Raw genomic sequence first — 72,089 nt, 5'->3', positions numbered from 1 at the left:
GAGGTTGTAAATACTCCTCTAATATCCATGACTTCACCAGCCCCAGGCAGTTGATTGTCTAGGTTTCTAGCACCAGGAATGATGTTTCCCCTCTTGTTGAGTAGGCCTTAAGTCCAATTAAAGAGCTGTTGGTTACTGCCAAGGTATCTGTACCACTATTGTATCCTTGGGGTTATCATACTTTGCTGGTTGATGTTGTGGTTCATAGGCATCATAACTAGGTAGGACTATTGGTTGCTTTCCTATTTTGGAAGTTTGTATGGCACCCTCTCTCAGCTCTTGCTTCCAGCCTCAGGATTTGGGGAGTATTTGCTAGTCTTCCCTGCATACCCTATAGCTTGTATTCTAATTTATCGTAACTAAAAAAAACCCATCCCCAGAGCATAGGTAAAAGTTAAACTGTCATATGTTTATGTATTTCCACCTACACTAGTTCTATCAGATCATGGGTTCTTCCATGTCATGTGCCTCTATAATTCAGGGTTTCCCTCAAGACATCAACACTCAGTTTCCTGAATAGTGGCATCCTTTTGCTATGGTTACACATTTGCCCTTAAAGAATACATCCTCCCAGTACCAAATAGCCCAGATTAGAATTTCTAGTTTTAGGAGGAAATATCTCCTTGAGTGTTTTCATAGGAGAGAACCTTGAACTTGACATTACAGAGGGATATGTTGTATTTGGGTGAGCGAAAAGAGAAAGGAGAGCATTTTGCACATATGAACAGCATGATAAAGTTATACAGTGTGCAGAGAGAGAAGCCTGGCATTTGAAGGACAGAGAAGCTCTGGGAAGAGGTGTTTCTCCATGGAGAAGCAATGATCAGTTTCATCTCTGACTTTACATAACCACTGGGTTCCAAAAATTCTTGCTTATCTGCTTTGCTCCAGTTCTTCAATCTAGATCATGTTTTGAGTATCCAGATTTTTTTTCATGAGTTGAAACCATAAGAATTATATGGATTATTTATTAATCTATGTTGGCAACGTGCCATAAAGGCACCCCATTTTGATCCATAGTAGGTGTACTGCAGTGAAATTCCAATTCATCACTAGGTGGATTAATTTGACATATGAAATAAGATCTACAAACTGTAAAGCCACAGGCTTAGGCTTCTTAAGCTTTCAGAAGCCCTGGGAATAAAGTTGAGCACTATGACTAAAAGCTGTTCACACTTCCTTAGATTTGAGGTTCATGTAATCCTAGGTATTGTGATGATAATGATTCTGACCTCACCAGAACTGGTTGAGGAATACTGAGACTAGAAAGTGTATTTATATTAACTGGGAAAAGCTGAGTTGCCTGGTTGTTATGGCAACAAATACTGTGCAACTTCTTTTGGAGGTTTTCCATGACATGAAACAACATGAATCTAGGAATGGTTAGTTTGGCAACGAAGTCAGACTTTTAGTTTGGGCATGGCTTTGCCTCAGAGGCGTCACCCTATGGGGACAGGACATTGTTCAGCTTAGGGACAGATGGGGAACTGTGGAAGCCCGGTGTCCAGTTCCTGAGTCAGGGAAATGGGAGGCTACATAATCAGTCAGGAGAGTCTGTGCAAATGATACACAAGTGACTCCAGAGCTCATCAGCTTAAAGCCATGGAGAGGATGTGCAGCTCTGGCTAGGGTTCGAGTCAGGGGTCATTCAAAGGGCTGTGTTCTGATTTATCCTCAAATGAGGACACAGCCAGATAGGAGGAGTCCAGCTCTTGGGAATCTTTCCAAGATTCCCAAAAGGACCAAAGAAGAAAGCAGGAAATGCAGTGGCATACACTGGCTTTTAGCCTTTGTCTAGAAGTGACACATGCCACTGCCAAAGACATCACCCTGGCCAAAGAGAGATGTGTAAAATAACCAAAGGGAGATATATAACAATAACTACTTTAAGACTTGAGAAACTGAGCAGGAACATCAGCAACTAGCAGTCACTGTGTTCTAGAGTGTGCTTGCTCATCCTTAGAACAATGACCCTGGGGCTATAAATTTCTTTTCATGGAGCGTCATCGTAGATGTTGTAGAATATTTTGCAGCATCTTTTAGATGCTTTTGACTAGATCTACCCACTGTGTCAATAGCTGGCTTCCCAAATACGTTTCCAAGCTGTGACAACAAAAACTACTTCCAGGTGTTCCCAAAGGTCCCCTGGAGGAGAGAAGACAAATAGCCCCCAGGGGAAGACCATTGGCATAGGGTGATTCGTAGACGATTTGGTGCCTTCCTAGGTGCCTGCCTTTGGTGAGGTTTCTACCACCAACTGTGGGACCTTTCTGGGCCTGTTGCTTCATAGGTGAAAATGAGGGGCACATACTCCTCTCCTAGCACTGTTATAAGAGATTGGCTGAGGCAATACAGTATTTTCAAAGTACTTAATAAAGTACCTGACACTTAATACATATGTAAACATAAACTTTAGACAAGTCATACCTCTCTTAGCGTGGCCTGAGATTTACTACCTTATCTCTAGTTTCAGATGGGTTTGTTTTATGCTACACTGAATATGTTATTTAAACAAGCAAATCACTAATAGTTTGTTAATTACACATACTAGTTCTTTAGTACTATATGAGTTACTATGGCTAAGGATGTCCTGGTTCCATCTCATAGCGTTAGAAATAAAACAGAACCAGGTAACTGTGAGGGCGACTCAAGGGGTCTATCTTGAATGGATTTTGCCTCTGGTGGTTTTTTGTTTGTGTATTGAAAGATGTTTTTAGAAAGCAAGAATTCAAAGTTGATTCCTTTTCCTTTTGATGTTTGCTGAGAACAGAGGACTCACTCGGATTGGGTCAAATGTATCTGCTTGTTCTAAGCCCAGAACATACCAATCATAGCCACTGAAAGGTTAAGAGGAAGGGATTGCCCCAGAGGCTGGGGGCCTGGGCTGTCAGCTCACGGGTCCTTTAGAATTCAGTGTAGCTGCTTGGTTAGTAGTTTTTAAATATATAGAGAACATAATACATGGGTAGGGAGGTAGGGGGGATATGTGGTCAAAATATATTGTATGCAGTTTTTTAATTCTATAAAAAAGAAAAGAGAACACTTTTATGTTACCTGCAATGGTTGATACATGGTACGATTCAGCTTACATGCATTATAAGTGGGAAGAGTGGAGGTGAAGGAAGACAATTAAGAGATGATAAGAATGAGCCACATAAGATTATGCTGCTGTCATTAACTAGACTGTGTGTATAATACAGGCTCTGTATTGAATTCATATAGAAAGTATATGTTATATATATGCATATAATATATGCAACAATATGTATTTATATATATATAAAATATCCATTAATATTCCTGAATTTGTTTCTTTATGTAAAAGTACTATTAGTAATTTTCATCTTCTTGGGATTTGTGTCCATGTGATACAAATTCAGATATAAGAAATCACTATCCGCCGGGCAGTGGTGGCACACGCCTTTAATCCCAGCACTCGGGAGGCAGAGGCAGGTGGATCTCTGTGAGTTCAAGGCCAGCCTGGTCTACAGAGCGAGATCCAGGAAAGGCGCAAAGCTACACAGAGAAACCCTGTCTTGAAAAAAACAAACAAACAAACAAAAAAAGAAATCACTATCTATATGTTAAAACATTATACATATAGAAAAGAAGAAATAAAAATTTAGTATAGACAATAAAGAATACATAGTAAAAAAAATGCTAGATATTCATTCTAAAGTGTAATGATAATATCCCAAGTGTGGATAGTAAATTTAATGCTTTTGTTTTAGATAAAAATAATGTAATGCATATGTGAAATGATAAATATTTTTGTTATGCCAATAAAATTATTTATCGTTATAAAAAAAAGAATACAGTGTAGCTGCTCCTGGAGCTTCAGTGCCGTTCTGCACATTTTTATTCCACATCCATTCATCTAGTCTCATGTTAGTGACAGAAACAGGCTAAGCCACACCAAATGTCTAATAAGTGTTAGGACAACTAAGGGCCATGTACACTGGAATCAACCACTTTTGAAGGAGGAGAGAAGAAAGGAAGCTATTTTACCATCTGACATTAAAAAAGGGATGAGGAACCTTTGAGAGTTCAAGGCCAGCCTTGGTCTATAAATCATGTTCCAGGGCTGTTACACAGAGAAACTCTGTCTCAAAAAACCAAAATTGCACCTACTCTTCTTCTTCTGCTTCTTCTGCTTCTTCTTCTTCTTCTTCTTCTTCTTCTTCTTCTTCTTCTTCTTCTTCTTTTTATTTTTATTTATTTTTTTATTTTATTTTATTTTATTTTATTTTATTTTTTTTGAGACAGGGTTTCTCTGTGTAGCTTTGCGCCTTTCCTGGAACTCACTTTGTAGACCAGGCTGACCTCGAACTCACAGAGATCCACCTGCCTCTGCCTCCCGAATGCTGGGATTAAAGGCATGCGCCACCACCGCCCAGTGCACCTACTCTTCTTGCTTCTCAAAGACCTCACAAAAAGGACAGTAAAAGAATTTTTTAAGACATAAACCCATAGGAACAGGGACTAGAGGAAAGGAGCCAGTAGCAAGCATATTTAGTGAATTAGAGAAATAGTTAAAGGAGTTAGCAGAGCCATAAAGGCTGAATTCTAAGGGGAATGAGGGAATAGAGACCTAGTCTGATATATAACATGGGACCAAGGTCTCAAAGACTCAAAGCTAATGACTCTAGGTAGCTGGAAACTTGGGTGACCAAAAGGCACTGTTAACCAGGGGAGACTCGCTTGGAATCCAGTTTGAAGGAAGGTCTATAGATCTTCTTTCATGATTCCTTCCCTTGAGCTGAAGATTCACGGCTTTTTCTCGACATTAGTCTCTGCATTAAGTGTGCGAGCACTGGAGTTGGAAGAGGAGGCGTACTGAATGACCTCGTCTCGACGAGATGCCAATCCCTTTGTTCCTGCCTTCTGTGACACAGCCATGGGGCAGCAGTCAGGCCACTAAGTAAAGAGGCAATACCTTGAAACACAGGTAAGATCAGTGTTCCCCATTAAATGATTCAGCCAGGCCATTTCATGGTAAGGTGGATTGTTGACAGACTCCAGGCATCTGGCCAAAGCTTTTGAAGAACATTTTATGCTCTGGATCTTACATGTGAATTGACAGCCATGGGTGATCGGCTGCCAAGAGAAGCCTCCAACAAGACAGAGAAGAGAGCAAAGAAATAGGAAAGCATGATTTGTAGGCAACAGGAACGACGGAACTGAAAGAAAATGTAAAACCAAGGACAAACCTCTAGAGAAATATTCTCAGAGATAAAGAAGTCACACCATAAATGAGAACCAACTGTGATGAAAAGAGAAACACCTGTTAGAAATTAAAAATATGAGATCATAAATTAAAAATTCAATAGAGCTGAAAAAATTCCCGAAAAAGCTGGCGTAAAAAGAAATAGACGAAAAGGGGAGAAAAGTACAGGAAAACCAGAAGTGCAAGATGCCATTGTCTGAGTAATAAAAGTTCTCAGGGGTTAAAAAAAAAAATAGAAGACAAAGGGAAGAGATTATTGAGTTGAAGCTATTACTCAATGGTAAATGCTTGCTTGGCATGCAGAAAGCCAGGGGTTCATCCCCAGCAAGACAGATAAACAGGAAGAAAGGCAACCAAGAAATCATGAATGAAAGAAATCAAGAAAATTTCACGGAACTATGGGCTATGAATTTCCTGCTCAAAAGGGCTCATCAAGTGTCTAAAAGAAGGCAGTGAATGAAAACAAACCCAGCACAAAGGCACAGAGTCAGGGAATAGGAAAGCGCTTTGGGTTAAAACAGTGGTTCTCAACCTGTGGGTTGTGACCCTTTTAGGAGATTCCAATGCCCCTTTCACAGGGGTCGCATATCAGATATCCTACCCATCAGATATTACATTGCAATTCATAACAGTAACAAAATTACAGTTATGAAGTAGCAACAAAGTAATTTTATGGCTGGGAATCACCACAACATGAGGAACTGTATTCAAGGGTTGCAGCCTAAGAAAGGTTGAGAATCACTGGGTTAAAAGGACAAAAAGCTGATCATTGTGACAAGGCTCCGTGTTCTAAGGTCACCATAGTTCTTGAAAGCAGCCCTGGAAGTCAAGGTGATGGGCGCCAGTAATAGACAATTTTTAGGTTAAAAATTTTTTTTTTAGCTCAGAATTATGTTCTTATCCAAATCATCAACTAAACATGAGAACAAATAAAGATTTTTTGAAGTGGAAGCGGTGAAAGATCATACAGCCCTTGAACCATTTCTCTGGAAACTATTAGTGCTGCTTTGTATAATATTGTAGCCACTTGCCACAGTAGTTATTTAAATTTACGTTCACTATAACTGGCTTATCTGTTGTGACTGTTTTTTTTTTTTTTGTTGTTGTTGTTTTGCTTTTGTTTTCAAGACAGGGTTTCTTTGTACAGCCTTGGCTGTCCTAGAACTAGTTCTGCAGACCAGGCTGGCCTCGAACTCACAGAGATCCACCTGCCTCTGCCTCCCGAGTGCTGGGATTAAAGGAGTGCACTGCCATTGCCTGGCTTGTTTGTTTGTTTGTTTGTTTTAAGGACAGGTCTTGCTATGTAGGGTGTAGGCAGAGCTGCTTGGCACAAAATTCACTATCTAGAACAGGTGGGGCTTGAACTTGCAGCTGTGTAAGTTCTGGGATGATAATCATGTACCACTATCTCTGACACAATTATATGAACATTTAAATTTCAATCCTTAGTCATCCAACCCACATTTTGGACACCCCCAAACCACATGTTGCTAATGAGAATCACATTGTATTATACAAATTAAATAAACCAACACTACCATCACTGCAGAATGTCTATTGGACACCACGGGGTTGTGTTCCACCAAAATAGGAGAAGCTGTAGATATCGCTGACTACCAGGCAATGACGCAGTAACGTATTACATATTTTCATCATGGTGCCTTTCATGTTTTTCAATCTGAAGGTCTGTGAATTCTGAAGCAGGCTTACTCTAAGAGTTTCAGATAAAGGATTATGGACTGGACACACGTTGATAGAAATAAACTCCAAAAACTAAGAGCAAGGGGCTGGAGAGATGGCACAGCGGTTAAGAGCACTCACTGCTCTTCCAGAGGACCTGGGTTCAATTCCCAGCACCCACATGGCAGCTCACAACTGTCTGTAACTCCAGTTCTAGGGCATCTGACACTCTCACACCAATGCACATGAAATAAAGTTAAATAAATTATTAAAAAAAAACAAAAACCAAGAGCAAGATAGTGATGCCAATGATGGGGTATTGTCATGGTGTCACTTTCCCACTAACCAAATGACAGATTTCCACTCATTAATTAATTTTTAATTCCAACAGAAATTTTTCTCCTCTCTCTAGAACTTAACAGATTAATTATAAATTTTATTTGGAAGATCAAGTTTCTTTTTAAAGGTAAATTTAGAAAAACCAATTAGAGGCATTTGCCCTACCAGACAATCAAGACCAATTAAAATAGCACAGCAAAAAGAGAGTGATACCAGGTGCAGGCAGGCAAATGGACTAGAGCAATAGTCTCAGACTCAGGCTCACCGTGGCCATGTGATCAACGGTGGTAATCAAAGTAATGCGAAACTTTTAAAAAATGGTGCAGGAGCCTTCAACTCCTCCCTCACCCCCGTCTTAGAGTTTCTGTTGCTAGGATACAGCGCCATGACTGAGAGCAGCTTGGGGAGGAAAAGGTTTATTTCAGGTGACCGGTCCATTTCACAGTCCATCGTCAAACAAAGCCGGGGCAGGAACTTGAGGCAGGAACTCAAAGCAGAAACGAGGACAGAAGCCGTGAAGGAATGCTGCTTACTGACGTGTCCCTTATGGCTTGCAGCCTGCCTGCTTATACGGTTCAAGACTACCTGCCCAGGAATAGCGCTGCTCACAGTGGGTGGGGCCCTTCCACATCAATATTAATGAAGAAAATACCCCACAGACTTGCCTACTGGCCAATCTTATGAAAGCATTTTCTCCATTTAAGATTTCCTCTTCCTAGATACAGCTAGGTTTATATCAGGTTGGCAAAGAGCCTTCACACACCTTCCCTTCCCAGCTTCACTTGTTCCATTTAAAATCTCATTGAGTCCACTTGGTGCTGCCAGTATGTTCATGGGAGTCAGAAGGGGGCTAGTCCCTCAGGGTCTCCATCCCTGAAGAAAATCAGCTAGCTCTCTACCAGATGCCATCAGTTGCCAATAGCTTCTCAACCAGAGGTAGGACCTCATGCGCCTCTCCACTATTTATGCTGTGAGTTTGGATGGTTTGCTCTTGCACAGGTCTCATGCATGTAATCTCAGACACAGTGAGTTGCAGGTCTCTGTATTAAATGCCATCGACCACAAAAAGAAGCTTCTATGTTGAGGGTTGGGAGACACACTAAACTATGAGGATAAAGATAAGCACTTAGGGAGCAGTTTAATAGTATGTCCATTTATCAAAATAACAGCAGTAGGTTCTCCTGTAGGGCCGATGACATACCCAGCCATGTTATGTCTTAGCCTAGCTAAAGGTACTAGGCATGGGTTCACTCCTGGTTAGTGTTTTCTGTCAACTTGACACAAGCTAGAGTTACTTGGGAAGAGAAATTCAATTGTGAACATTTCTATATCAGATTTCTGGTAGGCAGATCTGTGGGGGCATTTTCTGGATTAGTGATTTATGTAGGTTGGTGGTGCCACCCCTGGGCATAGTCTTGGGTTGTATAAGGAAGCAGATTGAACAAGCCAGGAAGAGCAAGTCAGTAAGCAGGGTTCATCCATGCTTTCTGCTTCAGTTTCTGCTTCCAGTTTCCTGCCTTACTAAGTTCCTGCCCTGACTTCCCTTGGCGATGAAATGGGACTTGAGAGTTTTAATTGGAAATAAACTCTTTCCTCTACAGGTTGCTTTTGATCATGGTGTTTTGTCACAGCAAGAGAAAATCTAAGACAGGTTCCGTCCTGTGGAGCAGGTGTTAAATCCAATCAAAAAGTGGTTGGTTACTCCACAGTGTTCATGCCACTACTGTACCAGTCTTGCCAGGCCAGTTATTACAGCTTGCAGAGCTCACAGCTGCATAAGACTGTTGATCACACCTCAGGGGGACCGTCTATGTGTAATGTAAACTAAACACACACACATCTAAAGATTGAAAGCTAGCATCCGCTTCAGAAAGAACATGTGATATTTGTCTTTTGGGGCCTGGATTACCTGACCCCAAAAGATCCATTTATATGCAAATTTTAGAATTTCACTTTTCTTTACAGATGAAAAATATTCCATTATGTAAATACACCACCATTTCCTGACAATTGTGGATAGAACAGCAATGGACATGGATGAGCCAGTGTCTATGGAGTAGGCTATAGAATCCTTTGGGTATACATCCAGAGGCTATATAGCTGGATCACATGGTAGATCTATTTCCTAGCATTGCTGAGGCACCTTCACACTGATTTCCATAGTGGTTGTATCAGTTTGCATTCCCCTCAGCAGTGGCTAAGTCTTCCCTTTCCCCACATCCCTGTCAGACCAGCATTTGTATTTTGGACCTTAGCTATTTTGACTGAGGTAAATGAAATTTCAAAGTAGTTTTAATTTACATCTCCCTGGTGTCTAAGGATATTGGATATTTAAATATCCAATATATATATTCTCAGTCACTTGCATTTTTTTTTTTTTAAGAATTCTGTTTAGTTCCATGCCCCATTTTCAGCTGGGGTGTTGTTTTCTTGGTGTATAGTTTTGTTTTGTTTTTTTAATTCTTTGTATATTCTAGACACTAACTCTCTGTCAATGTACTGCTGGTAACGCTTTTCCCCACCCCCATTCTGTAGGCTGCCTTTTCACTCAAATGATGGTGTCCTTTGCTGTACAGAAGTCTTCTAGTTTCACGAGGTTCCCTTGGTCACAGTTGTTGATCTTAATTCTTGCAGTACTGGAGTCTGATTCAGAAAGTCTTTTCCTGTTCCTGTAAGGTGAAGCCTATCAGGAAAGCAGTTTTAAATAGTAAGTGGGGTTGATGACATTGGAGAAATGTATGGGAAATAATAAAATTGGAACCCTAAGCATATAGAGTACACAAAACCAATTCTAAAGAAATTAGGATCTAAATGAAAAAATTCTTTAAAAAAATCATAATTTTTTAAAAGACATTATGTTAAGAAAGGCTTTCTTTAGCTTTGAAAAATCATGCACACAGGATAAACATGGTTAAAATTCCAATTACATTAAAGAGATAAAACTTCTGTGACTAGGCATGGTGCTGTGTGCCTATGATCCTAGCAAACTGGAAGTCTAATGCAGAAGGGTAGTGACTTTGAGACTATCCTGGATTATATGGTGAGATCTTAATGTAAAAACAACAAGAAAACAAACAAATGAATAAAATCTTGGTGAAACAATACAGTTAGAAGAATAGTCTTGAAGTGGGACAAAATAATTGAAATGAATATACTAATACAGGGTTGATATCTAGAATATATAAAGAGCTTCAACAAAACAACAAAAGGAAGAAAACCCAATAGGAAAGCAATGGCCAAAGGACAGGAATAAGCAATTCACAGAAGAAAACATATAGATAGTCAATAAATTATGCAAAGATGTTTAGTCTCACTACTAGCACATACTTGTTAAAACTCCAAAGAATTTGCATTTCTATAGTTTCTAGATAAATGTAGCTCTCACCCCTTATTAAAGAAGCTTCCTTTTGTAGCAGACAAAGGCTGTTCTAGAGACCCACAATTGGTCAAAGTGGGGAAAACAATTGCCCATCCCCAAATGAGACATATATAACAAAACTCCTATACTCGAGGTTCAAGGAACATTGTGGAACAGGGACCAGAAAGACTGTAGAGCCGGAAAAATAGGAGGATTGATTCGAAACAGTATCTTCTAGACACAACTGGGATATTTTATCCAGGAACTCCCAATAGACCTGCCTAGGTGACAGCTGACATACTGACCTGGATGGGGGTCAAATTCTACAAGGCCCCACCCCTATCCAAAGAGCCCTAGATAGTCAGTGGCTGCTGAGAGAAGGGGAGTCAGTTTTCTTCAGGAAGAAGGTCCTGATAGGTTGTCCATGCAAGCGGTCAGTCCTGTATTCATGTACATATGGGTAACACTAATTGAAGGAAAGGGTGATGTGGAGGGTGGGATGAGAGGAGTTGAGGGGAGAAGAAGGGTAGATGTGATTTAATCTAGTGTGCTCATGTACAAAATTCTCCAAAAATAAAATGAAAAACTTAAAGGAACCATCAGGACATAGAGACACATGCTTGTAATCTCAGCCCTCAGGAGGCAAAGGTAGTGGGATTGACAGGGTCAGTCCAGACTAGGCAACAGAGTGAGTCCTGCATAACCAAGCAGGCAGACAACCAACCTCACAGAGATATCTTCAAGGAACTACCATTCGACTATTGGTTTTTTTTTTTTTTTTTTGAGCAGGTGTAGTCGGAAGGTTTCTCTGATTCCACCCAGCCCGCGGTCCCACAGCCACTTATAAAAATAATTACTCAGAGGCTTATATTAATTACTAATTGCATGGCATATGGCATGCTAGCTAGCTCTTATAACTTAAATTAACCCATTTCTATTTATAATGATTTGCCACGTGTTCTGTGGCATACTGGTCTGCTGGCATGTTGTTCCTTGGGCAGCAGGCTGGCATCTCTTCTCTGCTTCTCCTTTCTCCTTTCCCTATCTCTCTTGGATCTTCCCACCTGGCTCCATCCTGCCCTGCCATAGGCCAATGCAGCTTTATTTGTCAACCAATCAGACAACACATATTCACAGCATTCAGAAAGACATCCCACAGCATGCCAGGATCTCATTGTGTAGCTCAGGCTGTTCTCAAAGTCAACATCCTCTTGGGCCCAGCTTCCAGGATTGGGATTAAAGATGTGTAGTATAGCTTGCCATGCTATTTTTAACAGACTGGTGAAGATTAAAATGATTGCCAATATCAAGTGTTGGTGACTCAGTAGCACAGTAGTGAGTGTTGTATATTGGTATTGCAAATTGTCAGATTCACACTGGAAGGGAATTTTTCAACTCCTTTAATGTTGAAGATGTGCACTTCCTACCACCCTGGGTGTTCACTTCCAGATATCTATGTGACAGAAACCAGAATGCACTGGCACAAAGAGCAATGTACCACTGAGGTGGGGGTGAGATGGCACAGAGGGTAAAGACACTTGCTGCTAAGCCTGAGGTATTCAATTCTATTCCAGGGACTCTTAAGATGGAAGGTGAGAGCCAACTCTATAAGTTGTCTTCTGATTTCCATAAGTGCACTGAGGAACTCACATGCAATAAATAAATAAAATGTAGGGGGGAAATTTATCATGGCACTCTTTGAAACGTTCTTGGCTGGGGCACAAAAACAGGAAACCATCTAGGTTCCTTTAGCAGGGAAATGGATATACACACGTACACATGTGTACACACACACACACACACACACACACACACACGTTGTGATTGTTTTTCATATAATGAAACAGTTACTATTAAAGGAAATGAATTAGAGCCTTATGGATCAATTTGGGTAATTTAAATTCTTAAATAGTGAAGTTTCAGGAGAATACATAGAATATATCACTAGAACAAAATTAGAAAATATGCCACACTGTATATATTATTAATTCTTTACAGACACTTACTCATGAGATAAGATTATAAAGACATATATGGGAATAATGAGCTTTAAATTCAAAACTGCAATTAGATATGGCATCACAAAAGCCATATAGGACTTCACTTCAGTGATCATATGTGTAGATGTAATTTTATTAAGTAAACTGTCTTAAAGTAATTTTAGGTTCATAGCAAAATGAAGTAGACGTCACAGAAGTTCCTGTGTACCTCTGAGCTATATCTGCACAGCCTCCCCTCTGATATGTATCTGATTATACCTGATTACACTCATGGTCCTTGTCATCAGATTCAGGTCCACAGTTTGTTTGGGGTGTGTGTGGCCATCACATGAGTTTTGACAAATAAGCTGTGGTGTGCATCCATCCACCATTACAGCATCACACAGAGTGACTTCACTACTCCGAACACCTTCAGTTGTGCTTTGCTTATCACAAAGAAGAGCAATCTGGTCTTCCAAGGTAAGATGATGGATTATGGGTTCTCAGCCTGTGAGTGGTGACCCCCACAGAGCTTGCATATCAGATATCCTGCATATCAGATATTTACATTATGATTCATAACATTAGAAAAATTACAGTTATGAAATAGCAACAAAAGTAATTTTATGGTTGAGGGTCACCACACATGAGAAGCTGTATTAAAAGGTTGCAGCATTGAGAAAGTTGAGAACCACTGAATCAGAAGCTACTTCCATGCAAATGGATAAAAGTATAGGTGGTGGTATTGTGTTCCCCAAAATATTGTGCACCCTAATAAACTTATCTGGGGTCAGAGAACAGAACAGCCACTAGATACAAAGGCTAGAAAATGGTGGCACTCACACGTTTAATCCTAGCATTCCAGAGGTAGAAATCCTTCTGGATCTCTGTGAGTTCAAGGCCACATTGGAAACAGCCAGGCATGGTGACACAAGCCTTTAATCCCAAGAAGTGAGCCTTTAATCCCAGGGAGTGATGGCAAAAACAGAAAGATATAAAAGGAACAGAAATTATATATATATATATATATATATATATATATATATATATATATATATATATATATATATATATACATATATATATATGGCATGAAGACCAGAAACTAGAAGCATTTGGCTGGTTAAGCTTTCAGGCTTTCGAGCAGCAGTTCAACTGAGATTCATTATGGATGAGGACTGAGAAGCTTCCAGTCTGAGGAAACAGGATTAGCTGAAGAACTGGCAAGGTGAGGAAGCTGTGGCTTGTTCTGCTTCTTTGATCTTCCAGTATTTACCCCAATACCTCAGGTTTGATTTTATTAATAAGTACCTTTAAGATTCATGCTACAAGTATAGGTAGACTTTTCTTTCCTGCCTACCAATTCCCAAATAACTGACACAGAGATTTAATAAAAATTATAAATGCTCGGCCAATAGCTCAGGTTTATTACTGACTAGCTCTTAAAACTTAAATTAACCCATTTCTATTAATCTATGTATTGCCATGTGGCTCATGGCTTTACCTGTCCTCCAGCATGTCTTGTTCCTTCTGCATCTCCTGGTGACCTCTCAGACTCCACCCTCCTTCTTCCCAGCACTCTCTCTGACCCCAAAATCCTGCCTCACTATTGGCCAATTAGCTTTTTTATAAACAATGAGAGCAACACATGTTTACAGTGTGTGAAGATTGTTCCACAGCATAAAAGGGAAGCATTGGGATTTAAAAAACAAAAACCAAAGAACTACCTTACTCCTTGGATAGAATGAGCTGAAGAACAAGGGAATAAACCTGTGTGATTTTTTTTTTCCTCCACAAAGGAGCAATCAAGGCTGGTCCCAGTGGTGCTATCTTGCTCAGGAAGGGCTGGGGTCAGTGGGAACTGCCAGAAAAGTGCTCTCACATCAGGGACATAGATGCCTCTAAGAGCAGAGATTGTCCAGGCTGCAGAGATGCAACTGGAGGCTGGACACTACATGCTTAGTGAGGTGGTTGGAGCCCAGCCCAGCAGACTGTGGTAAAGGAAGCAGCAGTGTCCCACGGGAGCCCAAAGCTGGGGTTCTCTGTGCAACCCCTGGAGGTAACTGCTGATGGAGAAGGCAACATGTCTATCACTGTCTGGGTGAATCACAGTAGGAGCACTGCAGAATTTGTCTCCTGACAGACACAACCAGGAAAGCAAGCGCCTCCCAGGGACAAACAGGTGGGAGAGCCTTCACACCCCATCCCACTTCCCACAAGCCTTGATCACAGAAAGCCCTCACTGTGGAGAGTCCCTTCCTATATATTCCCTAATAACAACTGATTGAGGAGATAGATTTGAGATTTCTATTTCCTCTTTGGTGATTGCCCCTCAGTGAAAACCTTTTTCTTTTTGCAAAAATTTGGTGCCATAATATTGCCAGCATCACTGAGTGGTGATTAATCTTGACTGTCAACTTAATGTAATTTAGTCATCTAAGAGGTGTACCACTGGCTGTGTGTGAAGGTGTTTCTAGAGAACTTGAACTGAGGAGGGAAGACACACCTCGGATGTCAGTAGAACCACTTTGTGGGGCTGGTGTCCTGTCCTGAAGACAAAGGGGAAAGTAGAAGGGTGACAAGATTCTCCGTGGTAAAGGAGCCTGCTGCCAAGCCTGGAGATGTGAGTTTGAGTCCCAAGATCTACACAGCGGAAGGAGAGAACCAACTTCCACAAGTTGTTCTATGATCTCCACATGCCCTGGTGCATAGCCCCTGATCCTGTTAAGTAAATGTCAAAGAAAAAAAAAAGCTTCTTTAATAAAAGGAGAAACTGAAGGGCCACCAGCATTATTTTCCTCTGTTTCCTGACGTGGATGCAAAGTGAGTTGCTGCCTCACACCCCTATAACTCCACCTTTCCCATCATGGTAGACTACATCCCACCAAACTGCAAGCCACAGTAATCTTTCTCACCTGTAAGTTGCTTCTTAACAGACATTTTTGTTACAACACCAAGAAAATTAACTAATTCGATTGGAACCGTTGCCTCTATACTTTAAATGTGGTCTCACTGGCTGCCACATACCAAAGGTCATCTTCAAGGTCAGTCCTCAAGATATTAGCCCAGGGCATACATTCTTCTCTCTCAGCTGTCTGATTGTGGATGTGATGGGACCAGCTGCTTCAAGCTCCTGCTGCTTTGGCCTCCTCAACATGGTGGACTGCGCCTTTGAACTATGAGCCAGAGTGGTCTCCTTTCCCCCTTAAGTTCTTTTGTTGTTGTATTTTTATCACAGCTACAGAAGAGCAACTAAGATAGTAAGTCTTAATATAATCATGTGTCACGGGTGGGGCAGGGGGAGATTTAACCACAGAATGGGAACGTTAGGCTAGGCCTGGTAGCACATGCCTGTAATCTCAGCACTGTGGGGGATGAGGCAGGAGAATCTAGAGTTCTAGGGTAGCCTAGGAATCGTGAGACCTTGTCTCAGATCAACAACAGCAGCAATTATAGAAGTGGTAGAGAGACGCAGAATGAGAAAAACTTGACCCATTGCTGGGGATTCTAAATGTGGAGGAAGGCCCCATACCTAAGGAATGCCAGGAGATCTTCAGAAGCTGTGAGAAAAGGAACCCTTTGCTAGAGTCCAGAGAAGGAATTCAGCATAGTGACATCCTTTCTGTACTTCTGACTTATAGAAGAGTTAGGCTCCTTCTCTGTGGACTTTTGTTATAATATTGTGTGCTAAACTATGCCTCATTCAAATCTGTACATTGACGTAACATACAGTGCCTCAGTATGCAACCAGATTTGGGCATATGACTTTTCCAGAGGTAATTAGGGTAAAATGAGGTCAGATGGTCCTAATAACATCTCTTTTCATAGTTCTGAGGGTGGAAGGTGAGATCAGGACACCAGCATGGTAGAACTCTGGGCAAAGGTCCCTCCTTTTGTTCAAAGATAATTGTCTTCGTATTGTAGCACCAGAGAGCAGAGGGCAGAGAAAAGTACGCTTTCTCATGCTTCTTCCTATGAGAGAATTAGTCCCATCACCTGGGCTCCACTCTCATCACTTAATTGCTTCCCAAAGGCCCCATGTCTAAATCCTGCCACTTAAAGAACAAGATTTTGACATGTGAGCCTTGGGAGACATATTCGGTCCACAGTGTATATCCTTATGTAACCCTAGAGCAATAAGGAAAAAGAGCTAAACCCTAAGGGCTTCCAGAAGGAAAAAAACAGAACATTATTAAGCCAGGCATGTTGGTACATGCCTGCAATTCTAGATCCCACTTGGGATGCTGGGATAGGAGGCTCAGAAATTCCATGGCAGCCTGGGCTCTGCTAAGTTACAGGCCAGACTGGTCTATAGAGCAAAACCCTGTCTTAACAAAATGAACCAACTGACCTAACAAACAAAACAAATAAATTGCTTATTAAAAAAAAAAACAACAACACCCCAAATCTAAGAATCAGATTGGTAACAGATCATTTGATCCATAACAGTGGGTTGCAGATGTGAGGAGAGAAAGGCTTTCCAAGTCTCCAAGCTCAGGTTAAAATTGAATATACAGGTTAGACTGTCAAAATCTGACAGGAAATGGAAGAAATGATATTTTTCAGACACTCAAGACCAAGAACTTGGCACATATCATTTTGAAAAAAATGTATGCATAATAAGATACAATTTTGCTGGGTGGTGTGGTGCAGGCCTTTAATCCCAGTACTCAGGAGGCATAGACAGGCAGATCTCTGAGTTTGAGGCCAGCCTTGTCTACAGAGTGAGTTTCTGGACAGCCAGGGCTAGACAGAAAAACCCTGCATCATCCCACCCCCTCCAAGATTTAATTTTATATGGTTGCTTAAAATATTGTAGTTCTATCAGAGAATATAGTTCAATGGTAGAGTGCTAGCCTGGCATGCCTAAAGGCCTGGGTTCAGTTCCCAGTTCTGGAAATATTACATTTCTAGAGGTGGAAACTTATAAGGACGTGGAACCACTGCTTCCCTGCTCCTTCTCAGTAAACAGAATCTCATTTATATTGTTCAAGTACTGAATAAAACTGATATTATTTAAGTTCATTATTTATCTTGTGTAATGATAACATTACACATATTGTTTATTGGGTGGACCTTTCAAAACTGACCTAGAGACATGTTATAGGATCTTTCTGCAAAGGGGTAGTTACACATAAACCTTTGTGTCATAAAAGTCACAATGCAGCCAAAAGCAGCTGGGTAGGAGAGAAGGGAGGCTGAGAAGTGTTGGCAGGGGTATTACAGAATGGGGAGGGGCGTTGTTTACAGTGGGAAGGTGAAGGGATAGGAGTTTAATTCTAGAATGTGAAGAAATAAGTCAGGGCTTGGAGAGACAGCTCAATGGGTAAAGAGTCTGCCTCACAAGAAAGAGGGCTTGAGTTTAAGTCCCAGAACCCACTTTAAACACACACACACACACACACACACACACACACACACACACACACGCAGACACACACACACACAGACACACACACACAGAAACACAGACAGACAGACAGACAGACAGACACACACACAGACACACACACAGAAACACACAGACAGACAGACAACAGACAGACAGACAGACATAGACAGACAGACAGACACACATGCATGCACGCACGCACACACGCATGGTGATGCCTGTTTGCAATTCCAATGCTAGACAGGTGGAGATGGGCAGATCCTTGGAGCTAGCTGGCCTACTTGGTGAGCTCCAGGCCAGTGCCTTTAAAAGAAAAAAAAAAAAAGAAAAGAAATAAGGAAGGAAGGAAGGGAGGGAGGGAAGAAGGAAGAGAAAGGTAGATAGCACCTGAAGATAAATGCTGAAGATCAACTTGTCCTTAGATCTCCACACCTATGCACATGTACATGCACACACACCTCCCAAAAAGTGACTAGGTTGTGAGAGAACTAATATGCAAAGATAATGGCCATACTATATACCTGAAGAGAACTTGAGTCCACAAACTACAGCATCTTGCTGTGAAAACCCTCCCATTCCTCTATGATTAACAATCAGAAGCATCACTGGAAGTCAGGTTGTAGACAGGCTAGATTGGTATCTCTAGTAAAAATCCAGGAAGCTAAACAATGACCTCTGAAACAGTCTACCCCAATAACCACAACTTGGTTAGTAAATCTGGTGATATAGAAATATAGGATACAGATATGACAGGATAAAAGGTTAGATTAATGAACCTATTTTTAAAGAGCAACAACTTGCTTGTAATGTTTTATAATGCTATGGATTTTAATTTATTGATACAAATTTAAAGTTAATTTTGTTATACTGTATATATATTTCTAATCTCATTTAAGGTATTATGTTTGTGCAGCTCATTTAAATTGTAATGGATAATTAGGAAATACAGATTAATAATTACTCTTCTATGAGAGTCAAACTTATAGTCATGTTAAGTTTTCTAGGTATACATAGATACACTTCAATTAGGTAGTAATCTTCAAACATTTCAATGACCTATAGAATATGGTATTTAAAATGTTTTAAAAACTTGGAATTTCTGGACAGTGAGACACATCTGCTCCTGGCAGGACCAATTTACTTCAGAGAGGATGGGCATTGAGAATACTCTACATGAAGTTTATCTTCTTGGCTAAAATAGCCATTTGGGCAAGAAACTGTTCTTTCCTGGACTACTTGACAAAATGTTGTATCAATTGGACATGCAGGACCCATAGGAAGGTAGCCACTGAACTTAGCAAGGCAAAATGGTCCTTCAGATTCCTGCTTTGCAAAAGAAACTGCCAGACTTTCTATAGGACACAGAGAGAAGCAACTGAGAGATTAGGCCTGTGGGCTAAAGATGGATGCCCCAACATTACAGAGGAAGTTTGGGTAACTGTCCAGGCAAGCAGCTATCTGTGTCATTCTTGATTTTTGGAAGTTGCTTACAATTTATTTCCTGTTTACTTAGATAATATTGTATCCTTCTGGGGTCTTTGATGTAGTTAAAGACTAGCTAGTTATAAATTTTCCTTGGTTATGATGAAAGATAAATTTGATATACAACTTTAGACTCACAAATATAGGATAGATAGAATATTTTCTTTAATTTTGCCAAATAAAATTAGACTAGATATTGTAACTGTAGTTCTTGCTTGATAACTGTATTGTTATATATAATTTTACTATGTTAAAGTTAAAACTTTCCTTTTTAATTAAATAGAAAAGGGGAATGCTGTGGGATAATGCTTTTGTACACTGGTTTAATAAAATGCTGATTGGCCAGTAGCCAGGCAGGAAGTATAGGTGGGATAATCAGACAAGGAGAATTCTGGGAAGAGGAAGGCTGAGTCAGGAGATGCCAGCTCACTGTCCAGGGAGCAGCATGTAATGGCATACAGGTAAAGCCACATAACATGTGGCAAAATATAGATGAACAGAAATGGGCTGAGTTTAAGTGTAAGAGCTAGTCAGTAGTAAGCCTGAGCTAATGGCTGAGCAGTTTTAATTTATATAAGCCTCTGTGTGTTTACTTGGGTCTGAGTGGCTGCCGCAGGATCTGGGAGAGACCAGGAAAACCTCAGCTACAATCTGGTACCTTCCTTAGTTTTTGTCCTCACTTACAACTTAACACCCAACCAGAGGAGGCCAGCTGTCTACTGTAACCAGTCCCATAGGAGACCCTCTTCTGGCTAGCCTACTTGCAGCTCTGGGTACCACCATCATCCTTCAGCAAGACCAAGCAGGAAGCCTTTCCAGTTTCCTCTCTAGAGAGTTCTCACTCCTCTGCTCACCCTTGAGTCTCAGCCAAAATGCAGTGACAGTGGGTTGTGGACTCCTTAGCTATAGCATGCTTCAAATACAGAGACTTTGAAGGGTAGAAGAGATGGCTCAGTGGTTAAGAGCACTCTCGGCTCTTGCAGAGGACCCAGGTTCAGTTTCTAGTACTGCCATGGTATCTCAAAATCATCTGTAACCCTAGTCAGGGAGATCCGATATCCTGTCCTGGTCTCTGCAGGCACTGAGCATGCAGTATGTATACATGCAGTGTATGTATGTGGTACATATATACACACAGGCAAACACTCATACACATTTAAACAAAAATCTTTTAAAAATGATTTTTAAAAAGAGTCTTCACCTGTCTCATCTAGCTGGATCTTCATTTGTTTCACATTTGACTCATAGAATAACCCCAAGTTAAAAATATAATAAGCAAAACTTCAGAGGAGAGAGATAAACCAACTCTTTCAATTTTGTGGCCAAAGTCAATAGAAACTGTTTAAAGAGACAAATCAAGAAATAGAAAGTATTAGAGGTATGTGTATGGAGGAGGGTACTTTTCTCTGATTTACAAAGAGAAAATGGCCAAAAGTCCCCCTTTGATGCCCACCCAGGAGTGGAACTTTAAAGCAAGCATTTCTCTTTAATGTGAGATCTTTCTGCTTTCCTTGAACTCTGGTTTTCGTATCAACTCATCACTTTTATAGTTGGATATATTTCGGAATAGTTGCCTTTTAGTCTCTTGGGTCAAAATTTTGTTTTAAAAAATGTGGATGGACCTAAGGAAGGAAAGCCTCTGGTACCGACCTTAGAGCAAAGGGCCAGGCCGTGGTGAAGTCAGGAACAGGGAATGAGCAAGCACTGGGTACTAGGAACATCACACACAGAGCAAGTGCTTCCCAGGAGGGACATCAGGATAGTCATGCTTTTCAGTTGTGGAATCTAGGAGCAGACAAGGAAAGTTGGCCCCACAGTCACGACAGGAGGAGAAAAGACAGGATGACAATACAGATATCAGATTCAAGAACAAGCCAGCTTCCACACCAGGCCCCAGGGCAGCAACTCACTGCAAAGTCTTGGCTCCATACATTTGAAGGAAGACACTACTGTGTCTTCCCTAGAGGTCTGAAATAAAACCCGTCTGTTCTGGTTTATGGTTTTAAGACTTGTGATTATTTAAATGTCTGATTCTTTTTTCCTTTTATATCGAGTGTGGGGGTGGGATGCATGATGATGCCTGCAGTAAAGTCTCAACTGTTCTGTGCAGCTTTGAGCTAATCACTGAGCTGGTACGGAGGGTTGCTGAGAAGCAGGAGGTCACAAAGGGTTGCTGTCTTATTTAAGAAGCCATGCAGCTCGCACTTGTCCATGAGCACAAAGAACGAACTGAGTGGAGCCATTGTTAGTTTTGAACACCCACTAAGTGGCTGCCTGATTCCATACTGCCACTACCCTAACTATTCAAGTTGAAGCAAGGTCCCCCGCTGTCCTTGTGGAGGAAGCACCCCGTTGTTACTACGCCAAGATAGAGACCTTATTCTTAGCAGAGGTATAGAGCTGTCAAGGACCAGTCACTTCCAGCCCATGCGATTCTTTAACTTTTGGAGCTGAGGTTGGGGGCGGAGCTGAGCTTACAGGGCTTCTTGCCCAGCCCAGAGGTAGGTGTGTCTTTATTTTGTGATGAACAAAATAAAGTGATGTACAAAATCTCTTTGAAGCAAACACTCAGGTAAACCCTCTCCAACCTCTTTAATCTCCACAGCAGGACTTCATGAGATTCTACCTCTTGGTTCTTGCCTGTTTCTTACTTCCTCTGCAATTGCAGAAAGTCTCTTGTAAGAAATACAGTCGAGAGAATGCTAGGGTGGCTATTAGGAGACCTCCAGGAGGCTGCAGATTCTTGGCTCTTCAGGCAATCAGCATCTACTCCCCCCCCCTTCCCCCGCCATTCCACCCCCTGTTGAAATTCTACCCGGATTTTCTACTCTCTCTTCATTCCCCTGTCCATCAGTACTTAACTTTTCCAAGTGCGTTTTATGGCTTCCTCAATATTGCTGGAGGCTCCAGAGAGGTAGAGAGAACATGAAACACACAGAAATAAAAACTAGAGCTGTGCTCCGGGGAGGCTTAGGTGCCTGACTCTGGGGTGATTTGTGGATGCGCATTAATTTCTCTGCTTAGTTAATAACCCTTTCTTTTGATTGTGTTCTTTTGCTAATAACTGAAATCCCTGGCAAATTTAAGGGCATTTCTAATGGATCTAAATTCAATGAGAATCCAGGATTCTTTAAAAGGCAAGAAAGCCACAATTAACAGACTGGGTGAAGTACAGCTGGAATTTTGGAGCTTGTTGGAAATCTTTAAATTATTATTTATTCTCTCTCTCTCTCTCTCTCTCTCTCTCTCTCTCTCTCACACACACACACACACACACACACACACACACACACACACACACACACACACACTTAGGGTCTTATGCTAAGAAAGTACGTTAATACTCAATGTGCTACACTGGCAGCCTAGCTACTAATCCTTTCTCCAGTCACACATGTGGATGGGTTTGCATAGGGTATAGTTCTAAGTATTGTTGTAGTACTTTAAGGAAACCAAGATCTGGTCCAGAGAGATGGCTCAGTGGGTAAAGAGGTTTGGTACTAAGCCTGGCAAGAGTTTAATCCCTGGGACTTCCATGGTGGAAGGAGAGAACTGACTCTCAAAAGTTGTCCTCTGACCTCCATTTATTGCCACCATGCACACGTGCGTTCTCTCTCTCCCCTCAGTAAATACATACACAAATGCATATGTAATTTTAAAAGGAAATCAAGTTCCATTCCAGCAGAATGAATTCCTCACCGCTTTCTTCATGCCTCATAGCTCAGTGTTGAATCTGTGCCTTATATGGATGCCTTTCATTGGTAGAATTTGAGTGATACAAGAACACACAGCTTCAACTGCCATTTTTGGCTTCCTGGTCTCTGTTACTGAAAGGTGAGCTGGCCAAGGGATGCATGAGTCTTACGTGGGTAGCCACAGTCTCCACTGTGTGTTCCCCTGCCAGCATGGTTAGTCCTTAGTCTAACCTTAGTCCAGCTCGGGGCTTTTAAACTTTTGTTTCTCCTTTTTACTATTGGATTGCTCTGTGGATGTGTAACCATCCCACGTGAAACAGGCTACTCATCGGCCAAATGGCCTGGGGACAAACATTCTGCATTGGAGAATACAGTTCTATCACCAAGGAGATGGTATCTGAAATCTGAGTCTTGAGAATAAAATGTCACCAAAAAAAAAAATTAATTAATTTAAAAAAACCCCACCTGCTCTGGGATGACAGAGCTGGAGGAGCACCTGGCTGAAGGGGTAGAGGATACCAGGGGTCAAATCCGGGACAGAGAAGCTCCCCACAGGCCCCAGTCCCTGCATACCTGAACTACAGTTCTGGCCAGGGGAAACTGAGTGATGGGCAAGAGCCAAGAGCTTTTGAAGCCAGATTATCCCAGTTTAGAGCACAGCTCTGCTAGTCACCACAATGTGTGCCTTGAATCTTGGACTTTCTCATTTGGGGATGTTGGTGCCTACTTGATAAGATCATGGTAAGGGTTAAAATGGTGCCAATGAGATGCTCTTGGCCTACCGTGGAGCATGCTGTATCAGTCCATCCGTGTTGGCTTTAATGTGGTCGCTCCAAGAGTAGCACTGGTAGACTTTTTCTGTTCCCTTCTGGTACAAAGAGAACACAACTGCATCCTAGCCCCAAGTCTTGTATGGCTGTCTAGCTCACTGATGAGCTGCCCCTGGCTTGCCCATGCAGGATGACAGGCCCATTGCTGATCACTCTCTCCCCACAACTGCTTCCCCTCTCCCTACAGCTGGCCCCTTCCCCACTGCTGACCCCTCCCCACTGCTGACCCAACCCACTGCTGACCCCCTTTCCACAGCTGACCCCCTCCCCACTGGTAACTTCCTTCCCCACAGCTGACCTCCTCCCCATTGGTAACCCACACACATAACTGACCCCCCTCTCCACACCTGACCCCCTCCCCACTGGGAACTCCCCTCCCCACAGCTGACCCCTCTCCCCACAGCTGACCAGCTCACTGCTGACCACCCAGGCTGGCCTGCTCTCGCCCAAGCTTCTCCTTCCAGCCCCTCCCCCCATACCTTTGTGTCTCTGCTGATCCTTCCTCCTTTCCTTACCATCTGTCATCTTGGTCTACTCTTTAAAACTCAACAGACAGCAGCAGCACCAACTCTCCAGTGTCCAACTGCGGATAATTCCAAACAAATGTGGAGTGTCGCAAAATGAGACAGTAGGCATCCATTACCAGTTTCCACACCAATAACTCACCACCACCTTGCTTACTCCACTATGCCCACACCCTTTGTTTTTTGAGGGGATTCTCAGGCATCATATCATTTCTGGAACTTAATATTCTCCTTTGGCAACTGTCATCTTATCTAAAACAAGTAAGGTGTCCACTCCACAGCTAGGCTACATTCCTAATGAGTGGTGTGAAGCTCAAACTCTATAATGTAATTCCATTTAAATATCACCTTGCTTTAGGAACTCTGCACAAGTCTTTGGCAAGTGGAGATCTTTGATAATTAGAACAAAAGCCTTAGTTTCTATGCTTTGATGATCAAAAATAGCAATGCAGAAATGACTTTTTAAAAAAGCTTTATTTATCATGTATGTAGTGTTCTGGCTGCATGTTCTGCCTGCATGCCAGAAGACAGCAACAGATCTCATTATTGAGGGTTGTGAGCCATCATGTGGTTGCTGGGAATTGAACTCAGGACCTCTGGAAGAGTAGCCAGTGCTCTTAACCTCTGAGCCATCTCTCCAGCCGCAGAAATAATTTTTAGTGTTTGGCTCCCAGCATGGTGGCAGAGCAGCACCTTTTACTGCTTCCCAGCACTGGCATCTCTCTACTTTCTTCCTTTTTTATTTTCTTTTTCTTCCAGTATACACTCCTTTTACTATTACGTCTCCCAAAGCCTGGAGGGTGACTTGGTTTATGGGATCTGGGTACATAGTTTTACCTCCTCTTTTTAGTCTACCATTAATCAAAACTCCCACACATTCATCCCAGTTTCTCCTTTGCCTCAGTTCTTCCCACTCCTATGCATGTTACTCTCCTCTGTGTCCTAGTAACAACTAAATATATATCTCTAGTCTCACTGTGATTGCTGACCTCATCTTTTCTATTCTTTTGTATTCATGCTAACTTGTTAGCATGCACAGTACCATTGGGATCCTTTTACTCTTTAACGTATTGGTACTTAACAAGTTGGTTCTCTTAGTTGCCCACTGCTCTAGTGTTGGAGTAGGTCAGCTGCTGGATAGTAACTGTTGCTGCACACAGTACTCAAGCCACAGATGCAGAATAGACAAAAACTTCACCTCAACTGAGCTACAGCCTCGTCTCTCTTGAACAGTGCAAACATGGTCACTAAAAGAGGAGAGTCCACCTGTATTTAAAGAATAAAAACAATAATCATAATGATATAACCCCAGATAGGCAAATCCCAGTGCAAAAACACAAGTAATGTGACAAAACAAGACCTTGTCTCTTCCCAAAATTATCAACTCTATACTGATGACCTCTGCTCAAAATTACTTATATGAAATTCCAGATACAGAGTATAGTAAACAACCCAGAGAAGACCCTGGGACCACATTAAAACCCAGCACCTACATAATATTGACATGTAGGTGTGACAATAATTGCATGCAGAGAGCAAAAAAAAAAATACTTTTAATAAGATCACAGAAGAAAAAAATTTCCAAATCTAGAGAAAGGGAAACCCATCCAGGTATAAGGGACGTACACAACACCAAACAGACAGGATGAGAAAAGAAAATTTCCACATCAACGTATTAGATGTACAGAACAAAGAAAGTGTTGAAAGCTGCAAAAGAGAAGAGCCGAGTCACAGAGAAAGCAGAAGAATGGCTGACTTTTCAGCCCGCACCATGAAAGTGAGAAGGGCTTATGTTGATGTCTTTCAAATCCTGAAATGACACAACTTCCAACCCACTCTAATATCTAGGAAAACTATCTGTCAGAACCATAGTCAAAGAACAACTTTGCATGATAAAGTCAGGTTGAATTCTATAATTTAAATAGATCTACAACTAACGAGATGGAAGCAATAATTTTTCAACTAGCCAGGCAGGGTGGCGCACGCCTTCTATCTCAACACTTGGAAGGCATAGCCAGGCAGATCTCTATGAGCTGGAGGGCAGCTTGGTCTACATAGTGAGTTCCAAGACAACTAGCCTACATAGTAAGACTCTGTCTCTAAAACAAACAAACAAACAACACCTCCCAATTCAAAAAAATCCCAGATCCTGATGAATTCAGCCAAGAATTCTATCAGACCTTCCAAGAAAAACACCAATACTACTCAAATTATTGTATACAGCAGAAATGGAGGGAGCATTTCTAAACCCTTTTTATGAAGCCAATATTCCCCTGATACCAAAACCTGATAAAAATACTATAGCAACAAAAAGAGACTAATAGGCCAATATTTCTGATGAATATAGACACCAAAAATTTCAGTGAAATCTTTGAACACTGTATTAAAAAGGCATGGTTCACCATGATTAGCTTGGCTTCATTCCAGGGATACAGGGCTTGTTCGATATACATTAATCAGTAGATGTAACTCACCACACAAATGGACCCAAAGACAGAAGTCATGTGATTGTTTCAACTGGTGTAGCAAAAGCCTTTGACAAATTCCAATATCCCTTCATGATAAAAACCCTGGGGATTCTAGAGATGGAGGGAACATAGCTCAGTATTACAAAGGCTATCTCTGATAAAATACAGCCACCATCATGTTTAAAGGAGAAAAACTTGAAGCAATCCCATTAAGTTCAGGAATTTCACAGGATGTCCACTTTCATCACTCCTATTCAGTGTGGTGCTTGAAGTCTTAGCTAGAGCAATAAGAAAAGAGAAGGAAAAAAGACTGATACTAGTAGACAAGGAAGTCAAAGTACTCATATTTTCAGATATTATGATTCTATACATGAATCTATAGATACCACATTCTCATTATCCATTCATCACTTGATGGGCATCTAGGCTGTTGTCATGTCCTAGCTATTATGAACATGGATGATCATGTGTCTCTGTAGTAGGAAATAGAGTCCTTTGGGTCATATGGTAGACCTAGTTCTGGTTTTCTGAGGAAATGCTACACTGGTACCTATATACAGTGGAATAATATTCATCTGTGAGGAACGATGAAATTATGACAATTTCAGATAAAAAGCATTATACTGATTTAGAAAGACAAACATCATATATTCTTACTCATATGTGGGCGTTATCATTGGATCTAAGATTTGTGTTTCTAATTTGAAGTACCTGTAGAATACAGGAAACTGGAAAGGATTTACTGCTGTGGAGGGAAAAGAAAGGTCTTAAAGGAGAGGGGTAGTAGAACACAGATGACATGAAGGGGGATAGGGAAAGAGTGGGGAGGGAGGTTTAAGTGAAAAGAGGCTAGACAGGAGGGTAGGACAGATGACAGGGGTGGAGGAAGGATAACTAAGGATATTAGAAAAAGTCATATGGAAACCTACTATTTTATAAGCTTCATGTATACACATATATATCTTATATGTCCATGTAAGTGAGCTTAATTGGAGTTATCCTACACAGGGGATTATGCTCATCCTAGAAGCCATATGTTGCCAACTAAAAATCCCAGTGCCAGGTGTAGTATACCTCCCCTTGAGTTGTTGGTCAGAAGTGTCCCAGAGACCTCCAAAACAATATAGACTATTGCCACTGCTCTTGGTTACTCACCAGAACTTGATGGTAAGACCCTATGATGAAGACACACATGGTCACAAGACATAGAGAAATCAAGTTAATGCTGACCAGGAAGTTTCCTCCCTCTAGCTAGCTCTCATAGTACTGGAAGGCATGATGCAGGTCACTGGGGGAGGTGGGGGAAGTCATCAACAGTCTTACCTAGTTGTAATCTGGTCAACTGCAATGCTAATGACTGGTATGACAAGATTTACCTACGGGTGTAATAGTGACATGAATATCATGGGGCAACCAACTACTTTCTAATTAGATATAAGGCCTAATCCAAAGTGGAACACACCATAAGCCTGGCCAAGAACCCATAGTTGGGGAGCTTACAGGCCTCATAGATGAACCTGCTACTATTATTCTGCTAAAAGAACATTCAAACTGCCTTTCTAATTTGTACCTCTATACCCGAAGATTAGTGCAGCTCTTAGACCTCATCACAGACTTTTCACTGTGTGGCAGATGTTCAGGAATACACAAGTCCTGCACAGGATCAAACCAGTCAACATTACAGCATGGAATGGGAAGCAGTTCACAACCCCCCTTCCCTAACTGAGGAGCTGTTGACAGTTGATGGCTTCTGAGGGAGGGGGAGTTAGTTTTCTTTAAGGGTGTGACCCTTCCTGTACAGGTCAACCCCTCTCCAGAGGATGGCTCCACACCTAGGAGATTATGGGCAGCACACACTGGACTTGATGATTATTTTTTAAAGAGTACATAAAGTTGGATCGTAGGTATGGAGGTGGGGATGGATCTGAGAAAAGTTGGAGGAGGAGTAAGAGAGTGAATATAATCAAAATACATTGTAGGAAAGTATCAAAGAATTAATAAAATACTTTAAAAACTCCTTTTACATCCCCCAAACCCTTTATGCTTTGAAATCCTCCTTCCTAGTGCTGGGGATCAAATCCAGGTCCTCAAATATGCCAGGTAAATGCTCGAACACTCAACTATCCCTCTACCCCCTTGAAAGCACTGGAACATGCTGAGAAGTTGCTTCTCTTTAGGACTTAATATGGCTGCCTTCCCCTTCCCCGGTGATATTTCCCAAGGCAGTTTGTTTAGGAAAGCCTGCCTGTAAAACTGCCTAGTGGTGGTCTCAGTGTAGCAAGTCTAGGCATCGTCTAGCATGGCTTTCCCCAGGTAGAGAAAACGGGTGTATGCTTCATCAGTTTCCACTTCTAATGAATTAGACATACAGAGATTGTGAGGACCAGAGAACGACAACTCCTGTTCTCAGGTGGAGCTGAATTTGTTCCTGCCCAGAGTCTACTTAGAGAAAAATTATACCTTCTGCTCTTTCCTAATTGCCTTCTTCAACAGCGATTATAACGTGAGAATCATTACGAAAGCCTGGACTCACAGTTCCTGCAACAGTAGAAATGGCCAAGAGGAGTCAAGCTTCACTCCTTGCAGAAGTTTACTTGGCAGACCAAATCTCAGAGCTTGCTTTTTTTGCTGAAACACGATGTTCCAGGATGACGGGCACATTGACTTTGTAGTTTGTCTGATTCTGTATGTCTCCCTTGCCAGTACAGTAGGCATTTTTTTTTTTTTTTTTAGGGAACAAAATGACTAAGCAAGTGACCTGACTCGAGGGTTAGTTTAGAAATACAAGCCATTCCCGAACAGGCCTGTTGTTCACTGCTATGTGTTGTCCATGTTTTGTCAGATCACCAGCAGTTATCCTGTAGGCATTTGTGGTAGGACATTTGGATCACGAGTCTTGCTTGGCATGAAATGCATCTTTCAGAAGCAGCACCATATAAAATAGATTCATGTATTCATTGAATTTTATTTCAATCACTGAAGAGTTATTTTGGGGGGTGGCGTGGGGACTAGTTTATAAAGGCCAATTTCTAAATCTTAATTCCTATTTGCATTTTGTATTATTTGGAGGTTTGAGGTTCAACTACAGATTTGATTCTTGATTTTTTTTTTTTTTGTCCCCTCAGAACTAAGAGTGTCTGTAAATAGTTAAGCTGACGGCTAGGAGAGAGAGTGAAGATCTCCAGTAGCTCATAGGCTTTGTCTAATGGACAAGGAATCCAAGCCTTCCAGAAATGCTCCTAATGTACCAGTTAAAAATATTTCTGGGCGATTACGGCAGGATTTTGTAACTCTGTAACCCTCTGGTTAATTTAAACTAGGGCTACGTGTTGAATATATTTAACTTGTCTATGTTTCACTTCTGTTTATGGAACTAAAATGTGAAAAATGTCAGGAGTGGGTGGAACTCTGCACAGTGTAAATGCTGGTAGTGGGGCTAAATTCAAACCTCTGTGCTCCATGTGCACTTGACCCTTGCTAGGCAGAAAGACTCTTTCTGGAATTTAATGCTGGTCCTTGTGAAGCAGGGATAGTGTCCATGCCCCTCCTCCATGGTGAAGATGCTGTGAGCCAGGACCGAGCATTTTTGATTCAGACACAGTGACTGCTCAAGTTTGGTTTCACCTGCTATGATAAAACACTGACCCAAACCAAGCTGGGGAGGGAAGGGTTTGCTTGATTTTGCAGCTAGCTTATAGTCCATCAGTGAAGGAAGTTGGGGCAAGAACTTAAGGCAGGAACCTGGAGGCATTAACTGAAGCAGAGACCATGGAGGAGTGCTGCTTGCTGGCTTGCTCAGCCTGCTTTCTTATAGACCCCAGGATCACCTGACCAGGCATGGTAGAACCCACAGTGAGCTGGATTGACCCACATCAATCATTAATCAAGAAAACTGCTCCACAAACATGCCCACAGTCCAATCTGATGGAGGCAATTCCTCAACCAAGATTCCCTGTCCATGTTGTCTGGGTTTGTGTCACATTGAAAAAAACTAACCAGCATGGTTACCAGTTGCTGGGCAATGGCTGGAGGCTGAAATGCCAGTTTGAGTTCTGGGAAGGTGTAGCTGGAGAGTTTTCTCTCCGGGTGCCACCAAGCCCCGCCAGTCCTGGAGCCCACTTATAAAATAAACATACAGACGCTTATATTATTTAAACTGCTCAGCCATTAGCTCAGGCCTAACATTGTCTAGCTCTTACTCTTATATTTAGCCCATTTCTATTAATCTATACTTTGCCACGTGGCTCCTGGCTTACAGGTACCTTACATCTTCCTTGTCCTGGTGGCGTCTACAGCAGTCTCCCCTTTCCTTCCTATTTCCTTAATTCTCCTCTCTCTTAGTCCCGCCTGTACTTCTTGTCTGGCTACTGGCCAATCAGTGTTTTATTTATTAACATATTTGCCATACATAACATCCCACAGCAGGAAGGGGCTTCTGTAGTGATCTTGTAGTCCTGGTTCCCACAAAGATGGGCTGGAAGGAACTGGAAGAGCACTCAGCTCTCTCATTTTACAGAAAAGCAAGGGCTCACACAGAGGCGGTACGCGTTGTGATTGGCGAATGAAAGGGAACGTGAAGGAGAGTCTGCAGCAGAGTGGTGGAGATGAAGAAACCTGGGGTACAGACAGATGCCTTGGGGTCCAGCTGCTTGTTTTCTGTTGGCACTTCTCACCTGAGCTGGTGACTGGTACCCATGCTGTTGTGGAGGTGGCCTGGATGGTGTGGATAGCTTGACATTGACTTCCAGTGGGAAGGAAAGTCTTTTCCCCCATACTGGATCCAAACCTCTGCCATTAGCTAAGGAGAAATTTCTCTAGCACTTGCAGGTCTGTCTCCTCAACCTTATGCTCCAAGCCCAAAGACAACAATGGCTGACTAAAATTTAATAAGCCGTAGTGTTGTTGTCTTATATGTTTATTCATGTGACCTCCAATTTCCAGCAAATTTAGATAAGAAAATGAGTTTGTGTGAAAAAAAAAAAAAACCTAACAAAAATAGTCCTTGTGGCAGGAAGTCACAGTGGACATGGAAGCAGGTGACACGTTTGCCATTCACTGCACAAAGAAGACACAGAGGGGCTGAGGGCAGAAGTGGAACTTAGTCGTGGAGTAGTAGGTCTTGGTGTAAGACCTAGCTCATGCCTTTGAGGAGTTTCTTTTATTTGAGAAAACAAGGCACGCACACGGGAAGAAGAATTTAAATAATCACAAGTCTAAATAGTGAGCACTCAGAGAAGAGAATGTCTTGCTTCTCTGCCAGAGGAGACAAAAATGTTTTAGGAACATTGAGAGATGCCTTCCTCTCGGCTGGGCGTAGGGAAGACGACAGTGAGGAGGTGGGACTTCATCCAAGTCTAAAAGAGAAGCATTTTAAACACTGAACAGAAGAGACCATGACCAGCAGAGCGGTGGTTTGCCAGTAGAGGTTTATTTTTTATTTATTTATTTATTTATTTATTTTTTTTGGTTTTTCGAGACAGGGTTTCTCTGGCCAGTACAGTTTTAAAAAGATTCATCTACATAGATTATAACCCAAGCTTTATTAATTTACTTATTTGGTGTGCATGTGTGGCGGGGGTCCGTATGCCCACATATATGCATGGATGTGGATGCTAGAGAACACCTTCAGCTGTTGTCCAGCTTGCTTTCTTCTTGAGACAGGGTTTCATATTGGCCTGAAACTTGCCAGATCAGCTAGGCAGGCTACCTAGTGAGCCCCAAGGTCTGCATGCCACTGCCTCCCCAGGAGTGGGATTACAAGTGTGAGCCACCACACCTGGCTTTTCCTATGGGTTTTGGGGATCAAACTTAGGTCCTCATACTCACAAGGCAATCACACTGTTGACCAAGCTTTCTTCCCAGTCCTAAGCTTTATTTTTCATACATTTTTTTTCTTAGTGATTTTTCAGAGCTGCAAAACATGCTCTAATATGTACTCTAATGGAGTGGGAATAAGGTTTAAACAATCGAAAACACAGTTTAAAGACTAGATCTTTTAAGTTGTCCCTGTTAATTTTTGTTGTCTACTTGATACAACCTGGAACCACCTGAGAAGAGAGGACCTCCATTAACAAATTGTCCTCATCAGGTGGGCCTTCGGCTATGTCTGTGAGAGATAGTTTGGTTGATGGTTGCTGTAGGAGGGCCCAGAGTCCAGCCCACTGTGGAGAGCACCATCCCTAGGCATGTGGGCCTGCACTGTACAGAAAATCCAGCTGAGCAAGCCAGAGACCGAGCCAGTAAGCATCATTGCCCCATGGTTTCTGCTTCCGGTTCCTGCCTTGACTTTCCCAGGTGATGTACTATGACCTGCAAGCATAAGATGAACTAAGCCTTTCTGCCCCGAAGTTGCTATTGGTCAGAGTACTTTATGAAAGCCCACCTTTCGAAGACTTCAATTCTTTAGTGTCAGGCTCCCATACATACCAGGGATGAAATGAAACCTTTTATTCTTTTGTTTTGGTCAAGATCAAAACAAAACAAATGCAAGTGAGGCTTATTTTGCAAAACAAAATGAAATTTGTTGTTTTGAAACTTTGAGTAAATATTTCTGGAATGGGCCTACTGTTTTTTTGCTTGTTTTTATTTGTAATACTAAACATTCTACCATGTTTTAAGGTATATTGGGAAAACATTTTACTATTCTGAGAATAGTAAAAATTTCAAGTGTCCTTGAAAGCTGTTCATTAACACTCCAAATTAAACAATTACCAATTAAAGGCTATAAACTCTTGTTAAATATTCTGCACACTTTGACTTTGAGATAGGATTTCCTATTACTCCACTCTCATGATTCTAGAAGACTTTAACTAAATGCATCCCCAGATTACAAAGCATGCTGCAATCATTTCTATTCCAAAATTCAGCAGAGTGAATAGCAGTTCTTTTGCTACAAAATAATCAAAACCAAAAACCAACCCCAGAATAAACAGCATGATGATCACACTAGATTCATTGTTTTAAGAGACAAAACCAATACGAATGATCATGTGTGAGAAGGAAAAAGGGAAGACTTGTTGCATGATTATTGCAAGATATCGGAAAATCAGTGAGTGAATCTTGGGAAATGCTCAGAAACCGAGGTTGTTCACAGGATGAGATAGCAGGAACATAAGTAAAAAATTTCATTGCATATGGTTGCTGCTGAGGTTACCTCTAGTCAACCATATTCTGGAAATGCTTCCAACTGGCTAAAGTTAAATTATATGACTCTGTTGGAGTAAGGTAAAGGAGTACATGGCCCTTTTTGATTCCATAGGATTAAGTTATTTCTTCCCATTAACTATATACAACAACAGGGTATCAGGAGGGAGAATAGAGTATTGGAGTATCTATTATAGTTGGTGAGCTGATCAAAGACCACAACCATTAGTCTTAATGGAGAGATTCAGTGTGTGTTCATCAGGCTCACTTAAAAGCCCAAAGCAGCCTCTGGTATCATGACTCAGGCTCTGTGGAAAGACTGATTCCAGGGCTGGGGCAGAGTAGGTACAATGTGGACCAGGAACAAGGGTATCCCTGTGCTTGTGGGACACTGGGCAAATAATTTAAGTTCCAGTGAGTATCTTGAATGGATTTGGAGTCACATAACAGACCCTCTCCTGGGTTGATGTAAGGGTGTTTCTAGAGAGGTTTAAAGGAGTTAAGAAGACCCATCCTCAACATGGCTGTGGTCTCAAATCAGTGGTTCTCAACTTGTGAGTTGAAACTCCTTTGGGAGGTTGAAGGACCCTTTCACAGGGACCACCTAAGACCATCAGAAAACATAGATATTTACATTATGGTTCATAATAGTAGCAAAATTACAGTTATGAAGTAGCAATGAAAATAATTTTATGGTTGGGGGTCATTGCAACATGAACAACTGTGCTGTGGGATGTATGGCAAATGTGTTGCTAATTAATCAATAAAACACTGATTGGCCGTTGGCTAGGCAGGAAGTATAGGCGGGGCAAGGAGGAGAATAAAGCTGGGAAGTGGAAGGCTGAGTCAGAGAGACACTGCCAGCCGCCACAATGACAAACAGCATGTGAAGATGCCGGTAAGCCATGAGCCATGTGGCAAGGTATAGATTAATGGAAATGGATTAATTGAAGCTGTAAGAACAGTTAGCAAGAAGCCTGCCACGGCCATACAGTTTGAAAGCAATATAAGTCTCTGTGTTTACTTGGTCGGGTCTGAGTGGCTGTGGGACTGGCAGGTGATAGAGATTTGCTCTGACTGTGGGCCAGGCAGGAAAACTCTAGCTACACAACTGTATTAAAGAGTCACAGCATTAGGAAGGTTGAGAACCTCTTGCCTAAATGAAAGGGAGAGAGTGAGCTGAGCAAGAGGATTCTATACCTTCTGCTTGCTGAGTGTAGAAACAATTTGACCAGCTGCCCCAGTCTCTCACTCCCAAGACTTCCCTACCACGTTTGACTGTACCTTCAAAATGTGAGCCGAAATAGCCCGTCTTTCCTAAATTTGCTTTGGTTGGGTTCTTTGTCATGTCAGTGAGGAGAGTAAAAAACAAAATTTTCTATTTAGATAAAAGTTTTAGTTTTCAAATAAATCCAACAACTCATACCATTAAGTTCAAGTGATTTGCCAGCAAAGATTTAGAGTGAGATGCAGTTCCTTACAGTGGTTGTTCAAACAACTTGAACAAGATCTAACCTGGCACTAGACACCATCTTTTCCTGTTCTTCACTGCCAGGCATGGAGCATATGCATGTCTATAACCTTGGCTCTTGAGCGGTTGAGTCAAAAGGATTGTGAGCACAGGGTTGGCTTGGGCTACACGGTAAAACCATGTCTAAAATATGAAACAAAATCAAACAGAAAAAGAAATGCTGTCCCTGGCTAAGTTCTTATCATTCCACAGGAGAGGCAGCGGCGTAATTGTTATTGCTCACCATGCCTGGGCTTCAGAGCCTGTTTGTATTGAAAGAGACAGCATCTCCCTAATGGCATTCACACCTGACACTGTTCCTCCTGTGGGCTGTCTGTGAACACCTGATGACTTCTAATGACTCAATCAATTGTTCTTTCATTCCTGGGCTTGGCTGATGTTTAAAGCTCAAAGTCAGCAGGCGAAGGTGAACTAGACCTCGTTTCCTGGCATGTCAAGTCACCAGATACATTTTACAGTCTAAACACAGAATAAACTGGTTTTCAGCCCTGTATTCTCTGGGGCTCCCGAGTCCTTGCATTCCTAGAATTTGCTCTTCCAGTGATGGCTGTACCTCTGCCTTGTAGACCTGACCAGCAACAGAGAGAAAGCACAATGAACTCCCGACTGGAAGGAGAGCAGTATTGTTCATATGGGAAATGTTTATCTTGCTCCTGTCACCCAGAGAGCAAAAGATGACAGAATGGCAGGCAGGGCTCAATGATGCTGCCAAGTTCATGGTGGAGAATTAACTGGGCTCAAGCTGTGATTTGGTCTTTGTCCCGGGGCAGTGATGTGAATTATGATGGGGGAACTTGGCCATTTCATTTCTGACCTCTGGAATAATTGAAGACTATGAGTGTTGCCTCAATCCATGGGAAGAGTCAGGGGTAAAAATCTGGCATGTAGACATGCACCCCCCAAAATATTCTGAACATCAAATGGTCAGGGTGAGCCTTCCTGATTGGCAATGCTTTGTGTGTGTGGTCCCATGCAACAAATGCCATCCCTGACCCCATGGGGGAGAGGCTAGCCAGGGATCTGTTGACTGGTCCCTTCCTGAATCCTTTCCTATGTTATTTCTGTGCATGCCAGGTGACAGTGTGCTCCCCCTTCTCTGTAATACACGTCAATGGTTAGTGTCATGGTATTCTGTGTATTCTGTGAGCCCTGTTAGGGAATGGCAGAAGCTGAAAGGGATTTGAAGACACTCATATTTGCCACTTATGGGAGTTGTCTTCTGTACTGTTCCCTCTTGGCCAGCTTGGGGAAGAGCCTTCTAGGGATACTCAAGAGCCATGAACTATATACATCTAACATGGACAGGCAAGAGCCAATGCATAGGAACACACATGGGAAATAAATCTTTTTTTTTTTTTTTGAGACAGGGTTTCTCTGTGTAGTTTTGGTGCCTGTCCTGGATCTTGCTCTGTAGATCAGGCTGGCCTTGAACTCACAGATATCTGCCTGGCTCTGCCTTTCAAATGCTGGGATTAAAGGCATGAACCACCACCGCCCGGCCTGGGAAATAAATCTTAAGGCACACAGTAAACAGCAGGTGGCCCAGAGATCTGAACTCAATCTGTTTCTCAATGAATGAGATCTACCCCAGATGAGCAAGTCAGCGCCATTCTTATGGTCCAGGCTTGAAGGATCTTATACAAAAGGTAAAGGGAGGAGAGATTAAATCTTGGAATATAAGGGGGTGAGATATGAAACATGATGCACACCCAATAACATGCTTGGTTCCAGTGAGTCCCAGGAGCCCAAGGAGAACTGAAAGTATAAGAATTATGGGTGCTCTTAAAGTACACAGCCTCCTGAGGTTCCGGAAATGAAACTTGCCGGGCCTAAGAGCAGCGCTGGCCTGGAATACCTCTCAGGAAGTGCTCAGCAAGTGATAGCCTTGCCCACAGGACAGAGGAGCTGCTCTGAGGTGTTTCTCTGGCAAAATATGGCACAACCCTAGCGCTAAAATTATCACAATAACAGTTCATTAACCACTAAAAGATATGTATTAATGATTCTATACAGAAGATAGATAGATAGATGATAGATAGATAGATAGATAGATAGATAGATAGATAGATAGATAGATAGATAGATGATAGATAGACAGACAGATTTTTATGTTATCTGGACACAGCTAGAGTCATTTTGGAAGAAGGACTTTCAGTTGAGAAAATGCCTCCACAAGATTTACCTGCAGCCAACTCTGTAGTGCATTTCTTAACTAGTAATTGATGTGGGAAGGCTCAGCCCATTATAGGTGGTGCTATCCCTGGGCAAGTGGTCCTGCGGTATATAAGAAAGCAAGCTGTGGAAGTAAGCCAATAAGCAGCACCCCTCCATGGCCTCAATATCAGCTCCTGCCTCCAGATCCTGCCCTGTTTGAGTTCCTGTCCTGACTTCCTTCAATAATGAATGGTGATGTGGAAGTATAAGGTGAAATAAACTCTTTCCTCCCTGAGTTGCTTTTGGTCATAGTATTTTATCACAGCGGTAGAGACCCTAACTAAGAGACTAATAGATGAGAAGGGACAGTTCATGTTTACCAGGGCTATGGACTCACTGGTAAATGTGAAGAGTATGTGAGCTAACCATTATTTCACAAATATCCTGATAAACATTGAAACTGGCAAGGATCATGAATGGGTGCTATATCTAGAAGGCTATATTGATTAGGATTAGGGCATCTGTGTGGTCTATAGTATGTCATTTTAGCTACAAAGAAGGAAGAAAACAGCCATTTTTATAGTGTAGAAAAATCAGAGAACACCTCAACTGAATGATCAAATTAACATCAATAACAAGTGCCAGGCAGGCATGATGTACTTCCAAATAAGATGCTCCGTGGACACGACACTGTCCTCATCTGCTTTCTGTTGCAGTGATAAACACCATGACCAAAGGCAACTTGGGGAGGAAAGGGTTACAGTCCATTGTCGAGGGAAGTCAGAGCAGGAGCTCAAGGCAGGAACTGAAGCAGAGACCATGGAGGAGTCTTGTTTACTGACTTGCTTCCCTGCTCATGCTTCACCAGCTTTCTTATATAACCCAGAACCTCTTGCCCAGGGCAGTGGGATAGGACCTCCCACATCAGTGAACTATGAAGACAGTGTTCCACAAACATGCCTACAGGCCGATCTGATGAAGGCAATTCTTTAACCCAGCTTTTGTCTTCCCAAGCTGACCACCAAGATTAGCCATCACAGCCACCTCTGCAGTAGTCAAGCTCGAAGTGTATATGATCTCAATATAATTACAAAGAAATATCATAGAAGCCAACATGGAGAATGTTCTCTTTATAAAAGGGGTGAGAGTACATTCTTAAAAGGCATTCACAATCAAAAGACAAAGGAAAGACGCAGAAGCACTCCAGTCTGAGGAGGCTGGAGAGACATAAAGAAGATAAGAAATAACTGACTCTAGACTGATCCTCCAGAGGAAAGGAGGGAAGAAATCATAAAAGACATTATTGGGTTAGCTGAAAGTCAGAACATGGATGGTTGGAATATTGAATCAACCTGAATATATCAATTTGATAACCGTGGTACAGTTACATAATAGAATATTCTGTGAAATATACACTCAAGTATCGGAGAAGAGTGGATAATGATGTATGTACCCAACAAATTCTTCAGAAACACACACACACACACACACACACACACACACACACACACACACACACAGAGAGAGAGAGAGAGAGAGAGAGAGAGAGAGAGAGAGAGAGAGAGAACAAGTACTGAAGCCATGGAGCACAATGTTGATAGCAATGGATCTCAGTAATGGAGATTCTAGTATTCTCTGTGTTATTTTAGTTTTCACAACTTTTAGTTCATTTGACATGGTTTCCAAACAAAGAGATAGGTGTTTTCCTATTCATTGAATTGTCTTTAATCATTGATTCCTTTATATATATTCCTTTATACATACATACATACATATATGTATGTATGTATAAATCACTAAGTCCTAAGTTTATTTTCTTTATGCAATTTGTACAAGATTTTGTTCATCTGCTTTGACACTTATAATTTTTTGATATCAAATGATGCACAGGCATGATCCTGGAGAAAGGATGCTGAAGTAATTGTAGGTAGCTGTAGTGGGGCTGGATTAAAAGCTTTTCCAGACACACATACATACAAATACACGGGGAGAGTCCAATAATCTAAATGTGTTAAAGAGAAATGCAAAGGTCACAGAGATTATTTGCATAGCATTCTTAGAATCATGGTTTTGGAAAGATTCATGGAGTGCATTTGGTCTTTCCTTTCGCCCTGAATATCCATGCTTGACATGATCTCATTGAGGTCCTATAAAATTAGCTGTGTATAAAATACACAACCCATTGCAACATTTAAGGATCTCAATGGCCAAAGTCTTCTGAGGGTTTATTGTATTGCTCTGTTCTTGGGGGTGGGCAGGACATTTTCAGTTTGATAATTAATGACTTCCTAGGAGGAAAGTCACTTCATAAATCCCAAGCACAAATATTTGAGTTCTCAATGTTTATCTTCCTCATATTAAAAAAAATGGACAAACAGCACTGATTCGACTCACTGTGTTGACTAATGAGAATGAGAAATTATGGCCTATTAAGGTGACCATGCTCTAGTAGTTGGACCCATACCAATGCATATATAGGCAGCAAAAAAAAAAAAAAAAAAAAAAAAAAAAAAAAAAAAAAAAAAAAAAAAAAAAAAAAAAGGAAGATTCTCTCACACAACTCCAGAGGCATGCGCAACACCACATATACGTAAGAGATGGACTCCTCTGGAACAAACTTCCCATGACTGAGATCTCCTGAAGTTAGGCAACAGGACAGCAGTGGTTCAAATGCTGGTCCATCAGACAGAACAGGTAACATTAAGTTTCTCTTCACCCTGAGAAGAGACTCACCAGCATTCCACTTGCTGAGCACAGCGTGAGGCCTGCCTGATTGCTTCCTCAAGGTGGGTTCAAGTGGAGATGTTGGTGTCACTCCCTGGATCAACTGAGTCTCTGTCAGGCTAGGCTCTCAGGAAGGTGAACAGAAAGCATGGTTGCTCCCATGGTGGATGCTGGGAGTTCCTGGAAAAATACCCATCTCACTCATTTTGCTGTTGGGAGCCATCTTCCCACCATAGGCTTCTTCTTTGACCAGAAGCTTTGCAGGCAGCTGTACAAATGAACCTGTGATCTGAGAAGGCATCTCAGTGAAGGATTTCACTGTTTTGATGCCATTGGTTAACAAAGAGGGGAGCTGAAAGAGTGGAAGTTAGGAAAGCATTATGGTTGCTTTTAATGTCAACTGGACACACCTTAGAGATCACTTGAGTAGGGAGCATCACCTGAAGAATTATCCTGCTTGCCTCGATTGACATCAGAAGGCCCACTCCAACTGTCGGCGGCACCGTTGGATAGGAGCCCAAATAAAAAGATGTATTTCAGAAGGAAGTTAATTCGAACCGTCTGCTCTCTTGGCCTTCCCTCTCCCCATGGACCTGATTCACCCCGTTGTGGCTGCCAGTGCTGATGCCTTCAGTGAAAGCAGAATCAGTGTTTCCAAGCTTTCATCCTGGAACAGGGATGAGCAGCTCTGCGGGAACTTACCCAGTCTCCAGCACCAGGCTGTGACTACTGAGGCAGCCTCCTTGTGGACTGAGACAGCTATTCTGGGACTACTCTGACAGCTGAGGTAGCAGTTGAGGCACTGAGCCTCGAGGGCCAAGCACTTGGTTTGCAATGTCTCCTGTGTGGTTTGGTTGTCATTGTTTTAAAGGTCACTATATGTATTTTATCCCCTTAGAGAGCCTGCCTAGAACAGGAAGTGTGCTTTTGATGAGGGTGTAAAGGGCAGAGGGCACACTTATCTCCTGTCATTTTGCATTTTTACGGGGAGTGCTGCGGGTTTGGCAGGGGCTTGTGGGAGAGCAGAGATCAGAGCACGAAAATAGCAAGTTTATTCTTATCTTATTGATTTGTGAGAGTTAAAATACACTGAAGACTATCCTGTGCCATTTGCATATATCCTAAGCCCCCTCTTTCTGACAGGCTTGATTTTATGTATATATGGTGACAGTGGGTTTATGTTTTAAATTTTTCTTCAGTGAGATTTACCAATTATTTCCATTTTGATTTATGCTTTATAATTTCAACTTTTTAAATTTTGAGATGGAGTCACATGTAGCCTAGGCTGGCCTCAAATTCACCAAGTGGTAGCCATTAACCTTGAAATCCTGATCACCTGGCATCTACCTCTTGAGTGCTCTATCTCTTGAGTGCTGGGACTATAGGCTTGTGTCTCTATGCCCAGCTTGTGTTTTTATCTCTTAAGATTTCTTCCTGGGGCTGGAGCAATGGATTACTAGGTAAGAGCACTGGCTGCTCTTCCAGAAGACCCGAGTTTGATTCCCAACCCTCATATGGCAGCTCACAACTGTCTATAATTCTGGTCCCAGGGGATCCAACCTTCTTCTGGACTACTCAGGCACTAGGCACACAAATGATGTGCCTACATGTACATAGGCAAAACAACCATCTACACAAAAATGTAGCTACAGAAAAGATTCTTTCTCTATCCTCATCAATAATTTTGCCTTTTATAGTTAAGATCATTGAGCAGTTTCACCATGTAGCTCAGACTTATCTCCAGCTCTTGCTTTGTCTTCTGAATGCTGGGATTATAGGCATGTGTTACCAAACTTGGCCAGATTGAAGTTTTTTTTTTTTTTTTTTTGATTCCTGGTATTGAGATTTTTTTCATAGACGAGGTTGTCGTCTAGGCTGGCCCTACACATCTGGGCTGAAGCAAGCTTCTAGAACTGAATATGTGACAGAGATTGGATCTCATAAGGAATGTGGTTCTTCCAGGACTTTTCAGGAAACAGTCTACCTTCTCCAGTGATGTACCATCTCAGCTCCAGTAAGTTCCATGTGTGATGGCATTGGTCTCTATTCTCCATTACTTCTGTGCCTAGACATTTCCATTCTCTTTATTTTCTAGACCAACTTGTCAAACCCAGGCAAAATTCTATGGAGATTTTTCTAACTTAATTTTATTTATAAATAACTTGAGGAAGAATTTCCTTCCTCATACTTTTGTCTTTTCATATGTGATCATGGTTATGTTTACTGCATCAGCTAATTAAGGTGCGTGATGGTGGGATGCAGCTGTAATTCCAGCATTTGGGGTTAATACAGGAAGCTCCTGACTAGCCCTGAGCCATATTGTAAGATACATGTGTTTGTTCATTTTAGTTTTGTTTATCTGTGTTGGAGATTTATCCCTAGATAATTTCATGTCTTTCTGGCTGTTGAAAGCCTACCGGTGCTGGAATTAGAGGTAAGTACTGGCCTGGCTCAACAGTGTAATTTTAAATATTGAATCTTCTACTTGATTATATTGGTATCTGTAGCTAGAGTTTTCCTGCCTGGCCCACAGTCAGGACAAATCTCTCTCACCTGCCAGTCCCACAGCCACTCAGACCCAACCAAGTAAACACAGAGACTTATATTGGTTACAAACTGTATGGCCGTGGCAAGGTTCTTGCTAACTGTTCTTACAGCTTAAATTAATCCATTTCCATTAATCTATACCTTGCCACATGGCTCGTGGCTTACCGGCATCTTCACATGCTGTTTGATATCGTGGCGGCTGGCAGTGTCTCTGACTCAGCCTTCCACTTCCCAGCTTTTTTCTCCTCCTTGTCCCGCCTATACTTCCTGCCTGGCCACTGGCCAATCAGTGATTTATTTATTGACCAATCAGCAACACACTTGACATACAGACCATCCCACAGCAGGTATCTGTGAATATTATTGAGTTTTCAAACATAATGTTTGATTTTATTATAGTAGGTGGCTTACCCCAACTTCAGATGCTATAGCAAATTCCCCAAGACCAGGCAATTCCTCAAGAAATTTATTTGGCTCACAGTTCTGAAAACCGGAAAGCCCAAAGATGTGCCCACAGCTGCTTGGGCTTTCTTGTTGTATCACAGGGCATCACATGGCAAGACAGAGCCAAGTGTGCTGGCTCAGGTCTGTCTTCTCCCTCTTGTAAGGCCACTAATGTCATCACAGGAGCCCCGCCCTCATGACCTTACCTATCTTGATTACCCCCTAAAGGTCCCACCTCTAAATAGCCTGTACATGAATGTAGGGATTATTTCTGAAACAAGTTGGGGACGGATTGTTCGCTGCTGAGAAACCCTGTCCTGTTATTTCATTGTCCCTGAATGTAACCGTCAGCCTTTCTTCTAGATGTTCCTCTAAGTATTTGCTCTCATACTTCAAATATTTTTTTCCATTTAAAATTTTTTTTTCAGTTTTATACATGTGCATAATGAATCTGTTATTTTCACCTCCGGTTCCAATCTCTCATCTTTACCCGTCCACCAAAAACCCTTCTTCCTAACAGTTCCTCTCCAGCTTTCATACCTTCTTTTTGTGTGTGACTCGTGAGTCTGGAGTTACGTGTCGAAGTGTAGGAGGGAGGCTATTTACAGGCGCATAAGCAACTTATCAGTGGCTCCGCCATGGAGAAAATGATGACCTCTCCCTCTAGCAATCATTAGTTGGCAACAACAGGCCGCCTGGAGGACTGGGGCCTCATGGATCCCTCCCCATCCACGATGAAATGTTGACTGCTGAACTCTGTGCCGATAAGCAGAGCTTGTAGTGAGTTTGTGACTGCGACAGCCATGGCCTGAACAGAAGACAGCTTGTTGCCTCTCGTCTCCCTGGCCTCTGGCTCTTTTAGCCTTTCCTCCCATCGTCTGGGATATTCCCTGAACCTCGGAGGGGTCCCAAAGAGTACTCCGTTGCTTGTTCTTGGCACTTTGGCCAGTTATGGGTTTTTTCTCCATGTTGCATTGCTGCCCTGCCGGGCCCATGCCCTTCACTTCCCATGTTGCATTGCCATTTTGCCGGGTCCCAGGCCTTGTGATTTTCATGGTTGAATAAAAGCTTCGGTGTTTTCACAAGAGATTGATTTCTTGACTAAAAATTCTCTGGAAATTTTCTCATTTGAAACGCACTCTAGTTAAGATTGATAGCTCGACTGTAATAAAATCCTGGGTCGGAAGAGCTTTTCTTCACAATTCTCAGGCTTTGCTCCCTTTCCCTCAGGCTTCCAGGGCTTGCTGGAGAAATCTGGGGGTATTCTGAGGTCCAGTGCTTTGTATGCCACTTTGTGTCCTTTGGGGGCAGTTCTTTGGAGGCCTTTTCCTTGTCACACAGGTTCTTCATGATACTAAACCTGGATGTAGACATATTCCTTATTGTCCTGAGCATGTGGAGGACCCAACTGTGTCCTTCAGTTCTGGAAAGTTTCCCTTTTTCATTTCTTTACCGGATTTTCTCTGATATCTTATGTTCTTTCTAGAATCTGCAATTTTTAGCTCAAGTACTCTTGTAGTTTTTTGTATCATGAGTAACAACTTAAGAGAAAGGGTCTTTCCATGTTGCTCACGTTAGCCCTGGATGCCTGAGCTTAAGCACTTGATCCTCTTGCCTCCCATGCTCAACTCGGTAGGATTATAGCGTTCATCACCTTGCCTGACACCATAATCTTATTTTGAATGTAAAAAGCAAGATGTGTAAGTTTGTAAAAAAAAACATTCCTGCTGAAATGCAACAGATGAAACATTAAGAAACACGGCTGGCTGTGGCCCAGATAGGGAGTACTTGCCTAGCATGGATGAAGCCCTGGGGTCAATCCTCAGAACTCAGAACCAGGCAGGGATGATGGGACATGCTTGCAGTATGGGCATTTGGGAGGTGGAGCCAGGAGGATCAGAAGTTCAAAGTCATCCCCAGGTACACAGTACGTTTCAGGGCAGCCTAGGCTACATGAGACCGTCTTTAAAAAAAGAGACATAAATCAACAGCATAATTACACATGTGTGCTTAAATAAGGCCCAGCAGAAAGCTCAATGCTTCTTGCTATGAAAGTATTTCTGAGTGCAAACTAACTTCAAGATGTTGGAAATCACTGTTACACGGTTTAAAATGTCTCAGTTCTATTGATGACGGTGTTGCAAATATCTTGCTTTGTGCTTACATCTTAAGAGAGGCAACACTATGTATCTGTGGCAAGTTAGGAAAAACTAAAATGTCCTTTTTCCTCTCCAAGCTCATAGACCTTTGGGGAGCCCTTGGCAGCACGAGTGCCCTCCTCAGATGGTGCCTCCCTTAAATGCATCTTCTAATTGTGTTTCCTCCTAATTTTACATCTCTTTGCTCTTTGTTCTGATTTCCAGGAAATGACCTTTGTTCTCCGTTCCTTGGCTGGATTTTTTAAAGTTGTGCTTTAGATGTCTGATGACTCTCTTTTGTTCTCAGAGCTTCCTTAATTTTAATATCCTTGCTTTGACTTTTCATCCGAAATATTCTTTCCTGTCTTTTAAAGATGTAAAATAAAGGTTACTTTCTTCTATTCCTTATATTATTGTGTCTTCACCCTCATTTCTCATTGCTGTTTGGTTATTAGTGACCACGAGTTCAAAATAATCAGCCATGGGACCTTTCCAGATGGTGCTTGTCACCTCTTCCATAATTTCTCGGTGATGGTGGAGGGTTTTTAAAAAGGTGGTTCATAATTTTCACAAAACTTTAAGGATATAGCTCAAGACACAATACAAGGTCAGGGTGGGACATTTGCATTATGCCACGGATTCGCTGTGACCTTTCCCAATAAGCATCCCTGTAAGGCAGAACCTCTATTGATGCAAAGTAAGTCTTGCCTGTTCTTGAACCGCATATAAATGAGTAAATGGAACCATACATTATTTACATTCTCTCTTGGATCTGGCTCTTTTCATTCAAAACACCTTCAGCAGTCATATGTCTTTGTAAAGGTTCAGTCTACTTTTTCCCTGAATAATGCCTTATGTTATGAATATATTACATCATTTATCCTTTTACTTACTATGCACTTATCTTGTTTCCAATTTTTGACAGCTACGAATAGTGTCTTACTGAACTTCTGCATATTAATAATCATATACACATATATCACGGTGTGTGTGGAGGTCCAAGGTCAACTTGTGAGAGTCAGCTCTTACCTTCTGCCATTTGAGTCCTGGGGCTGTCACCTAGATCATCTGGCATAGCTCAAGTGCCTATATTAGCTGAACCATTTTGTAGGCCCCTCTCTCTAGGATTTTAATTTCATCTTTTAAAAACTTAAAAAATAACTGAAAAACAATGATGCTTCTCTGTTACTGATTTCACTCACATTTCCTTATGGTATCTCTTTGGGAACGCATCATTTCTTACTGCGGTATACCCTTTAATAGTGAATGTTGGTGGAGACGAATTCCTGGGGTCTTGATTTGGACTCAGTCTTCCACAGTTATCTCCATCACCCTTGCCACTGTGAAATGATTGCTCCAGGTCCTTTAACAGCTGTTATTGCTTCTGGGAAGTCTGAGACTGCTGGCTGGCTTCTTATTACTTCTTAGGTAACCAGATTGCTCTTTCTCACTGGTAGCTCTGGAGATTTCCCCTCTGGAATTTATATTCTGTTCTTCCATTATATTGTTTTTGGTGTGGTTTCGTTTTTATTTCATCTTGTTTGATGGAGCAAATACTTTTGATGTAAGGTTTTATTTACAATTATGCAATATTCTCAAGCCATTATCTTTCTAAACACGGCCTTTCCTTAGTTCCTCTTACTAGTCTCTTTATTATTCCTTGTTATTATTAGCTGCCAAAATTGGTTAGGGATTCAAGTCCTTCATCTCGCATTCCACAGTTCCTAAACATGCTTACTTTAGAAATATTTTCAGAACCGGGGAGATGGCTTAGCTGCTGGAAACACTTGCTGTGTGAGCCTGACAAGCCTAGTTCAGTCCCGGAGACCCTTGTAAAAAGCTGGCTGGGGTGGCATGTACCTGTGATTGGAGCACTTCTATGGTGTGATTGGAAGCAAAGGCAGAGAACCAGCCTGAAGCTCATGGGCCATTGAGGCATTGTTTAGAAGGCCCGAGAGAGACCCTGCCTCAACAAAGTGAAAGAAGGCCTTCTCCATACTGTCCTCCGAGCTCTACATGTGCATGGTGGCACACACCCAACACACACACACCAAGTTAAACAACAACAAACAAAAACATGTTTTATACTCTGCTGAGCCATCTCGCTGGCCCATGACCCCATATCTTACCAATTGCTATCAAAGAATTGGGGAAAGAAACATTGAGTGATTAAATAAATTCTTCTTGTAGGAAAATGCTTCCATTTCTTTGTGGCATTAATTAAGTATTAAAATAAATAAATAATTATATTTGACAATAGATCCTAATTAAAACCTCAGTTAAGTAATGAAGTAATTACCATTGCCCAGGGAGCTTGTGGTGAATGTTGCACGCATATGTACTTGTGCATGCGCGCGCGCGTGCACACACACACACACACACACACACACACACACACGCACGCACATAGAATTAAAGCATAATATGGGAAGAAAGGAACAATGTCACCTTCAGGGTTGAGATGATTTGACATGTTTTTTAAAAATCATTTTTTCATGAATATTGATAGACTTCAAACCACCTTTATGAGCACATTGTTTTGTTCCAAGAAAGCCAGTAAACACAGAGTTTAAAAACAAACAAACATCTCTCTTCCTTGCACCTCAGTTTGTAGTAGAAATGAATGAATGAATGAATGAATGAATGAATAAATGGAATTTGTTGATGAAAACCCGCCGACTCAGTCTTTAGGCAAAGTCTCCATAGAAACAGTTCTGACATGCTTTGACAATCCACTCAGTCTCACTCATCTATTGAGATTCTAGAACTGGAGTTGCCCACTAGTAAGACTGGCTTGGTCTCTTTGGAAGATGTGCCTGGACCAATACGCTGTGTCCATGAGCATGACTGTGATCTGCCCAGTGCTTCATTTGCTGTTCTCTGCTGGGGTTTGTGATATTAGGTGTCATACGTCTGAGTCATACATGTATGTATGACATACATGTGTGTATGTACATTTACTTTCATAATTACACAAAAGGATCACATCCTTTGAATATGGTGCCTCTTGTATCATCTGCTGTCTTAGACACTGACTTGAAAACTCTTTGTCCATTAATACCTCTTCCTCACGGGTCACATCGGGGCCCTGCAGGCTGACTTCTGGTTGCCGGCACTTACCGCTGTGACCCAGGACTTTTCTCTGGTTGTCAGACCTGCCGCTCCCCAGCTCTGAGCTGGAAGAAATGTCCGGATGACAATAACTCCAGGGTCATGGGGAGAAGTCCCAATAGCTTGCCTAGCATCCTTGCCTTTGGGAGAGATCACTCTAGTATGCACAGTCTATACTTTCCCAGGGTTTCCTGGGGGGAAAAATTCTACTTGTCCGTGCATTGATAACTTGCTTGATAATGTACATACATTCAACTAAATGTCTTCTCTTCCCTCCTTTACTTCATTACTTTCCTTCCTGTGTTTCATTGGATCATTGCCCAATTAATTATTCCATTTGAAATTATTTTTATTTGCATAAATCAACTGTATGAAATAGTAGATTTCACTATGACATTTTCACATAGCACATCCCCAGAGATACCCAATGAGCCTTGGATGCAGAACACCCTACTGTCAGCTAAGGCTGAAAATTTGTTGTGTCTAGACAACAGGAGAAGTCTTCACCCCAGCTCAAGCAGCAGGGCAGCTCCTCACTATCCTGCAGCCACCGTATGATACTCATCTCAGAAGTGCTTTCAAATCTCTCCTGGCAGAGCAAACCACCTGGACCACAGAGCCAAGGCATGCATTACCTGCCACGTGTGAGAAAGCAAACAAATTACTAATAACAGGGCTGGCTCTGGTCCTGAAGTGCTTTCTCCAGCACTCTGAGCCTTACCACAGTGTAAAACTTTGCAGAACATGAAGAACTTCCTTTTTCCAATAGTGTTTCCTTCCCACAAATTAAAACCGCGTTTGTTTCCAGCAGCGCTTCTGTCCACTCCACTGCTCAGTTATTTATGCAGTGCTCTGCTTAGCGACGGTGAGCGGTGCCCTGAGGTCTCTCTTCTCCACCTTGTTGGTGACCTAGCCCAGGATTTAAATCTGGAAGAGAAAGGCATCCAGGAACACACCATGGAGAAGAGGAGGACATCATTTCTATAGCCCTTTAATTACAGGATGCAATTTGCTAAAGCCCTGGTCCAAATGGTGACTGTTCATTCAAATTGGAAAATAAAATGTAGACAATATTTTTAATGGATACATGAAAATACGTTATCTTGGGGAGAGCTTTTTCTTTATACATAGAGGGATTGATGAAAGTATATTGTATTGGGGCCCAGAAAAGAATAACACCAAACTATGCAAAGCCTCCATCCTTCTGCCCACATAGCCTGGAATCCCTCTATCCCAAAGTCAATCATAAAACACAGAAATGTTATTCAAACTTCCCTCTTCCTTTGTGAGTAGGACCGGCCATGAAGAGATTCTTCGACTTACTGTGCCTTATAGTAGAACATATGACTTATCACTGAGCAGGTCCTGGCCCAGTCCTGACCTAAAACACTGAACAGACATGCCAGAATGATATGAGCAGATAGGTCTGCCTGAGTTTTCCCCTCAGACCATTACCATGAGGTCCAAACATATTAGTGCAGGCCTATATATTTTTCATTAAATCCAAACAAAAAAATAGACAGTTTTCCATTGGTTTGTGGGTCTTCATGTTGAAAGGCTCACCTGAAATTTAAAATATTTTGTTTTGTTTTGTCTTTGAGATATGATCTCATATGTCCAAGAGGTCCTCTAACTTGCTATGAGACTGAGGATGATGACTTACTGATTTTCTGGCCCCCATTTCCCAAATTCTGGGACTAGGTACATATACCACCACATATAGTTCATGTGGCACTATGGATTTGTATCATGTTAGGCACATATTCTATAATTGGAGCTACATCCTCAGTTCCTGTCATGAAAAAAATGTTTTTCAAGAGAGGGTTTCTCTATGGAGTTCTGGATGTCCTGGAACTCACTATGTAGACCAGGCTGGCCTCAAGAGATTTGCTAGCCTCTGCTTCCCAAGTGCTGGGATTAAAGGCACATGCCATCATGCCTAGCCTCAAAATTTTTACTACATAAATTTATTTTACTTTTCTTCACTTTTTATTTTATTGTATTTTATTTTTTTGAGACAGGATTTCTCTATGTAGTTTTGGTGTCTGTCCTGGATCTCGCTCTGTAGACTAGGCTGGCCTCGAACTCACAGAGATCCACCTGGCTCTGCCTCCCGAGTGCTGGGATTAAAGGCATGTGCCACCACTGCCCGGCTGCTTTTCTTCTCTTAAAAAAGACTTTAAAATTCAATCTTGGGTTTGTATGTGTTGCTATGCTTTGTTCTTATTTGCTCCCCTCTGTCTTCATTGGGGTTTCTATTGCTGCGACCAAACACCATGACCAAAAAGCAAGTTGGGGAGGAAAGGGTTTATTTGGCTTACACTTCCACATTGCTGTTCATCACTGAAGGAAGTCAAGACAGGAACCCAGACAGGGTGGGATCCTGGAGGCAGGAGCTGATGCAGAGGTTGTGAAGGGGTGCTGGGTACTGGCTTGCTCAGCCTGCTTTCTTATAGAACCTAGGATCATCAGCTCAGGGATGGCACCACGCACCATAGGCTGGGCTTTCCCCCATTGATCACTAATTGAGAAAATGCCTTACAGCTGGATCTCATGGAGGCATTTCCTCAACTGAGGCTCCTTCCTCTCTGAAGACTCTAGCTTGTGTCAAGTTGACACACAAAACCAGACAGTACAACTGACCGCTTGTGAACTTGACACACAAACACAACACTGTTAAGCCACAACCCTTCCTTTCTTATTCATCCCCAAGATCTCACATTAAAATCATAATTAATTTTAAAAGTCCCACAGTCTTTACAAATTCAAACACACTAAAATTTCAGTCTCGTTAAAGTAGCCAATCTCTTCTAAAAGTTCGTCTTTCATCTTTTGGCTCCTTTAAATACCTTCTTCAAGAGGGCAGAACCAGGGCACCATCACAATCTGAACCAAGAAATATCAAACTCTAATAGTATAAATAACTCAATGTTCAATTATCTGGGATCTACTTACGATCTTCTGGACTCCTGCAAAGGGCTTGGGTCACTTCTCCAGCTCTGCCCTCTGCAGCACACATAGCTTGTCTTCTAGGCTCCAGCTGGCTCCACTCCACTGATGCTGCTGTTCTTGGTGGCCATCCCATGGTACTTGCATCTCCAAGATGCTGGGGTCTTCTACTGCAACTAGGTTGCACTGTCACCAGTAGCCTCTCATAGGCAGAAAAAAAAAAAAAAACAGTATTAAAAAAATACAAGAAACACACAAATGAGGCCCATAAAAACATAAAATCAAAGATCATAATATACAAGCGAAATACCAATGTCCAAACAAAGCAATTGAGACAAAGTCTACAAAAATATTACTGAGTTTGTTTTGTGTTGGTCATCTATGGCTGGGCATGGGAATCTGCCCTTAAGCCTAATTAGCATATCCAACGAGACTCCATTGGGCCACCTGCCCAGGGGTGGCACCCCTGACAGTGGGCTGGGCACTCCAACACTAATAAATTAATCAAGAAAAATCCCCTGGTGGGTAGGCAGAGGGGGAGAGAAAGATGACTTGAAAGGGGCGCTTTCCTGAGTCGGCTAGAAGCCTGATGCAAGGGAAACTTCCAGGAGTCTACAAGATGACCCCAGCTAAGACTCCTGGCAGCAGTGGATGCCTAGCCTGAACTGGCCATCCCCTGTGGTCAGATTGGTGACTACCCAGGTTGTCAGTGGAGAACTTTCATCCAGTGACTGATGGAGGTAGATTCAGAGGTCCTAATTGTATGAGTATTAGTTACTTTTATTGTACAAATCTCCAAGAGAAACTACTTAAGTGGGGAAGGATTTGTACAGTTTATGTGTTCAGAGTTCACCCCACAGTTGCTTGGTCCCACATGCTGAGGGAGACTATTGTGGGGATGAGGGCATGTGGCAGTGCCCCGGCCAAACATTGGGCAGAGCTTGGGGAGTCCTGCTGGGGGGAGGAGATATTGTAGGAGCTGGTGAGGAGGGGTGGTCAGGGACATGGGAGAAAAACCCACAGAAAAGGCTAGCCTGGCCCACGGGAACTCATGGAGTCTGAACCAACAACCTGGGAGCCTGCATGAGACCGACCTAGGCACTCTGCATATATGTGACAGTTGTGTCGCTTGGCCCTCCTATGGGACGCCTAACAGCAGGAACAAGGGCTGTCCCTGGGCTTCAGTTGACTGTTGGGAGCCCATTCCTCATGCTGGATTGCTTTGCACAGCCTGAACACAGGGGGAGGTGCTTGGTCTTACGGCAGTTTGCTATGCCATGCTTTGCTGATGCCCATGGGAGGCTTGCCTCTTTCTGAGCGAACATGGAAGAGGGGTGGGTGGGTGGGTGGTACAAAGGTTAGGTGTGGGGAGGGAATGGAAGGAGAGGAGGGAGGGGAGATTATGGTAGGGATATAAAATAAATTAATAAATTAGGCTGGGCGGTGGTGGCACATGCCTTTAATCCCAGCACTTGGGAGGCAGAGCCAGGCGGATCTCTGTGAGTTCAAGGCCAGCCTGGGCTACCAAGTGAGTCCCAGGAAAGGCGCGAAGCTACACAGAGAAACCCTGTCTCGAAAAACCAAAAAAAAAAAAAATTAATAAATTAATAAAAAAGAAGCAAACAAAAAACAAGAGAAAGAAAGAAAGAAAGAAAGAAAGAAAGAAAGAAAGAAAGAAAGGAAAGAAAAGAAGGAAGGAAGGAAGGAAGGAAGGAAGGAAGAAAAGTCCCCATAGACTTGCTTCTAGGCCAATAGGAGAGGCAATTACTCAACCAAAGTTCCCTCTTCCCAGGTGACTCTAGTTGTTGTGTCAGGTTGACAAGGACTAGCCCACACCTCTACCATGGTGACTGTTGGTCTGTGCTCCCTTTGCCTTGGGTAGTGATGGGAGTGGCTGCCGTCTGAAAAGCCTGAGGGACCCATCTTGCAGGATTGTTCTCCTCAGATTGTCCAGAAGGCAGAGTCCTTCAACTGTGCCCTAGGTGAGGTCATAATTGTATGAGTATTAATTACATTTATTGTACAAATCACTGAGAGAAACTACCTAAGTGGAGAAGGATTTGTACAGTTTATGAGTTCAGAGTTCATCCCACATTTGCTTGGTCTCACACGCTGAGGGAGACCATTGTGGGGGTGAGGGCATGTGGCAGTGGAGTCTTATTCACTGCAGGGAGACACACAAGAAGAGACCTGGGACAAGATACCCCCGAGGATCTACTCTCAGTGACATACCTCCACCAGTTAGGTCCTTTTTCAGTCACTGTGATGGGCAAGTCTGGCCAGTTCATCTTGTTCCAATGTTAGGTATCTGGTTTCGTTTTAGTGGCCCATCAACCAGAGATTTCTTGTCTGCAACTTTAAATTTGCTCCTCCTTGGTTTTTTGAACTAACTATAATTTTCTAATCTTCATGCTCTGCCTCTTATTACCAATTCTCACTATACATCTGAATAAAACCAGCCAGCAGCCATCACACCATAGCTGGAATGCTGTGCTGTCTTGAAGATTCCTCTGCCACGTTAGTTTGTCTATTACTTTTAAATTTAAATTGATCCCAGATTTCAGGACGTGCACAGTATTCCAGAATGTAACATGCATGATCTCTAGCCCAGCTCTAGCGCACTTCTTATTTTCTCCTGTAACCCAATAAGCCTAGATCATCCACATTCTGGTTGGTATTCTGGTCCTTTTTTTAGGTGTTAGGAATTAACCTTGGGGACTCACAGACAGTGGGCATGTGCGCTACTATTGATCTATATTCCAAGCCCTGTTAAGGTCTTTGAGGATATACACGTGAATCCCTCATTTAACTCTGATTACAGCCTTCTCAGCATTCCTCAGCCTCTGTCTTCAGACTCTTTCAAATTCCTACTGCAAATCAGTTCAAAAGCTTAAGACTCATGGGATCAGATTTAATCAAAGCAATGGGCCCACTTCTTTGGTACCAATTTTCTGTGTCAGCTACTGTTTCTGTAGCCGTAACAAAATACTTGACAGAAATATCCTAAGGAGGGGACTTTGTTTTGGTTTATGGTTTCAGACTCAGTTTGTGGTTACTCAGTTCTGTATTTCTGTGATCATGGGAAGGTGCAGCACCATGGTGGTGGCAGTGTGGGGAGAATAAGGGTGTTCATCTCATGGTGGGTGGGAAACACCCCTACACACACACACACACACACACACACACACACACACACACACACACGCACGCACGCGCACACACACACACACACACACACACACACAGGAAGAACAGGATAGCTCTAAAAATCCATTCTTAGTAACCTAATTCCTGCAACATCCCATTTCCATAGTTTCTTCTACCAACACCAACAGCTGAGGACCAAGCATTCAAAACATTGGCCTTTAGGGGACGTTTCATTTTAAAACCATAATAACAGTATAGTGTTAAAATAGTCATAATGTTGAAAAAATTACGTCAATAAGAGCAAATATAAGATATAAAGAAAACAGAAATATGGGGATACCTTGGCAGTCTGGATCTAGCATCATCCTGAGAATACTTGTCTGTCAAACACCAGAGTTTGGACTACTCGCAAGCAAGAATTCTCTGTTTATGACAATATGAGTGTGTTCAGGCATCTGTGACCTCCTTTATCACCAAGGGTGACAAGTTGAGGTGATAGAGACCATCACAGCTTGTGCTCAGGTAGCTATGATGTCAGCTTTGAAACTTGAACTCATCCTACTGACACAATTGAGACTCAAGGCCTCCTCTTCTAAGGACTCTGGCCTGCACAGTGATGGGTTTATCAAGGCGATGCTCCTGTGAAGTCCTTCTGCATCATCGGCCTCCATACAAACATGGTGTTTGCCTTCTTACAGATGGAGAAACTGAGCCAATGAGGTGTTAGTAACTTACCTGCTTACACCATACTAAGCGCTGAGCATGGATTGAGACAGCAGCTCTCAATGGCTAGGCCCCTTGCCCTGTAACAGCCTTGTGCTCTTTGCAGCCCTGCTGGCCCCTCCAAACGGGCCTGATTCTTCCGCTCACTCTTACACTTAGCACAGCATCCAACAGAGAGCGTGTCCTCAAGTGTTTTGTAACATGAACAGTGTTATGCTTGTGCTGTGGGATGTTCTGTATGGCAAATGTGTTGCTAATTAGTCAATAAATAAAACACTGATTGGCCATTGGCTAGGCAGGAAATATAGGCGGGACAAGGAGGAGAATAAAGCTGGGAAGTGGAAGGCTGAGTCAGAGAGACACTGCCAGCCGCCACGATGAGAAACAGCATGTGAAGATGCCGGTAAGCCACGAGCCATGTGGCAAGGTATAGATTTATAGAAATGGATTAATTTAAGTTGTAAGAACAGTTAGCAAGAAGCCTGCCACGGCCATACAGTTTGTAACCAGTATAAGTCTCTGTGTTTACTTGGTCGGGTCTGAGCGGTTGTGGGACTGGCAGGTGAGAGAGATTTATCCTGACTGTGGGCCAGGCAGGAAAACTCCAGCTACAAGCTTAAGTTCTGGCTTCACAGCTTCCTTTCATTTGACCCTAGCTGCCTCCCAGGCCTTGGCTGCCTTCCCCACATAATGGAGACGCTAATGCCTGCCCACAGTAACACAGTGTTGTTCAGAAATCAAATGCATTTGTGAACAGGCTTCTGTAAGTGGGAAGATATTTGCCAAATGTTTAGAGTTTAACTTTAAAAATCTACCCACCATGATGTGTTTGCCCTCACTGCCCTGCTCCAGGGCACAGATTTCACCCTGTCCAGACACTGTAATGAATTTAAGCTCTTTCAGCTCCAAGCTGTTTCAGGAGATGGTTGCCCTTCTTAGCTCTATTTTATAGAAGGGGAATTGGATCTTAGAGAGGCTGAAGAACTTGTCCAAGACACACAGACATGGAAAGAAAGGACAGAGTTTGAACAGCATCAGTACCTATCTGCTAGCCTGACTAAATGCTCTTTTCTAAGTCTGCTTAGGAGAAAAAGAATTTCCCTAAAGATTACAAGGTGTCAGGACCAGAGATGGTGACCTGGCCCAACCCTCCTCACTGAAGAAGTGATGAGATTGGGTTTGAAAAAGACTGACCTTGAAAGGTAGATGCCTGGCTGGGGCTGCCCTCGAGAGTGGCCTTTAGAAAGATGGAGCCTATTCCCTCCTGCTCTGGCAGGATCAGAAGGACACCCAAGTCATCCCAAATGTCCTAGGTTGTAAATAAACTGAAATGCATGCGATTGCCATGTAAACCTAGGCCTACTTAAAGAATGAAAGAAAATAGAAGAGAAATAAAAAGCAGGTTCTGTTTCACATGCAACTCATCTCTGCATGGTTAATCACTCACTCAACATGTTAACATGAGTGCAGTCCTGTCAAACCCTTCTGATGAACTGTATTTAACTAAACCTCCACCATCTGTATTTCATATATAATTTTATGGTTTAATCTTTTATTTTCTCTTTTGAACAAACCAGCTGGACTGAGTATCATTTTGTAAGTTTTTTTTTTTTTTTTAAATCTGTCCTGGAAATCTTTGCAAATCAGGACATGTACCATTATTACATTCTCTCTCTTCTTAGACTTTATTTTATTTTTTTATGGTGTGTGTGCACACACAGATGTGCAGATGCCCACAGAGGCCAGAGGAGAACATCTAATTTCCTGAAGTTGAAGTTACAGGTGGTTATAAGCCATCTGATGTGGGTCCTGGAAGCTAAATTCTAGTCCTCTGGATGGGCAGCAAGAGTTCTTAATGGCTCGACCATTTCTCCAGCTCACGTTACTACATTTTGTAAATGTTGGGTGTTACTCTATGGCACGGTCCTCACTTGCTTGACCAGTTGTCTACAATGGACTCATGTGCTCTTTTAGCTTTTTTGTTTCTGCAAAGTGTGCCAGACTGTACATCCCCAAGATGTATCTTTGTCCACATATACAACCATGTAGGGGTAGTTCCTAGGTGTGAAATCACTAAGTCAGAAAACAGGTGCATTAAAAAAATTGTGAAGACCCAAAATTGTTCCCCAAAAATGCCTGTTTTAGATTAGACACTTCTCTGTACAAGTTGTCATCATGGGATATCGTGTTTTCTTTTGCAATGCTGGGGGATTGAACCCATGGCCTCACATGTGCTGGGCTACTGTTCCACTGCTGAGCCACATGCCTCATCCTGACACCAGATGTTATCAACGCCTCGCTGGTATGATAAGTGAAACGAACACAGCATCTTTGCCACTTTGCTCTTCTGAGTCCAAGTGACATAAAGCTTCTTTTCACACAGTAATTGTCACCTGCTACTCTTTTGTCTTGGGGTTTTACAAAGAAACCAAACACAGCTCTGCCCAGTGAGAGCATCATGGACCAAATGTTTGTATCACCCCAAGTTCATATGTTGAGATCCTATCCTGCAAGGCGATGCTATTAGGAGATGCGGCCTTTGGAAGGTGATTACCTCGTGAGAGCGGAGCCCTCACAATGTGATTAGTGTTCCTGTGAATAGTGTATCACTCCCTCTGCCCCTTTCCCATGATGTAAAGGCACAATGAGAAAGCAGCAATCTGGGACCTAGAGGAGGCCTTCAATAGAACCCCATGATGCTGTTACCCTGATCTTAGAATTCACCGTCCACACAATGAGAAATATGTCTAGTGTTTGTAGCCACCCAATCAATGGTACTTCATTATAGTAGCTCAAACTGATGGAGCTTTACCTTGTAAAGTATGAATAAAAGACCAAATGAGCTAGAATTCTTAATGAATTGGACTGTTGAACATATGCATTTGGTGACTTGTCATAGAAGTGATTTTTTTTTTTGTGGTTGCACGGATACAGAGGAATTCTAATTTAAACAGAGGATAAATTTGTAGAGCGTGCTTCCTACAGAGAGCAGAATATGAAAGTCCAGATTTAGAGATAGATGTATCCAGGAAATGCTCACTTTAAGAAAGGGTTCTCCACACAGGATTCCTTTCTATGTGTCCTTAAAGTAAAATGTCTTCTGTGTCAGTTGCTTCTCCCGTTCCTTTGACCAAACACCTAACAAAGGCTACTTAAGGAAGGATTTGCTAATTTTGCCCTCAGAGTTCGGAAGGGATACAGTCCATCATGGCAGGAGCAAGGCTAGAGCTTGAGGAAGCTGATCACATTGGGTCCACAGTCGGGAAGCTGAGAGAGATGAATGGTTGTTCTCAGCTTGCTCCCTGGCTTGTCTTATTTTCTGTTTGATGCCCTCTGTGAGATGGTCTGCCCACATTCAGAGTAGGTTGCTGTGGGATGTCTTTCTGTATGCTGGGAATATGTGTTACTCTGATTGGTTGATAAGTAAAGCTGCATTGGCCTATGGCAGGGCAGGATGGAGCCAGGTGGAAAAATCCAAGAGAGATAGTGAGAGAAGAAAGGAGAGTGGGACAGATGCTCCTAGCCGCCGCCAGGAGAAGCAAGATGTAAAGTACTGGTAAACTACAAGCCACATGGCAAGGTATAGCTTTATAGAAATGGGTTGATTTAAGATGTAAGAGCTAGCTAGCGAGAAGCCTGAGCCATTAGGCCATATAGTTTGAAAATATTATAAGCCTCTGTGTGTTTATTTGGGGTCAAATGGCTGCGGGGCATGGGTGGGAGAGATTCATCCCAACCGCAGGGCTTGGGCTGGACACAGGAAAACTTCCAGCTACAGTAGCTCTTCTTTTCTCAGTTAAACTTCTCTGGAAACACCCTAAACAGATACACCCAGAATTTTGTCTCCTAGATTACTCTAAATCCTTTGGTGGTGATAATCAAGGTTAACTACTGCACCCTCATAAAGACCTGTTACCTACACAGAGCACCAAGAATATCTCTAATAGTAGAAGAAATGTAAATTATGTAACCAAGTCTCTTCTCCAGAGGGCACAAACGCACAACAGTTTGTCTAGAAATGTGCTTTTCTTGGTAGGGACTTCCATTGCTCAAAAAATGTATACTTATCATGTGCTTTACTCATATTTCTGTATTCTATTTTATTCATCTTTATAAATTAAAATGTATTTAATTCAATAAAATCCCTCATGAGAAGGGTGGGTTAAAATGAACTTTTCTTCCTATCCAGTCACAGGGATCTTACCCTAGGAATGATGATGAAACTACCTAGCCACTTCTTTTCCTTGGTTTCTTAGAGATTCTGTCTTTGCACACATGTTAAGAACCTGTTACGTGTCTGTTCTGCTCTGTTATTCTATGCTTGTGTTTTTGATCAAATCCCAGTATGTTATTTTGCTACTAAAGTAAAGTTGATTCCCAGGTAGAACTGTTTCTCACTGCTCTGCTTCTGAGTACTCTTTCATCTTCGTGAAGGGATGCCAGTCTTGTGTTAAGTTTTATAGAGTAAGTGCTGAGAACTTTAACTGGAATAATGCTAAAGTTCTCCTTTATAATTGAAGAGAATTACCACGTTGACTGTGTTCCCTTCTTTAAAAATCACTGTATTTTTCTGGAACTGCATTAGGCAATTTTCTATTTTTGACTGAACATTAAAACATTATATTTGCTTTCTACATATAGTCCTGAAATGTGAGGATGAATCTCATTCTTCAATATTTTATTGAACTCTTAGATATTCACTAAGTTTGCCCAAGCCACTCTATAGTTGAGTGGGAAAGTGCCTGAGTTTACTCATACAATGCTAATACAAATAGTATACAGCTATTTACTTACTTTTATTAACAAATTTTATGTATGTCTACTTCTTTGGGTTCATTAGGAATAATGATTTGTCTTTTAAAACTAATATTTTTTCTTTTTCCAGAACTTTATACACTTATAGCCTGTCTTACCAGGATCCATGATTTTAATAACCACTTACATACAGAAGACAAGAAAAAGGGTCATGTTAAGAACCAATTACGTGAGAGACAATGAGATCCTAGAGGTAAAAGTGACTCATATGTTAAAGGAAGAAATAATTCAAGGTGAGGAGTGCTACCCTAGGGATTCCACTCATTAGAATCTTTCTTAACCAAATAATAAATCCAGGGGTGGTGGTGTTCTTTTTTTTTTTTTTTTTCACTCTTTTCTCTTTTAGGGGACCTGCAATCCAGCTCCCAATAAATCACACACGGAGGCTTATTCTTAGTTATGAATGCCCCACTTTAGCTTAGCTTATTGCTAGCCAGCTTTTCTTAACTTTAAGTGATCCCATCTATCTGGGCTTTCCCTGTTCTCTTACTTCTGTAAATCTTACTCTTACCCCATGGCTGGCTGTGTAGCTGGGTGGCTGGCCCCTGATGTCCTCCTCCTTCTTTAGCTACCCCCCCTTTTTTTTCTCCCAGATTTCTCCTTCTGTATATTCTCTCTACCTGGCCCTGCCTATCCTTTCTCCTGCCTTGCCATTGACCATTCAGTTCTTAGTTAGACCATCAGATGTTTTAGACAGGCACAGCTTCACAGAGTTAAACAAATGCAACATAAACAAAAATGACACACCTTAAATAATATTCCACAACACAGAGGCACAGTTTGGTGTATGAGAATGCTAAGATCAAGATTTACCAAAAGCCAAGCAAACTGAACACATACACTGATGGATAGTTTGTGGCCCTGGATGTGATGGAAGAGAAGGTAGGCACTAAACACTGATGTTCATGAGGGAGGTTTGATAACTAGAGAAAATGACTCTGAGTTATTTATTTAAGAAGCAAGTGTTGCTAGAGTTTTCCTGCCTGGCCCACAGTCAGGACAAATCTCTCTCACCTGCCAGTCCCACAGCCGCTCAGACCCGACCAAGTAAACACAGAGACTTATATTGGTTACAAACTGTATGGCCGTGGCAAGCTTCTTGCTAACTTTTCTTACAGCTTAAATTAATCCATTTCTATAAATCTATACCTTGCCACATGGCTTGTGGCTTACCAGCATCTTCACATGCTGTTTCTCATCGTGGCGGCTGGCAGTGTCTCTCTGACTCAGTCTTCCACTTCCCAGCTTTATTCTCCTCCTTGTCCAGCCTACACTTCCTGCCTAGCCAATGGCCAATCAGTGTTTTATTTATTGACTAATTAGCAACACATTTGCCATACAGAACATCCCACAGCAAGCAAGAGGGAGGGGGATGATGTTAGTACTCATATAAAATGCTCAAATAAACAAATAAATACAAAGGAAAAAGAAGCAAGACACAAATCAAATATACACATAAGCTACAAATCCAAGTACATGAGTTTGTGGTTTCCCCATTCCCAAATTTACAGTTGAAGCCTGGCTCAGTGAGAAGGTACTGGGAGATGGGGCCTTTGGGAACAATTATAATGTTCATGAGGATGGAGCCTCTGTGATAAAATTAGTGCCTCAAGAGAATGCACAGTGGACAGATATTCACCCTCTCTTCTCTAAAAGCCACGTGGATACGAATCAGGAAGTAAATTTTCACCAGAACCTGGATCTCCTGGTACCTTGGTCCTGGACATGTTAGCCTCTGGAATCATGAGACGTAAGTGTTTCTTGTTCAAGTCCGGATCTCTTCTACTTTGCTATTATCAAATAACCTAGATAATGGGTATTTTGTAAAGAGCAAACAATTTATTCCTGACAGTTCTTGACTCTTAGAAGTTCAAGGTTGAGGGGTCTGCATCTAGAGAGGGCCTTCACCCAGGATCATCCCCTGCAGAAGGGCTAAAGAGTGCAAGCAGCTGCTCAAAGATACCTATGCTGGACCCCTCCTCTGTGGGTGCTCCAGTCAACAGTCCTAGCTAAGCCTAGTCTAGCGCCCCCTGGAGGACAAGAGGTACATAGTGAGCTCTCTGTACAGTCCATCCAGCTTTCACTAAGTGACATCCAAGGATGCCCTGTGGAATGGAAGGATCACTCAGCCACACCCCACCTTGATGCCGGAGCCACATAATGGAGAAATACCACAGAGTGGTTGCTGTTCCGAGTTAGCTCTTGGTGCAGCAGGACATGATGAGGGCAGCGGAAGATGGCTTTGTATTTGGGAAAGGAATATTTGTATTTGCCTGAACTTCCTGTGTGGTTTTCACCTTGGTGTCTATAAGAACACAGAAAAACCTCTAGGCAGTTCATGGGCTTCCATGAGTTGGGGAATTCCACCCAGAAAATTCTGTGTGCCTCGGGCCTTGTTCTCTTAAATCAGTTTTTCTGATTCCCCCAGGACATCGACATAGCCTTTTCTCCAGCAACCATCTGGCCGCTGCTGCAACTGCTTCATCCGATCTTAGATACACAGCATGGGCATCAAGGGACGGAGTTCCACTCTGCAGAGGAAGAAGTCTTTTGAAAATGCCAAGGGACACTCCTGGGTGATGACTATGTGCTATTCCCCGTGGGAAAAATGACAGTTCAACAATGGGGTGGATCAGGCCCAGAACAAACATCCTCATCAGTTCCCTTTGGTGGAGCCCCTGTATGTAGGAGTAGGACTGGTTTTAATCCCCCTAAAACAGTTCTCTGACATGCATGGGTCAGAGTTGTTACAGCTGGGGCAGTCTCCAGGGTTCATCTAATCCTTCCCTCTCATTTTGTAAAAGAAGAAATCCACATCTCATATGTATGGGTGTGTTCTAAATTAGATAGTTTAATACTGGCAAAGAGGCAGAAAACCCAGTCTCCCTGCTCCAGGCCCATATTGTGTGTGTGTGTGTGTGTTGGGGGAGGGGAATGTGTGTGAGTACACATATACATACCTTATATGCCCTTACGTAATTCTAGGCTATGATAAGAAATGGGATAAGCATCTGGGTAAGGTGGGGTAGTGTGCACCTATAATCTTAAATCTTAGCACTCGGAAGGCTGAGGTAGGATGATTATAAGTTTGACGCCACCCTGTCCATCATAGCAAGATTCCATCTCAAAGCAGAAAGAAACAAACTAAGACTAAGAGAAATTCTAGATTTTTAGCTCTTACTCAGCAGGTCTTTCACCTAGTGGTTTACCACCAACAAAAGTGAAAGAAATCTCCACTCCGAAGCTCCAGTGTGTGGGCAGCGGCTGACAAGTTGACCCTGGGGTGGGCTCCATCTATGCTGAGTGGAGCTGAGCTTGAGGGCAAGTGGGGAGACCTCAGGGCTGGTGCAGAAGCATCTCTGGTTTCTTAGTCTGCAGAGCTGGGCAGGTGCTGGTCACCCTGCGGCTTGCTGGCCTCAAGAATGCCTGGGTTTTTTTAGGGCTTTGGAAGGGCTCACAGGACATTGTGTTTGCTGGGAACAGGCTCTCTGCAAACGCTTGCGCTGAGTATGCGCCTTGTGTCAGCCTTATGCTGTTTTCTTTCTTTGGCGTCTGAATATGAATGTGTGGATCTTTTCATGACTAATGAGAAGTTACATAAGGAAGGCTTCAGTAGGTAATATTTACAAGCAAGCTAATTTTCTCAATGAAAATGTCTTATGGTTTTCCTTTTTTAAAAAAAAAAAAATTGTTCTCCTAGGCATTGATCTTAAAGCTTGCTATGTATTCTGAGGTTTCTTCACGTTAGCTGTTACTAAGTTCAGAGAAAAACTGGCCCCATGTTACCCTCCTCCCGATCTTCTAAGTTCTCTGTGAAACTTTGAACTGAAGAAAGGAGACAGAATCTGCCAAGCACGAGAGGACTCAGATATGGTTCCTGTGTGTTCCCACGAGCCTGTGTGTGGGAAGTTCATAGAGGTGGGGGAATGCTTGGTGGCCTCTCTGCCCTCAGACTGGACTAAGGTAATTCGCATGGGACCCAGAGACACTCGTCAGAGGGTATTTATAGCAAGAGCAAAGCTGGTCCCTACCTTCTTTGTGAGCATGTGATCTCACCACTGTAGTGACACTGAGCCAATGCTCGCTCTGTGCCCTTCAGCTCCTGGAACTGTGAGCTTAAAAACAAACAAACAAACAAATAAAACCTCCTTTCTTTCTAAAGTTATCCAGCTTCAAGAGTTTCATTGTAAGAACAGACAATGGACTAATAGAAGGTATTTCTAAGAAATGTAAATTTATTTAAGATGCTTAATTATGTCCCTGGGTTGCTTTCTAGGGTGGATCATACGCACTGTTTAAAAAATGATTCCAAGTTCATGCACTAATTTCACCCACCCCGAAGCTGGATGAATTCTGCCTCCTCCTTCCATGCTTTCAGGCAGTGAAAATAATAAGCTGTTCTGAGTGCTCAGACCTGATGTTGGTTTTTCCACATAAGCATTTTGTTCTTGTTCCAGACAGCATCTGCCTGGCGCAAAACCTCAGCCAGTTCCTGTGTTACCCGACTGAGCAAAGGAGACTATTTTGAGGCTCTCAGGGGTTCATAAATTAATTCTGAAAACACCAACATAGTCATTTCTCTGAAGCTTACCACAGGGACACAGGATCCTGGAAATGAATCCATGTAGAAAGAAGAAAACAGAGCTTGGATCTGTCCAAGACGGTGGTTTTGCTAAGTTTAATGCTCAAGAACAGGCCAGCGAATAACGGCTCATTATCCCCACCTGCTCTCCTGGTTTCTTTGGAGGTCTTCACTGTGATTGACAGGGAAGTTATGTCTGGCAAAGGCCTGTTGAGACCACTGTAGGAATGAATTGACAAAGTCTTGCTGGCTCAGTGAGAAGCAGCATGCATTTGTTCGTGTGGGCTGAGCCGACCCTGCTCACTCCCACAAACAAATCCATCCTTGATTGCTTAGAGTGCAGCCTTCTCAACAAGTTAAAATATCAGCTAAGATTTCCCAGAGCTACAAAATATACAGTTGGCAACTGCTTCCAGAGGGGGGAAAAAAATCCCCAAACCAAAATGTGTATAACTCTTCAAATTACATCAAGGCTTTGAGTCTGGTAGGAGAGGTGACTGAATCTTAGAAGCGCTCTTTCTGCAGTGATGGGAGAATAGCCAGAGACCTGAGGGACACTGGGGCCCAGTCCAACTGGGGAAGGATGCTGTGGAGAGCCAAGGCTTGCTCGTGGCCTTCTGTCAAATGTACTGACCTTGACATTGAAGTGCAGGCCTTAGGCAGGGCTTAGACTACCAGATGTGGTCAGAAATGAGGAGGAAACCTAGATAGTAATGCATGTCATGGGGACAGGCAGTGTAGGATAGGGACAGTGGTATGCTGGGAAATGCTCAACAACTCCCTCACAAATCATAGATGCCTGTTACAAGTTTTTCTTATATAATGGATATTTAGCACAGTTTATAAAGAATAATATAATACTCTATTGTATAATCCGTATTGCAGTGGTTCTCAACCTCTGGGTTGTGACCCCTTGGGGGTTGCATATCAGATATTTATATTACAATTCATAGCAGTAGCAAAATTACAGTTATGAAGCAGTAACAAAATAATTTTATGGTTGGGGGCCACCACAATATGAGGAACTGTATTAAAGGGTCGCAGCATTAGGAAGGTTGAGAACCACTGCCCATATTGTATCCATTACTTTTCTTGTCACTGTGGTCAGTTACCTGTCAAGAAACAGTACAAGAGAGGAAGGATTTATTATTATTATTATTATTATTATTATTATCAATTTTATGATTATTATTCATAGTTTGTGAGACTCTCTGTTCATCATGGTGGGCAAAGCATGGCAGCTGGTTACTAATGAGTCAGGAATCAGAGTCAGCCTAAAGTGGACTCAATCTATAAACCTCACATTCCACTATCCCGTGATCACTTCCTCCAGGTCTGCCCGACTCGAGTGTCAATGTCGAATTTTCGGCTAGTGTTTTCTTTTTACGTGATTTTAGTTTCTAAAAATGTATACTGCTATATTCACACGAGTTGCAATTTCTTCAAAATCTACTATCAGTTTTAGTCGTCCTATCGTGACTAATATCTCCTAGAATCAGACTATGGATAAGTGTTTGATCGCTGTCCAGTTCAGCAATAGACGGGCGAGTGGGCGGTGATGTGAGTGACGATCGCTACTTCACTTTGACTGGTGTGATGATGTGAAGGTGAACCCGGAAGCATCACTCCATCATCATCCTTGACAAACTGGGTGATAGTTTTCAATGCTGGGACACTCTTCTCTCACTGATGTTGTAACCTAGAATGTAATAGCTCCAGACATTGTGCCCTAGTCAAGCTGTAAACACAGCTCACTGGTAGAGTTCTTGCCCAGCATGTGGGAGGCCCTGGGTTTGAACCCTAACAACATACACAACTTAAAAACTCTCCTTATTAATGTTTTTGTCATTTTCTTGTTTAATTTTTATTTTCTGAGTCAGGGTCTCACGTAGCCCAGGCTTGATTCAAACTTGTTATGTTGCCTTCAAGTCTGGCCTTGAACTCCAGATCCTCCCGTCTCCACCTTCCAAGTCCTGAGATTATAGGTGTGCGCTACAGTGACGGGACAAAATTCTGGGTTTTTGTTTTGTTTTGTGTGTGTGTGTGTGTGTGTGTGTGTGTGTGTGTGTGTGTGTGTTACCAGGGATTGAATGAGGGCTTCATACACATGCTAGGCAAATGATCTATCACTGAGTTTTGCCCCAGCACTCTACCATTTTTTATAAATTTAGACAACAAAATGGTTAGTCAAGCCCCGTTTTGAAGCATAGGCCAATTCTTTGGTGTAACTATGTTTCGGAGTTGATTTCCAGCTACCATCATGGTGGGATCATTGCATGGGTAGCTGAGAAGGGATATGCTGTAACGTGCCATTATATTTAGCTCCTAGGCAGATTTAATGGCTGTAAGAATACGGAAATGTAGCAAGGTTACAAAGACGACAAAATGGTAAGTTTTGCATGTTTACCATCTTTGCTTGTGATAATTTTTTTTTTTTTTTTTTTTGGTTTTTCGAGACAGGGTTCCTCTGTGTAGCTTTGTGCCTTTCCTGGAACTCACTTGGTAGCCCAGGCCGGCCTCGAACTCACAGAGATCCGCCTGGCTCTGCCTCCCGAGTGCTGGGATTAAAAGCGTGCGCCACCACCGCCCGGCAATAATTTATTTAGTGGTGAGTTTGCAACATTTAGTTGTTTAATAACTGTCTTTAACAGTTGTTGGTCAATATTTGCTCTGGTTAGATTTTTGTCAACTTGACACAAACCTAGACATTATCTGGGAAGAGGGAATTTCAACTGAGGAATTATCTCCATCAGACAGTAGGCAAGTTTGTAGGGGCACTTTCTTGATTGGTGATTGATGTGGGGGAGCCCAGCTCACCCTGGGCAGTGCCATTCCTGGGTTGTTGGTACTGGGTTGTTCAGGAAAGCAAACTGAGCAAGCCATGGGAAACAAGCCAGTAAGCAATGCTCTTCCGTGGCCTCTGTATCAGTCCCTGCCTTGAGTTCCTGCCCTGACTTCCCTTCATGATGTACTACAAGCTGTAAGCTGAATAAACCCTTTCTTTTCCAAGCTGAATTTGGTCATGGCCTTTATCAGGGCAGTATAAAGTAGACTAAGACAGTATTCATCTCCCAAGCTGCTATAAGGCAGTTCCAGTACACTTGGAGGGAACAGACAGTAGAGAAGGGCCAGTCTGGAGGGACTGTGAGCTGCCTCCTTTTGTCTTTGAAGAGTAGAATGTAAATCTGGGTAGAAACAGAGAGAGTTTAAGGTGGGTATGGAAATACCACATTTTCTGGAAGTGTCTACATTGTATTAGGTATTATGAATAGCCTAGAGGTGATTTATTTGGCTTACACTTCCATATCACTGTTTATCATCGAAGGAAGTCAAGACAGGAGCTCAAACAGGACAGGAACCTGGAGGCAGGAGCTGATGCAGAGGCCATGGAGGAGTGCTCCATGGCTTGCTGGCTTGCTCCTCATAGCATGCCCAGCCTGCTTTCTTATAGACCCCAGGAGCACCAACCCAGGAATAGCACCACCCACAACAGGCTAGGCCCTCCCACATCAATCACTAATTAAGAAAATACCCTGCAGGCCTGCCTATAGCCTGATCTTACTGAGGCATTTTTTTTCAGTTCATGCTCCCTCCTGTCCAGTACCTCTAAGCTGGTGTCAAGTTGACATAAAACTAGCCAGCACAAACATCTATATTTATTGCGAGTGATTTTTGTTTTCCTTTTAAAAACAAATCTATTCTGTGCAATTTCCCCTTAGTACCCATGGAGCTTTGGTTCCAGGACCTGCCCCAATACCAAAATCCCCAGAGGCTCAAGTCTGTATATAAAATGGTACAGTATTTGTATGAAACCTACAAACATCCTTTTGTATACTTTAAATAACCTCTTTATTTTAAAAATAAAAGAAATCTTTAAAAATCTATTGTATGCATTCAAAGATGCTGCCAAAGATCTTTATCTAAAGACTCCAGCTGGAAAGACAGCTCAGATGCCAAGAGTGATGTCTGCTCTTTCAGAGGATGAGCGTTTGGTCCCCAGCATCCTTGCTAAGGGTTCACAAACACCTGCATCTCCAGCTCCGGGGATACTGACAACTTTCTGACTTTGCTGAACTCCAGTGCATACACCCAAATACACACACAAACACATAACTAAAAATAAAACACATATTATTCTTAAAAAAGCTTTGTCTTGTATGTTGTAGCAAATAACTAGAAGCAAGTTTAGCCAAGCATGATGGTGCATGCCTTTAATATCCGCACTTGGGAGGCAGAGAAAGGTGGATCTCTGCGTTCAAGGCCAATCTGGTCTATATAGACAGTTTCAGGCGAGCCAGAGCTACATAGTGAGACTTAGTCTCAAAAACAGGAGCAAGATCAATGTTCTATGATACAGTTGTTATCTACAGTTATATTTATATTTCTGATATGGACATATTATTACCTATATTAGTAGATTTTCTACATTATCAAATATATCAAGTACAAAATTTTTACTAAAAATCTAGTAATATACATAATGATTGTTACATAACAGTGAAAAAAATATATATAGAACAAAATTGTGCATGCAATATGATCACCAAATTTTATTAAATGTACACATATACAAATAAAGTTGAAGAGAGTACACTAGAATTTGACTAATAATTATCTGTGTTTCTTGTGAGTGATTTCTGGTTTTCTTTAATTTTTCAATACTGTCTCTCTTTAAATTTAAAAAGAAATTTCTTTTTGTGTTTTCGTGTTTTGCCAACCTGTATGTCTGGGCACCTGGTGCCAGCAGAGGCTGGAAGAGGGCATCAGCTCTCTGCAAATGGAGTCACAGATGGTTGTAAGCTGCCATGTGGGTGCTGGGAGCCAAACCTGGGTCCTCTGGAAGAGTAGCAAGTGGTCTCAGTTGCTGAGCCCTCTCTCCAGGCCCTGTCAATCTCTCTTGAATCACCATATCAGTTCCTCAGCTGCCCACCCCTGGTGTCTGTGGGGAATGTGTCACAGGGGCCCCGAAGATACTGAGATCGACATAGGCTTAAGTATGTATGTAAAAAGGAGCATTGTTAGCACAGAACACTCATCGTCTGCTTTAAGTCATCTCTAAATCACTCAGAACACCTTATACCAGTGGTTATCAACCTATGGGTAGCGAACACTTTGGGGGTGTGTGTCACATATCAGATATCCTGCATATCAGATACTTACGGCTGATATTTAAAGCACAGATATGTACATTTCATAACTAGCAAAACTGCAGCTATGAAGTAGTGTAGTACAATATTTTCAGGTGTATTGCTTTTGTTTATGGTGCATTTGTTTAACTCTGTGGAGCTGTGTTACTGTGCCTGTCTAAAACACCTGATGGTCTAATGAAGAACTGAACGGTCAATAGCAAGGCAGGAGAAAGGATAGGCGGAGCTGGCAGGAAGAGAGGATATATAGAGGGAGAAATCTGGAAAGAGAGATAGATCTAGCAGACAGAGAAGGAGGAGGACTCCAGGGTCCAGCCACTCAGCTACACAGCCAGCCACAGAGTAAGAGTAAGATTTACAGAAGTAGAACAGGAAAAGCCCAGAGGCAAAAGGTATAGAGGATAATTAAGTTAAGGAAAGCTAGCTAGAAACAAGCCAAGCTAAGGCTGGGCATTCATAATTAAGAATAAGCCTCCTTGTGCTATTTATTTGGGAGCTGGGTGGCAGCCCCCCCCCCCCAAGACCAAAAACAACCAACAACCAAGTAGCAATGAAAACAATTTTATGGTTGGGGTCACCACAGCTTGAGGAACTGTTTTTAAGGGTCACAGCATTAGGAAGGCTGAGAAACACTGCCTTAGACCATGCAAATCTCATGTGAATAACAGTGTCAGGAATGAAGCTAAACATATTTACAGGGTCAATAAAGATGTATTCTTTTCAAATATTTCCTTTCTTTTTGCTTGTTTGTTTGTTTTGAGTCAGGGTCTCATGCAATCCAGTCCAGCTTTGAACTCACCATGTAGCTGAGAATGACCTTGAACTCCTGATCTTTCAGATTCTGGTTCAAGAGTGCTCACTGTGCTTGTCTCTAATATTTTCAGTCTGCAGTTCATTGAACCTGTAGCAGCTAAGCACGTAGGAACAGAAGGCAGACTATATAATTTAAATTTATTTATTATTGTGTATATGCATTACGGGTGGGGCACGTGTGCCACAGTGTGAGTGCGTGGAGGTCAGAGGACAACTTTGTGGGCTCCATTTTCACCTTTCACCTTTATGTGGGTGCTGGAGATCAAAATCATCAGGATTGTGTAGCCGGTGCTTTACCACTGAACCATCTTGCTGGTCCCAACTCCAGCATTTTTAATATTGGACATTTAAGGGCTACATTTAAAGAGATTGACTTGTGAGTCTTCAGCTAGGTTATCACTGAGCACAGAGTTTGCAAACATGCATACTGAAAACACTTTTCCAACAATTTTCACAAAATAAGTAATAAAAAAAATAAAACTGAGTTTCCTGGAATTGACTCTATAGTCAATTTGAGAATGTAAACAGAAATAGCTACACATGAATTAGTCAGCAAAAGAAGCTGCTAATGGGAAATGGTTAAAATGAATAAGTCTATATTTGGATTCTTATGAAAAGTGTGTGTGTGTGTGTGTGTGCATGTACACTCTGGAGGGAAGTTGAATAGTTTGCTCACTTCGTGGCTCTCTACCTTACAAGTTACTATCTGTTCTGGTGATGTTGAAAGATTCGCTCTGCAATACTGAAGTTCACACGTCCAACCATTTGCCGCCTGATATCAGCAAGCGGAGGCTCAACATCTTAAGCATAAGGGTGCTTTAATTTTTAATTACATTTTCTGACATTACAATCAATATTTATTAAGCAGGCATTAAAAACAAAAAACGACACTCTGCTGAGTGCTCTGTGAATTATTCAAAGGAAAGTTTTTAGGATAATGAAGCCAGGCCTCCAATATGGCTTGGAGACACCCCTGCTGCCGTTCCCTACCGCTGTGTTTCCACCGTGTTCCTGGGTCCTGGCCTCATCTCATTACTCTCTGTCTGTCCTTCCTTTGGCCCTCCTCCCCAGCATGATTGCAAGCTTGATTACAGCTGGGCTCCATCACTCCCTTCTTAAGGGGGTTCTGTCCTAATAGATGTGACGG

The sequence above is a fragment of the Peromyscus eremicus genome, chromosome 19 (genome assembly GCF_949786415.1).
Source record: "Peromyscus eremicus chromosome 19, PerEre_H2_v1, whole genome shotgun sequence".
Classification (NCBI taxonomy): Eukaryota; Metazoa; Chordata; class Mammalia; order Rodentia; family Cricetidae; genus Peromyscus; species Peromyscus eremicus.
Note: the sequence above shows the minus strand (reverse complement) of the source record.